Source organism: Oryctolagus cuniculus, chromosome 4 (genome assembly GCF_964237555.1).
Source record: "Oryctolagus cuniculus chromosome 4, mOryCun1.1, whole genome shotgun sequence".
Lineage (NCBI taxonomy): Eukaryota > Metazoa > Chordata > Mammalia > Lagomorpha > Leporidae > Oryctolagus > Oryctolagus cuniculus.
The window spans coordinates 134,195,900-134,266,638 of record NC_091435.1 but is presented as its reverse complement, the minus strand read 5'-3'; the positions used below and the strand labels follow the sequence as shown (position 1 = coordinate 134,266,638).

The following is a 70,739-nucleotide window of genomic DNA, read 5'->3' as shown; positions in this document are numbered from 1 at the left end:
GAAAGAGATCCTCCATCCTCTGGTTCACCCCCCAAATGGCTGCAGTGGGCTGGTCCAAAGACTGTAGCCAAGAGCTTTCTCTGAGTCTTCCGTGTGGGTGTGGGGCCCAAGCACTTGGGCCATCTTTCACTGCTTCCCCAGGTGCATTAGTAGGGAACTGGATCAGAAGTGGAGCAGCTGTGACTGGAACCAGCATCCATATGGGATGCTGGCACTGCAGAGGGCAACTTTAATCTGTTACACCACAGTGTTTGGTCCCATATAACAAAAACTGACCAAAAATTGCTTGCTCCAAAAATTTTCTGGTAGAGCTGACTGTTTTAGGGCAGTTATCTTTTCTCTGTTATAAAGTGGAAGTAGGACCAAATACGTCATTTTTAAAAATAAAAGACAAAATTTTATGAACTGTATTATAACAAAATAAGCTGAAATACAAATAAATCACCATTGTTTTTCTTGTTTATAAGGAACATTTCTCCCTAAAAATATGCAAAAAAATAGGACTGACTATATTTTAAATTATATACTACTAAGTTTATGGTGTATGGATAATTCTTATAATTCTTCTGTGCTAAATTGGGCTTTCAGGACTCTACCTGCTGCATGTATATTATCTCACCTGTTCTGACACTGGTCTGAGTTTGTATGGCTTTTTTTTTTTTTTTTTTTTTTTTTTTTTTTTTTGACAAGCAGAGTGGACAGTGAGAGAGAGAGAGACAGAGAGAAAGGTCTTCCTTTGCCGCTGGTTCACCCTCCAATGGCCACCGCAGCCGGCGCACCGCGCTGATCCGATGGCAGGAGCCAGGTACTTATCCTGGTCTCCCATGGGGTGCAGGGCCCAAGCACCTGGGCCATCCTCCACTGCACTCCCGGGCCACAGCAGAGGGCTGGCCTGGAAAAGGGGCAACTGGGACAGAATCCGGCGCCCCGACCGGGACTAGAACCCGGTGTGCCGGCGCCGCTAGGCGGAGGATTAGCCTAGTGAGCCGCAGCGCCAGCCAGCTGTATGGCTTTTGAAAGCTCCTTTCATGTATGTAATCTACATCATGTCACTTATTTAAGCCTCAGATTCACATGCATCAATGGACCCAAGGGTTGAGGACCTCCTTTTCTCTCAAATAGAAGTCTACTAAGATAGTATCTTACTGTATCATGCCTACTGCATCATATTCTAAGGATTACAGATGAAAATAGTTTTTAGTGAGCAATTTGGTCTTCCTTTCCTAATGAAATGCAGTCTACACTCAACTTGAACCAGACTATTTTCTTTGAGAGCTTTTTAAGTAAAGTGAGCACAGATGTAATACAGTTGCAACAGGGACAGATATGACTTTGCAAAGATAGGTAAATTGGTAAAGTTTACCAATGGGAAATGGATCTCAGAAAGGCTTGGGAAATGGGAACTTGAATGTGGAAGCTGTTTTTTCCCATTAAAGCTCTAAAGATGGGGTCAGCATGGTGGTGCAGTGGGTAAAACCATGGCCTGCAATGATGGTATCCTGTATGGGCAACCATTTGAAAGCCATCTGCTCCACTTCCAATTCAGCTCCCTGCTCATGCACCTGGGAAAGCAGTGGAAGATGGTCCAAGTGCTTGGGTCCCTGTACCCATGTGGGAGACCCAGAATAAGCTCCTGGCTCCTGGCTTCCATCTGGTTGAGCTCTGGTTGTTGCAGCCATTTGAGGAGTGAACCAGCAGATGGAAGACCTCTTTCTCTGTCTCTACCTGTGTTTGTGTGTGTGTGTGTGTGTGTGTGTCTCCCCCTCTGTGTAACTCTGCCTTTCAAATAAAATAAAATAAAATAATAAAATAAAATAAGTGTATGGTCATTGTTAACACACATATTCCCACAAAAAAAAAAGTAAAAGTAGGATGGAGATTAAATGACATAGATCTAGATCTAGACCTGGTCCTAGATCAGCTACAAGGATTTACAGTCAGTTCATTTCCGTGAGCTTCAGCTGTAAAATGAGGAACGTGAAGTATACGATATTTAAATCTTCACTAAAGGAAAAAGTATCTTTTACTGTATTTCACTACCAATGCTAATTGATGAGAAATCCTCTGAACCCTCAGTTTTTTATCTTAGCAAGGCTTTGATCACATTTTCTCTACCAAATGCCTAAATGTAGATGAGTCCCTTCAAAAAGTCAATTAATAGTGGCCAGTATTTTGTTATAGGGGGTAAAGACGCCACCTGCAATGCCTGCACTGAGTGCTGGTTCAAGTCCTGGCTGCTCCACTTCTGATCCAGCTCCCTGCTAATGGCCTGAGAAAAGCAGTGGAAGATGGCCCAAACATTTGGGCCCTTGCCACCCATGTGGGAGACCAGAAGAAACTCCTGACTCCAAGCTTCAATTTAGCACAGCTCTGGCCATTGCAATCATCTGGGGAGTGAACCGGTTTATGGAAGATCTCTCTTTCTCTGTCTTACCCTCTCTTTCTGTAAATATTTCAAAAATAAATAAATAAATAAACAAACAAACCTTTTTTTTAAAAAAATCCAATAGGCCTAGCTTAACTGACTGTACCACTACACAGGCATCCCTTATGAGTGCTGGTTCAAGGCCCATCTGCTCTACTTCTGATCCAACTCCTTTCTGCTGTGCCTGGGAAATGAGTGGAAACTGGCCGTAGTGATTGGGTCCCTGCTACCTTCATGGCAGACCCAGATGGAGCTCCTGGCTCCTGGCTTCAGCCATTGGGGCCATTTGAAGAGTGAACCAGCAGATGGAAGACATCTCTTTCTCTCTCTTTCTCCTACCCTCTTTTTCTGTGGCTCTGCCTTTCAAATAAATAAATGTTTTTCCAAAAAATATTAATGCTTTCAAGTAATTTTTTGACAGGCAGAGTGGACAGTGAGAGAGAGAGACAGAGAGAAAGGTCTTCCTTTTTCCGATGGTTCACCCCACAGTGGCCGCTGTGGCCGGCGCGCTGTGGCCAGCGCACCTGCGCTGATCCGAAGCCAGGAGCCAGGTGCTTTCCCTGGTCTCCCATGTATGTGCAGGGCCCAAGGACTTGGGCCATCCTCCACTGCACTCCCGGGCCACAGCAGAGAGCTGGACTGGAAGAGGAGCAACCAGGACAGAATCCGGTGCCCCAACTGGGACTAGAACCCGAGGTGCTGGCGCCGCAGGTGGAGGATTAGCCTATTGAGCTGCGGCACCGGCCTCAAGTAATTTTAATTCTACACAAAATTCTGTAAATAGTTGCTTCAATATAATGAAATAGTAAGTGCATAATCCTCTTTATGGTATAAAAATATTGCTTTGATATACATTTAGATATACACACACATGGATATTTCCCAAAGTTCATGGAAAACGTATATTATGAAAAAGCTAGCTCTTGGGTGATTACTGATGTCATAAACAAGAGTGCCAATTATTAAACCAACAATACAAATCACTGTGCACTTGCTCCCCATGTAGGACCTCTGTCCATAAAGTATTTTACTATGAGAATTAATGGTAAAACTAGTCTTCAAACAGTACTATATACTTTGTGTATCTGTGTGGGTGCAAGCTGTTGAAATCTTTACTTAGTATAGAGTTGATTTTTTGTATATGAAGATAATTAAAAATGAATCTTAATGAAGAATGGAATGGGAGAGGGAGTAGGAGATGGGATGGTTTGCGGGTGGGAGGGTGGTTATGGGGGGAAGAATCGCTATAATCCAAAAGTTGTACTTCCGAAATTTATATTTATTAAATAAAAGTTTTCTATTTAAAAAAAGGTTTAAAGGAGACAAAAAAAGAAAAAACTAGCCATAAATTTCAAAGTTTCTTTGCACCAAAGTAACTTTATCTTTTAATTCTATTTCTCCATGAATATTTTGAGGTATCCATGTATGTGTGTATGAGTACATATTAATAGGAGTTTCCATATATGAAAGCAATGTATTATTTTTAAATTCTTGATATTACAGAAAGTTGTAAGAATAGTTGTTCTTTTAAAGTGACCTGAGTGTTCTTTCAGAGATTACACAAGAGGGCTAACTCACAGATTCATCACATTTGAAATAGGTGGTGTGTCTACCACCATACCGCCCTGAACGTGCCCAAATTCGTCCGAAATGTGTGGTGAATGTTCCACCTAAATGGCACACAGGCTGCTAATAGAAGGCTCCCTGCTCCCAGGAACCCAGTTGGGCTGCTACACCCTGAGTTCTGCAGCAGACCATTTCAAGGCAGCTTGTCACAACGTGTCCTATGGTGTCAGCTCCACCTCCAAAATATAATGTGTCCAGTGTGAGGTAGACATCACTGTAGCCAACAGGAACAAACTGTTCCTGCTAGTTTCTGTTTTCATTTGATATTTATATTATACCTAAAACCGTGTTGTTTTAAAGTTCATCATATTAATTAGGGTAGGCAAATAGTCAAGATGCTGCCAAAAAGGAAGAAGTAATTGTGAATAAATATTGCCCACATTTGTAAAAGTATGCATGTATAAAACACATAGCTACAATGCAATATTATATTTTAAACTAATATTACATATGAAACATGTAACTCAACAAATATCTAAACTTGGGTTCCCTTACAAATTTTGATTTAATTAGATAATGAAATATCTAAAATTTGAAATACAAGACCACCATTAAGGAAAGTGTCATAGTATATAAATCTTATTGCTTAGAAGAAGTTTATCATGTTACTTTGATTAAATAACAAGTTTAAGACCCTTTGATTACAGGTATCTTATGTACAAATGAGCAACCTATAAAAATTTTAAACTTCTTGAAGTTTGTTTCAATCTTTGGGTACATATGTGCATGAATGTGTACATATCTATATTTATATATATATATCTACACACAAACACACACATATGGGTTACTGTTTGAATAATTATTTAATTTAATTCACATTTATACTTCATAAGGTAATATAAATTATTTATGGCTTTACCTTAGTTAATAAATGTTTCATATTTCCAAAATAAGGTTTGTTGATACTTAAGACAACAAATTATTACAGAGAAATTTTTCCTTTGGGAAAGAAGTTAAAATTAACTTCCTATCCTCATTCCCAAGCATACCAGGCATTAAAACTTGCCTGAATTATTCTCTCAGTCTACCAACTGAATAATTGTGTGCATTTTTGCAATCTGACTAAGCAAAGATCAAAACTCATCCATATTTAATGAACTTTATTTTTCCTATCACCATTTCAATGGCTATACTATGATTTTTTCTTGAAACTTTCAGAAGAGTGAAGATATCTGATACAAAAAAATCTGAATGCATACTAAACCACTAAGAAGTTAGAAAATAGTTCTTATGGTTTTATTTTGTTAGAACGTCATCTGGGGCCAGTGCTGTGGCATAGAGGGTAAAGCTACAGTCTGCAGTGCCAGCATCCCTTATGGACACCAGTTTGAGTCCTGGCTGTTCCATTTCTAATCCAGCTCTCTGCTAATGTGCCTGAGAATGCGGCATTGGAAGATGGTCCAGGTTTTGGGCCCCTGCACCCAAAAATGCTCCTGGCCCCTGGCTTCAGCCTAGCCTAGCCCTGGTCACTGTAGCCATTTGAGGAGTGGACCAGGAGATGGAAGATTCTATGTCTCTCTCTATGTCTATCTTTCTCTCTCTCTCTCTCTGTAATTGTCTTTCAAATACATAAAATAAATCTTTTAAAAAAGCCATCTGCATTAATAACTAAATAATGGTTCTGTTAATTTCATTATATAGCAATAATAATATAGAGAATATGATAATAGGTAATGATATATTTCACTTCTCTGACTGAAACAATGGGCGAGCAATTCGTGAATTTCCAGGGGCTTTAGATATTTTTGTGTTCAGGAAACTGCATTCCCAACTAAACTAGGAATAAAATAACTTTTAGTCAGAGAACCGTGCTACAAAGGTAAGTAACAATAACTGCAAATTGGCCTTATATTAAAGAATAATGGGGGAAGGGAGTCATTCAGAGGTATTTAACTGATGGCAGTAGAAAAACACTTAAAATATAGAATTCCAAGAATGAAGGCATTTATCTGAGACAAATACATCTTAATTTTTAAAAGGATGATCAAATGTAGGGTACAAAAGCTTCAGAGTTTATAAAGATTTTCAAATTTCTCAAAAATGTGGACCCAATTGAGGTAAATAGGAAAATAGAAAGAAGTTTGGAGGGGGGTGGTAGGCAATCAACACAATTATTTTACTTTATAGGTTCAAAATAGATGAACTGCTCCCTTTAGGCCTTCTAAATCCTACAGGCTTATTAAATCTGAGATTAGAATAATTTTACCCATGTTAATTCTGTCTACAGGAAGCACAAATTATAAGACCTACCTATAGGTAGTGGTTATCCAAGGATGCCTATACCTGCCACATGAGTTTTGCTAAATGAGTACTTTATAAAATCACAAACACAACTGGTAAGGCTCTCATTCTCTCCAATTCTCTGTATCTGCTTTGACTCTACTCACCTTCCAATCTGCTATGATGTTTGTATTTATAGCATCTTTGTGGACATCAGGTTTTTAGTTTGTCATTCTGTGTGTACTCGGGTAATTATCTATATGCATGTGGTTAGGAAAATGTTCATGGAAAAATGTAGGGTATTATTCATTTTGGGATTCATAACCCAGTATTCAAGACATTTTGAGTATTTTCACTAAAACTTTGATGTGATAATAACCACCTTTCCTGAAGAAACCACCACTCAGGAACTTATTTCTCAGGGGCTCACTTCAGAAGCACTCTACTTCTGCCATCCCTTTACCCCATTTCTGTATATGTTTAAGAAAAAAAAAAGGCACTGATTGTCTTGGGCTCCATGAATAAATAAATATACAAAAGTCCTCTGGATAAATGTTTGTGTTCACCTTTAGCTAGTGTCCGGTGAGGTTTTTTTTTAAGCTGGAGGGGACCAACTAACTGTATAGTAATGTGTCTATATATTTTAAAGAATGTATTTTCTAACAATCTTCCAAGACTCAGTTTTTTGTTCTAATGATAAGTTCATTCAACCCTTCACTTCTACAGATTAGAAAGCCATAAAGTCCTTTCTAAAATTACCTTCACATAGGTAACAGTATATTGTGAATTTTGCCAAAGTGAGAAGATATTCAAGAAGAGATTTAATGAGACAATAGCATGTTATTTCATTATTTTATTACAGAGCTTCCAAATGAATTCTTGAGGACTGGCAGAAAATACATTTTTCCCCAGAGAACACGATCTAAATATTTGACTATTAATCCTGAAAAATTTAGCCCTGCCAAATTAAGTAAATGGAAATAAATTATTTGGTTTTCAAAGAGGAATCCATCTGTGAGTGGAACATCATATATAATTGCATTATGTGTGGTTAAAATTCCTCATTTTTTGCTACTTAGGAAATGACATCCGAGATAAATTTAATTGTATTCTCGTTCGGAAAATTAATCTAATTATCTAACTAGGGATTATGAGGGTGTTCACATTTTCCCAGTTATTCTCAAACTTTGAAAACCTGTTTGATCGTGATGATTTACTGTATCACTATTGAAATACACACATGGCACTCATTTTCCAAAGCCTCCCGGGTCCTCGAGGCTCCGCTGATGGCCCCAGAAGCTTTGCCAAGCAATTCCCTGGACAGCTCAAGTTTTTGCCTGAAGTGCAAGCGCTTTCAAGGAATGACAACTACAAAACTTGGCAAACGAATTATGCTTCGATGGGCGGGGTAGTGGTGGGAGGGGATGGAAAGGGGGAACCTTGAATGTCCGTCCTTTCTTCCCCAGCCCTTTTGGAAACTCCTGACATCCACCGGGTGGAAGAGTAGGTTAATGAGGCAGGAGTCTCCGGCACGGGCCCCCGGCGGCGGTTTTCAGGTGTCTGAGAGCCCGCCGCCTTCGGAGTACGTAGTGATGGAAAGGGGAGGGAGGCAGCGCGGGGCCGGCCGGTCGCGCACAATGGCCCAATTATTTGTCTAAAGTTCCATCTTCCGTGGAGCTTCTTGCATAATTCAAGCGTAATTAAGCCGACGGTGTTCCCTTTAAAGGCAGGACTTTAAGAGAGGAGGAGTCTGTTTATTTACTTTGGGCTTCGCTTGGAGAGCAGCTCCCAGATGAGCTAAAAAATAATTACAGGCAGATTTGCACCATCTGCATGGAGAATTCAAAAAGTTTGTTCTCTTACAAGTGGAAACCTTTCCAACTTTCTTCTCTACTACTCATTCCTCATCCCCAATCTGCTGTCATAGATTCTCATTCAAGGGGAGAAAAAAAATCATTCAGGACTACACTCACATACCTGTTAGTCTAAATGCCCTCCCTCAGCCTAAATTTTATTCCCCCTATTTAGCTATTATATATTCTGGTGGCCAGGAGTAGGTCTGAATCAGTCTTTCTGATCAGGTCTTATTGCCTAGCGTCTCAGAATCTCCAACAGCTTGGAGTTTGGCCCTGGAAAGTTGCCTTGCTGAGCTTGGATGCCCATTCAAGCTCAGAACAGAAACCAGCTTTGAGGTCCACCCCCCCATAGAGGGGAAGCTAGGAGTGTTTTGTTTGTTTATCTTTTTTGTGATTTTCTTATTTATGTAGCAGTAGTAAGCTGGTACAGAAATGATCAAGAGAAGTGATTAGAAATGGTGTTACCAAGACAAAGGTGCCCATTGTTGTCTCCGTCAGCTAAGCATGGAGCACAAAAGATTGCATTCAGCATCATCCAAAATTATAAATTCACACTCTAAATACAAATACATGTGCTAGTATGTATTATCTAATAAATAATACACACCCAATATATTTTGCATATATATTCTTATGTATATTCTTATGTATATGTATGCATATATATTCTTATGCATAGCATGTACCACCTAATAAAGGTACATGTATCATTTTGCATACTCATAGTACAAGTGAAAACATATGTCACTGTGCAGCAAACACATTGATGTGTATTAGATAATAAAATCATGTGTTGTGTGAACATACATCTACATTAATAGTATACCTGTGGTTAGACATTAGGGGATGTGTATTAGATATTAGGAGCAGCCTGGTAGCCACATTCCATTCTCTTTCACTTGTTGAAAAATCTGTGGCTGTTTTAAGTGGCAAGCCAGCACATAGAATCCTATCTTCCCCGAAATCTTGAGCACTAACCTTAACTTCTATGATGTTGGGGAAAAAAGTTCATATTCAAACAGTAGACGCACCAACCCTGAACCAACAGATAAAACTCCCATCTGAAGGGAGGGCTGCCACGACCTAGACCATCGGAATACTCCTCAGAAGTTTAACTTTTGCAGCTGTCAAGGGCAGGCTGAGGGTGCGCTGCTCCAACGTGGTGTGGGTAGACTTTCAGGCACGGGGCAGCCGGCCCTCGTGGGACCAGGTGGCCGGGCGCCCTTAGTGCCTGAGGGCGGAGGTTCCTGTATCTTTACCTTTCCCAGCAGCTCGCATTTTCCCGACCCCCACCGGATCTGGGCCGTTGGAAACACTTCAGGCCTGCGCAGGAGATTCTGAGGGGTGTACATAAGAACTGATATTATTTTCCTATTCTTCGATTTCCATTAGCTGGGTTCTTAATCTCAGGCTTTTCCAGACGCTTTTCTGAGCCAAAAATTCTGTTTTGCCAAACAGAAATGCTGATCACACAGAGGGACTTAACAAGATTCGTAGACTTCTAGCGAAGTTTGTGGAAAAGAATTTGGAAGGGAAGCGGACCCGTGCTGCTCTAGGAAAATTCGAAAATGGACACGCCTGCCCCCTCCCCCAGTCATCCGCCTCCACGGAGGAAACACTTTTTCTTAACCCGAACGCGCCACCTCCCCCACCTGCCCAGACTCTAAGCCATTACGATTGTGTGAGTTTTTGCGCTGCGTTGAGAACATATCCTGTTGTCTATAGAAACTTGATGGAAAGAATCAGATGAATGTGTCTAATTGGTTTAACTCGCCATCCATTCACGAAAAGAAAAGGTCCATCATTAGACTTAATTAAGTTTTTCTTTTAAGTCGCTGCCTTGAATGATCATAGAAACTGCGAAGTCCAACACCAGCATCTGCGTCATTTTAATTACCCTGTTTATTTGTTGGAGATGTGGCAAAGTTACCCAATATTTCCCCACATCCTTTCCAGCTCGTAGGGGAGCGCCGCGGGCAGGGCAGGCCAGCTTCCAACCCAAAGAGGATGAGGGAAACGTTTGGAAAATTGAGGCTGAGCTGCCTGCGCGGCTTCCAATCCCAAGCTTTTCTGCCAGGCGCGCCCCCGGGCGCAGGCTCTTCCAGGAATTTGGACCACCGCCCGAGGAACGATTTGCCATCGGATTTGTCCTCGGCAAACGCCTCACCAAACTAAAAACATAAAACAAAGGGCTCTGAAATTCGCGGATAAATGTTTTGGAAAGAGGGCTGGCGCAAAGCTTCTGCACACCTGACCATGCTCCCCTTGTACCCTGCCCACGGGGAGTCTGCACCGACTGACAAGAAAAGCGCGCTTGCCACATCCCCTCCCCAGCCGGCCAAGAACCCGAGCATCCCGCGAGCATTCAAGAGTTTCCTTGTAATTCCTACAGCTTTTCTGGTACCGGAAGCAGGAAAACTGACTTCCCTGTCGGTAGTTGGTTTGTGGTTCCCCCATCCTTCGTGCAACTCACACACACACGCAGGCATGCAATCAGAGCCTCTGTCAGAATGCTTAAAATTCATCCATCTTCATGTTAATTAAACTTTGACAATTAAGCTTTGATGCGCTGGGGCCTTAAAGCTTCCTCCCCTAGTGCTACTTAAAACCCCGGCCCTTGCTTCAACCTCTGCTATTCTCTCGAATATTTTTTTGTCTTTAAATCCTACTTCTTGATCATTGATGGAGAGGTGGTAGGAGCTTGGGTCCCTGAAATCCTTCCGTCGCAATTAGCATCTATGGATTTTGGTTTTTTGTTTGTTTGAGTTTTTTTTTTTTTTTTAGCAGCAATACCCTGATAGCGTTTCAAAATTTTGTTATGATTTTTACCGCCGTCTTTCCAATGTCGATGAATAAAGCCAATCACAAATCACCTAAACCAGACGAATGATTTTATTCTCCGAAGTCTGGCAAAGCATTTTGGATCTAAATGAAACTTAAGAATTTTATTCTGACATGAGAGAATGAGGGAATTGGAGCCAAACGCCAAGGGAAGAGCAACTCCTTCCGGAGCAAGGAGAAGAGTAAGCGATGGGTCTGTTAGGTGCCATTACTTGGGCACAGCTCTGCGCTGAAGGGACCGAAAGTATGTGAATCGCTCTGTCGGCTTGGGCTTAGCTAGGACCTGAAGGGTCAGCCCCGGCCACCTGGGTCAAGCCTCCAGGGACTTGGCGTTCCGGCCAGACTTCCAAGAAGTGCGATAGGCAGAGCCCTCCCGAAGTGGGAGATCCAGGTCCGAAGAGTGTGTACGGATCTGGAAGCTGTGCGAAGCCTCCTTTGGGCATCCTTCGCAGCACCCCATCACCTGCTAGCTACTCTATGAATTTCACCCCACCTAGTCCCAGTTCGGTCGTGTGGGTGGAAGTCACTGGGGCTTTTGGAGAAAGAGAGAGAGTCGGAGCCTGACCAAACCCGTCTGAAAGTCGGGGCCCCGCCTTCCCCGCTGCCCCGCCCCGGTGCTAGCAGAGCGCTCCGCACTGGTGCGGGAAGACCTAGAGGGGAAAGGGGGCTGGCGAGACGTAGGTGGAATTTCAAGTTTCAGCCGTAAGAGAAACGCGGGCCTCTGGGGAACGCCCTGGAGGCTGATTCCTTGGGGAGCTTCTGTAGGGGCGCGGGAGTGCGCCCTCGACCCTGCGGCTGAGGAAAAACACTGCCTGTCACCCAACAAGACTCGCCAACTTTTCCAAGACAGACAGCTGAGGAGCACAAAAAACATCCTCTGTTAAACGAGATCATTCCTGCTTTGGGTTTTATTTCGATTTGCAGCCTCCTATTATTTTATCCTGTGCCGCTGTTCTCCCCACCCCCATTACTGGCAAGAGGGGTGGGTGGGGGTCTTTCTCCCGTCGCCCCTCCCTTCCCCCCCCACCCCGGGTTCTGACATTTTTTTACACCGCGCTTTGTTGCTTCAACCAAAAAAAAAAGTGTCTGGAGAGTTCGGGCTGATGAAGAGGAGGCAGAAAAAGAAGGCCTGGCGGTCTGGGGGCGGCCATGCGTGCAGCCGGCCCCGGTATTTTTTTGTGCACAGAGTTGGCGCCGGGGCAGCGCCCGGGTCCTCAGCCCAGGCCGGACAAAGGGCGGCCGGACAGCTGCGGCCGCTACAAAGGAGCCCCTCGGCTGCGGCGCTGTTTACTTAGTGTCGGGCCTGACCCCGGGGCGGCTCGCGGCCGCTGCAGACGCTGATTCCACCCTGGGAACCGGCTTTCTCCCTTCCGTCGGCCGTGCAGGCCCGCGCGTGTTTGCAAACAACTTAATTGACTTCTCGAATATTCATCCGCTGACGTTGGCTTTGGGAAAATGGAAGGGGCAACGAGCAGGGCAAAGGCCCGTGCCCTCTAGAGCGCCGGCTCTCCGCACGCACGCAGGTCCGGGCCAGCCTGGAGGATCTTCTCGTCTTTCCGCAGGAAGCGGACAGTCTCCTCCTTGTGAAAATTTATTGTTTTAATTTCCCGGCCACAAGCAAGGTCTGGAAGCAGCCCCAAAGCAGCCGCGCGAGCCTGCGGGGGCGGCCGACGCCCACGCTGGCACGCAAACACTTGGCGAGGCCACGGAATTGTCTGGCCACGTGGAGTACACGCTCGCTGAGAGGCTGCTGCCAGACGGCTACTTTCCTTGCCTCTTCACTGACTTGAGAATCCTGATCCCTAGCTTCTCAATTTGACTTTAAAAATAAATAAATAAAAGAGTAACAGTTACTAGATCGCCATATTACCAGCCAGAAGTGGTGAGATTAAAATAAAAATATTAAAAAAAAAAAAAAACTTTGCCCTGGATGTGGAAGTGAGTCTTTCTTTCCAGAGTACCTAGAAACCAGAGTTTGTTTCTTAGACGTGCAAGGAGATGCTTCCCCGCTCTCCAGGAATGTGTCCCCCTTTTGGGGCCTCTCTCTTGGAAGAACTTCCAGGAGCCCACATCTGCGAAGACCACTCTTGGGACTGTCCCCAGGTTCCCACCACTACCACCAAGGGTGCCCCCAGCCTTGCCAGTCCACTCCTGGGCCCGGAGCACTGCTGGGCAGTCTTTAATATTGTCCCAAGCTTAATTTGGTCTGGCGAAAAGACAGCCTAAGACCACTGCTTCTCCCCAGATTTCCGTGGATCTCCCTTTTCCTAAGTGTCCCTACAGACTTGAGGTGAGGGGTGGGGCTTCCCGGGAACTCCTTCTTATAAGTAGGGCCGGGCCACGCCATCACTGAGAACGCTGGAGAAGATGGTTGGGAAACCTGACTGGGGCAGAGGAAGCCGAGCTCTGGGCGCCCCCAGCCCCTCTTTTATCCCCTTCACGACATTGTTCGAAATGGTGGTGTAGTTCAGATATGACGAGGCCAGCGCCTCCCTTGAAATGGAAACAGAAGACTGAATAAAGAAGAAAAAAGTACTTTGTAGTCTGCATCGTCCATCTTTAATTCAGAGACGCATCTATACTCCAGGGAGCGCTGCCTTTGATCTCTTTGATTTTTTTACACCAGATCTGTTATGGACTAAAATTCCTAGGTTTTCCATAGAAACATCTCCATTCCCTCGGGATATTGATGTTTTCTTCTTCCTGGGGGTTATGATATGGTAAATCAGATTCAGAAAAGAAGGGACAATGCCAGCATTCATAGGCTTGGGGTGGGGTTTCTCTCAGCCTTACCCCTCCTTCTCACTCATATTCTCTCTTCTCTTCCTCCCTCTCATTCATTCAAATATTCTCTCTCTCCCTCTCTCCCTCTCTCTCCCTCTCCCTCTCTCCTTCTCTCTCCCTCTCTCCCTCTCTCCCTCTCTCTGTCTCCCCACCGCCACCACCCTCTTTTCCTCCTTTCTTTTCCAGTCTCATTTTCTCCCCGTTGTTCTCGGGGAACAGAAATAGGGTTTGCTGATTCTGGTCTCTTCAAGCCCTTTCAAGCGCCTTCAACTTTGGCGGCGGCAGCAGCAGGTTGCGTTGCCATGGCGACGTTACTGTATGGCGGCGGCGGTGGCCGCAGCTCGAATCCCCCAAACAATACCCCGCCAAGTGCAGGTTTCTCGCCCTTTTCCGTGCACTTTTCCCTTCTAATAGGGCTAGTGGCCTCAAATGGGCGATGCATCTTGACACGACAACAATCCTTACCCCTCCTCTCTTTCCCCCCTCCCTTGCTTTTCCTTCCTCCCGCCTCGTCTTTGATCTATTAAAAATCAAAAGAACAAAGTCACAGAGGAAAGTTGGGTTTTGTTGTGACTGCCACTGCACAAAATGGGGCTCTTCAAACAGAGTGCTGGAGAACCGAGGTCTGACAATGCTGATCCAGGATTGGTTGTAGCTACAGGTCAAATTGGACAGCTCTATACAAGAAGACGCAAATTATAACCAGGCCTGCCAAGGGGCAGCAAGCGTCTCCCTCCCAAACCGAGCAGTTTGGAGTTTCTGGTGGTCAGAGTTGCCTCCAGTCAAGCTCCAAGTGCAAGTTGCACGAGGTAGGGTTCTGATGAAGCCTGCAGGTGAGGAACCACACGGATCCAGAGCTAGAATGCCTGCTCAGGCTTAAGTCGTTTTACAGAGTCCAAGGGTGACACTGGATCCTACCCCGTTCTGGCGAGGCCTCACTCACCACCACAGTACTTGGCACACAGCAGGTGATCGCTGGTGGTTGCTGCTTCAGCTGCGCTGCCAAACCCTCCGCTAGGGGGCAAGAGCGGGGGTTTACCCAGCCTGGAGGCAGTGGTTCATACCTATCAATCAAGCCAGAAGGAACAGCCACACTTTGCATTAAAGGATGTTACAAGGTTGGGGAAAATGCCTAAGTAAACAGCTAATAAATTCAACTACCTTTTTCCAATGTGACAGTAACATTAGTATTTTCATTATGGTCAGATGTCATTTACCACAATATATACTCCATGTGAGACCAATTCTTACCCAAAATATATCTGAGACATTTTCCCAAAACCAACAATATTGTATAAGGTCCTCAACCTTTAGAGACTCAGAAGATGTCTTTAGAAAATGTCCTTTTAAATACAACAGCAATAGTCACTGAACAGGATATGTCTGGCACTAATATAAAGATAATTCTTTTAGAGACCCATTTTGTGCCATTCAATGTTCTATTTGGAAAACTCAGGTTCGTATCATATTTGCCTCAAGTTCAGATTAGTTAGAAATAGATTTTTGTTTCAAAAATTTACTCAATTTGTATTCATCATTAAGTTTCTAATTCATTTAGTAGCCTCCCCATTTGCCATATTAAAATAGCCTTGAACAAAAGTTCCTATTTGATCTAAAATAGAAAATAATAGAAAGAGGTTGTAAAGTAAAAGAAAGGAAAGCAAAATCAACCTGACAAACCTTAAAAATTTGGACAATTTGGTTGCTTTTATAATGTAAAGATAACAAAGGTTACAGCACATGATAGCAGAAAGACACATGGCAAGATGAAATATAAATATTTCTTTCCAAACCAGGGAGAAAAGCTATGTGTTAGAAAATTCTGGCTGTTTTTAATAATAGCATTGTAAGAAATATTTTAATGCAGTTGTGCTTTTCCTAATACATATTACAACAGCATAATTGCATGAGGTATGAAGAGAGAAGAGGAAAAATCTAGTATGTGGAATTGTTGAGAGGGATTTGTGAACTTGGAAAAGTGATTCGAACCCTTGAAAAGATCTCAGAACCTTAATCCCTGTTCCTAATCACCAAAGTCAGGTACCTACCAAAAATGACATTGAAAGTTGTTGACACAATCATTTGGGATACAAAAGTGTTTATGTGTTGGCTTAAGTGGTCAGGATTTGGGATGTATACTTTCAAGTAAACTCATTTAAAAATTGACTTTGTCTAGCAAAAGGACTGCTTTTAGTATGTGTTCTCTCTCTGGATATGAGTGCCCTAGGCACCACACATGCACACTGGGAAAGTTCAATCTGAGGAACCTGACACTTTCATTCCTATGTTTGTCTGTTTATATGCATTTACTCTTGCAGTTTTATTCACTAGACAACTGAAAATGGAAAATGTGAACTAGTCAAAAGTTTCTGGGCCACATTTTAGCCCTCGGGGTTATCTGAAGGAAGAGATATGTGAGGCTTCCACATGGAAAGGGGCAGGAAGCAACCATAGTAACCACTACCTAGGCTAGAAAAGGTAGATTTGTGGGGCCTGATTTCTCCTGTCCATTTAGAATAAAGCCAAAACAGAGCAGGCAGAGTAGACAGCAAACTCTCTCTCTCTCTCTCTCTCTCTCTCTCTCTCTCTCTCTCTCTCCCCTCTCTCTCTTTCATACACACACACACACACACACACACACACCCTAATACTCATGAACACTAAACCTATCCAGAGTGACCAGCAATTTTGGTGACCCAAAGTCCAGCTGCCTCTCATAATTCCTAACACCATTAAAAATAGTGAGCACAGACTTAGGAAAAGCTTTCTTTCCTCCTCCTTTTCTCTCTGAGGTTAAGGAGAAGCCTTAAACTCAGAAATGATTTGGTCAGTTTCTATCTGAGTAATTAAACCTTCCATACTTTCAAAGCGTCTGCTTGTTTGGGCAGTTTTCAAGGTACTGTTCTAGGCAGTGTTCAAGGCACTAAGCTAGCGTGATTCTCTCAAATTTCTGGAGTTCTTTGGGGCTTGTTATGTGTCTAAATTGCACCGTTGGATGGTTCCTCTGTTGGCATTGCTTGGATGGCCTCAGCATGTGGTCCCAGAGCAGCAGCTTCAGCATCACCTGGGAACTTATTAGAAATACAAAATCTCAGAAACTCTGGGGATGGGACCCAGCCATCTCTGGTTATGTTCGATTTGTTTTGCTTGCTTTTAACAGACTTTTGGTGATGTTGAAACTTATTAAGTAAAAGAATCAGTAGATTGAAGGATCCCCAACTCACCCTGCTGGTGGAAATTTTAGACTCAGGAGTTTGTGTTCCTGAAGCCTGGAGACAAATCTGGAAGAAGAGATAAGGAGAAGCTCTCTGCAACTGCGGGCTGGGATCATAGCAGCCAAGTAAGAGTACCAGCTTATGAACCCCTGTGGGTGAAAAAAAAAAAAAGTGGAGGGGAGGTAGCCATGTTCTCTTCTCCAAAGAGAAGTCCAGAATTGGGGAAGGAGGCGATGCTAATGCTCGGATATACAGGGAAGGAAGAAGAGTCAGAGGGAAAGGCATTTGAGGACTAGGTTGTCCAAAACAGGGAGAGGAGCTCCAGAACCATCCAGAGGAAGGCAGATAGGGCATGGCATATGTGTCTCAGTGAGAACAGGAGTCTGGGACTGGGGGCCCTGAGGGAGAATGTAAATCTAGTGTATGTGAATGCTGGGGCAAAGGAATACCAGGAGTTCCGTGAGAAGTATGAAGGCAGGGGGAGGCAGGATGGGTGTGAGGGTGTGAGAAGGCGAGGAAGTCTGTGGTGCATGGGAATGTGAAAGGGTGGGAGGCTGAAGAAGTAGGGGGTGGAAAAGGGGATGAGAGGAGTGAGGGAAGTGAAGAGGAATCCGTGGGGTTCTGTAGGAGTGGAGGATGAGCAGCAGGAGAGAGAGAGGCAGGTGTTGTGAAGGACTGAGAGGAATGGAGAAGATGAGGGGATGTGAAGCTGTACTAGGGAGTGGGAGAAGGTGACGGGAGGGGAGAGAGCGAGCTCAGAGGTTCTCTCACACTGTTGCAGAGAGGCGGTAAAGGCAAAGCAAACAGGGATCTGCTGTGTTTGAGCAGAAGAGCAGGAGCCTAGAAAACCCTACTTAAAGCTCCTTGCTCCCCACCAGCCTGCTTTCAGATAAACCAGACTGAGCCCCCAGCCCTCCTCGAGGTACCTGCCAAGCTCTCACTCCCTGTGGGGATCAACTTCGCAGAGTGACTGATTAGTGCAGGCACCTGGCTATGCCCTGTTGGCAAATTAAGGGGCTCCTGAAATGTCAGGTAGAGTTGTGGTTCTTACACCTCTCAAGAGCCCTTGGCCCTGCACTGTTCCCTCCCCCTTCCTTAACTCTGGATTAATAATTTTTCACAAAAAGGGATTAAGATTGGGGCCCATACATCACAAAGTCTGAGATATTCCAAGACTGTCAGTAGGAACAGTTTCTACGCACGGAAATAATAAATTTCACTTCCTGGATGATGCTTGGCCAGGAATCCAATCCAAATGCCCTCTAGAATCTAATCCCTGGACAGTATTGCCCCAGCCTCTGCATTCTGTTTGCCAGGAGCAGGTAATTAGGGCCTGATAGTGGATGCAATAGGCATTGGAAATCAGAGCACAGCTTATTTGGTCAGAGATTGTGAATGAAAACAGAGGTGAGATGAGCTCTCTGTCTCAGCACCTAGAAAACCAACTGTCATCATCCATCAGTGGATGGCTGTTCTCAGACCCCCAATTCTATACGTGCTAGCTATTCATGTGCATAAACACAGCACTTCTCAGTGGCATATCTGGGCTAGTCCAACTCAAATTCAGTAACTGATAGTTAAATTCACATGCCTCCAAACCATTTCAAGGTTTTCGTGTAGAATTCACTAGTATACAGGTGTTGAGGATTATTAGAACACTATAATCTGTGTCTACAGAAATTAGAGGGAAACTACTTTTGAGAAAATAGAATGGGAGTGAGGTCTAGGCTGCCCTGTCCCATTACTCCAAGTCCTGAAATCTAACTCTATGTCTTCACTTCAATTTTACCATGGAGTAAAATATAAAAACTTTACAGATTATACAGGAATATTTTATAATCAAGATAGTAAGAAAATTATTATTAAAGAGGCTAACATACTGTATAGCATCATCTAACAGATTTTGTAGTTTCTGTGTCTTGTAAATACAATCACTTTACCTTTTAGGAACATTAGTTTTATATGCAAATGAATTTTCAGCAGAGTCAACTTCTATATCAGTTACCTTAATTTTCCAAATATGTCTATAAATTTGTGCTTTTGCCCTTTCTTCTTTTTTCTTCTGAGGAAAATACATTACTGTCAATGTTCACTTATTTCCAAAAAATGATTAAAACAGTTTCCTAGTTTCTTCCCCATTAAAGTTGGATTATTTATTTGAATAAAAACAGTTCTCGTAATTGTTCTGTGTATTCATTTGTATCAATAAATTACTAAATGAATAATGGTATTTTAGCTTTGGCTAGAAATATGTACAAATTCCAGAAGTCTGTCAGCAATTCATGGAACTGATCATCTCTCACCTTCAATTTGAGTGACTGATTGAATAAATAAATGAATTAACTAAGTATTTGAACTGTTGATGGCTAGGCTGTACATGAAATTCATTTTATATAATTTGGAGATGTTTTTCTAACTTGATATGGTTTATTAAAATTATTTCAAACTAAGAAAATCTGGAAATTTCTTGAATTCATAGGCTGATTTTTAGAACAATTAGATTTAAACTTAAGTTACTTGTGTTGATTGCCATGAACTGTGGATTCCAGGTCCTGGTTCACCCATAACCCTGAACAAATTTTATCCATCACAAGCACAGCTACAAGAAAGGGCTTGAAACACATTGCTGCCTTATTTTCTCCGTATCGCTTTAGAATATATCAGAGTAGAGCCTTGAAGAATCTTTCCTGTATCTTTGATTTCTAAATTCTCTAAAAGATCAGGAAGGAATGGTGGAAATGGGGAGTGGGAGAGAGAGAAAGAGAGACCCACATTTTCCTTTAAAACAATTTTTAAAAGCAGTTAATATGATTATACACTTAATAAAATGGACAAATAACCTTCCTGATAACTCAAATCCAATTTCTATGCATATTTAGTTGCTTGCATTTCTACATTTAAAGCCAAAACACACAAGCTACTACCCATGCTGTCTTCCACCATACACACACACAAAAAAACAGTTTTTAAGTGGTTCGGACCTGCTGCATTTTAATTAAACAATAAGGGTGAACTAACAACTCTGATCCATTGGCTAAGAAATTGTTGTGGAGGATTATTGGGAAATGGAAGTGGGCTCCTTAATTTTCTTCTCTATCACTTAGGTTTACCATTGTCTCCTGATACCTGTTCTTAAATGTTGGGTTTTGTTGTTTTTGCATTTTACTATTGTTGTTTTTACCTTTCTGCTACATTTGTGCTGCACCTAAATTTGATAGAAAACCTTGCTTTTCTTAAACAAACATTCCTAATCTGAACACATCACCCAAGAAAAAGAAGGTAAATGCTGCCCAGAAAGTAAAAGCCAGGGCTTCCAATGGAGAACTGGTGACCCACCCTCTTCACTACCTGATGTCTGTTAAAAGAAACCCGCGAAAGACCTTGCTGGCTCTCACGCGTTCAAGTCTGCATTCCCAGGCTGGGGCAGGAGTTGGTGCTGCCCTGGTCAGCTGTGTCCCCTTGAGATGAAGGAGGTAAACACTCCTCTCTCCCAAAAGACACTCTCTAAGGAAATACTGAAAGGCCCTTGTTTTTCTTCGTTTTTGTTCCGGTCTCCGCAGTCCTATATGCCCTGGAAATTGAACCCTGGAAATTGGTGAGGTTTTGTCATTTTGCCAGTAATGAGAGGAATGTGGAAAATTCTGAACCCAGCTAGGAAACACAGCAAAGGAAAGTTCTTTTTTTTTTTTTTCTATGTCAAAGTTCAGGGAAAGGCAACTCATTCCTTCAAATCATTTCATGTCTGCAGTGTGCGGTTTTAAAAAGAGGGTATGAAACAAGTTTAGACTTCTATGTGTTTTCCTCCTCTTCCATAAGTATTTGGATTTTTTGAAGGAAACTATTCAGAACCATCAAGCTAGGGAATCAGCAAAGCATCCCAAAAGTCCCAAGAGGTTTCCAGGGCACTGAGAACCTGCTGACTGGCCCCCAGAAGCAGTCAGTCCTCTGGGAGTTTCAGCCTCGCATCCCAAACCTTTCCGTTGCCAATTATGATAAGCATTAGTCTCTCACACTTTGCTCCACCCTTCCTTTACCTTCACCCACCCCCATCTTCGTGCAAAAGTCATCTACAAGGGAACCACACTCATGCGCCCAACTGATGAAACAAGAAACTGCTGACTCCCACAAACGTAAACTTTCTTTCACTATCAGTTTTGTTTTTCATCATCTTACCCACTTTTTAGGAAGAAAAAAAGGCCAGAGAGAGATGTGTATCTCACATCTAAATGGTCTCCTATTTAACCAGCAACTAGCAATCATCCGACATTAATTTATACGGTTTGTACAAATACCTAAGCTATTTAAAAGGCTGCTCCGGGTCGTGTGTGGCAGGGAACATCTATCTGGTGAATAGGCAGTGTCACACGGTAGCATGCTCCCTTGTCAAGGCCGATTGTGTTTTAGGCAAACATTTGCGCAAACATAAAGGCAAAGGTCAAGGACTGTTCAGTCCCAGTATGTGCTAATTCACCTAGCGAACCAATGGGGCAAAAGTTGCATTTTATATGCTCGCCCCGCCAGACCCAGGCGCTGGAGTCGCTCCTGCTCCAGAGCAAAATCGCCTCGGACCGATTCCCTAGTCAATTTCTCGCGGCTTCTTCCACTGGCAAAGACGTGTTTGCCGCAACTGGATCATCTCTGCCCAGTCTGGCGCTAGGCGTGTTATTTCCACATTTCTAGGTAGAGGAGAGCTAATAATCATAACTATAAAACTTGGCTTGCAGCAGACTTTTGCAGGTCGTTGTTTTAAGTAATTAAATGTAAGACCACTCGCCCAATAAACAGCAGACCAAAAAATATTACTCAAACGTAAGAACCGAGTCCTAAAGTCGCAGGTTAGTGACAGGAAAGTGCATACTACAGCGCATTTATAGCGCACGTCTTTGCAAATGCGTGTTTGCGCTCACTGGGAGCCGCAGTTTGAGTTCCTCTGGGGCCACTTTCCCTGCTCTCTGCGAACACAAGACACCGCTTTCCGGTAAAATACGTCTCCCGCCCTAACGTGTCTACACTATCTCCCACAGATCACGCCTGGTTATTTTCTCAGCCCTCGGGGGAAAAAAAAAAAACAACACAAACGATTTCGAGTGGATGTCAACTTGAGCAACACGGAAGCTGAATTTTTGGGGGGTTAAACAAACGCGCGCAAGCTCCAACCCATAGGGTTTGCTTTGCATCAATAATCATCTGGCGAGAACCAATGGCTGAGTTTTTCCAAATCGTCCATTCGAGGGAAGAGTTTTTTCCCCTGTTAAACCTGTGAGTCGCAGCTGTGCGCGTCCACAACCAAGCCGTTTACACGTGCAAAATTCATTCCTGAGAGTCCAGCGAGCCACGGGCTCAGCTGCGGCGCGGCGCCGCTCAGCGCTCGCCTGGGGCGAGAGAGTCCACGACTTGTTGCCTCTGTGGCCCGGGCGCGGCTGTGCCAACCGCGGCCACTCACGGCTTGCGGGCCTCGGGCACGGTACTGTCGGGGTTCGAGGAGAAAACACCTCCCCGTACAACGCTCGCCAAGCCAAAGTCGCAGAAGGCAGTCGCTCCGGGAGGTAGCTTGGAGTCACTTTCCCGTCTCTAAAAACAACAGGAAAACTCTTCCCAAAGTGCATTTTCACTGAGTTCCAAAACCAAAGAGAAAACAGAAGAAAACGTAACTTACCCCGACCTGCCACAATACTACATTTGAGAATCCTTTTAACACTTTGTTTCTTCCTTTAGTGCTGCAGCCTTTTCTTCCCTCTTGTCAGAAAACAACTATCAAACTAGCTGCGGCTACAGAAAAAGAAGAGAAAAAAAATTCTAAAACAGAAAGAAAATAAAACCTGTTTCGCCCTTCTCGTATCTCGCCATCTAGAATCTGCCTCAGATACTTCTTACTTCTTTCTTTACCAAAATTCTCTAAACACCACCTGGGCAGCTTCACAGGCACAAAGTTTGTGTGGTTTGTGTGAGCAAGTGCGCTAGTGTGTGTGTGACCGTGTGTGTGTGCGGGTGTGGAGAGTTAGTTGCTTTTTAAAAGACATCGTTGTCCTTCAGAGTCATAAAAGTGTGGCCCCCATCTTCGGGCGTGGGGATTTTACATGCACCTCTCATTTCAGTTAACTTTTTTCGAGCTGAGAAAAGCTGCTAGCTTACTTTCGGGAGACTTTGCTCGTTATTCATCTGTTTAGCCGCCTCAGAGGCACAAAAGCGGATCCGCGGCGTTATGAAAAATGGCCTGGGCGCGTAGAATGTCACAGTGGTCGGCGTATTATTTTAGCCTTCTTAAAAAAAAAAAAAAAAAAAAAAACTCAGGGAAAGTTTGCTTTTGATGAATTCAATAAAAGCAAAGCTGCAACGGAAGAGATTTTCAGCTAAAATCATACAGCATGGGGCAGAGCTTAAAACAGCCAGATGGCCAAAGGTAGAGGGACCCTCTCTGTTTCAAAACCCAGATCCAGAATTCCGCCCACTGAGCCTCTTAGTTTATTTAATCCCGCGTGTATTTTTCCCCCCAATTGATTTCCCCGCTCTTCCCCTCACCCCACCCCCCCACTTCACTTTGGGGCTTCCATCCCGCTTCCCCACCCCGGGAGACGCTGGTGAGATCCCGTTTTGGAAATTGCAGAAGTCACGTTTCGATTGTAGAGTTAAACTTTGTAGCTAACTCCGGGGCGGGAGGCGGCGCATCCCACGACACCATCGGGTCCTAGGTTCAAATTCAGCTTCTGGGGCGGCCGAGGCTTTTGAATTTACAAGCACAAATACTCTTGGTGTTCAACCCAAGCAATCTTCCTCCTACCACTGCAAACACCCTTGGAAACCAGAAGGGTTTGGGTCACCTTTCCACCTTGTGCCCTCGCGGATCCCCTCTCCATCCCCACCCCGCCACCACAACCGCAAAGCGGCGAAGTTATCGGCTCTTTCCGGCTCTGCAACTTTATTATGGGCAAACCGGGTCACACACAAAGAGGCTCCCCTGACTTTGGAATGGAGGGGTGGGAAATTAATGTACACCCTATTTGAGGATGTTTGTGGTGTCAGATGCTGAACAAGCAGGAAAAACAGGAGGGTGCCACGAGGTGGAGGTATTGAAGGTGTACTTTGCAAGTTCGATGGAAGGCTGGACTCAGCCCTGGGGCCCTTCCCGGGTAGGTGGACGGGGGCGTCCCCAGCCTCGCGGGATCCCATCCTTTAGCGCCAGGCCTGACTGGATGTAGGTGTATGGGTTTGACTGCCACCTCCAGCTCCCCTCGCCCTCGATGGACCTCTGCCTTGACTGCAACTCCCTACACGGACGAACTAGGCTCCACACAACGGCCAGTCGCGTGGGGGTGGGGCAGAGAGGTCGGGAGAGCGAGGGGTTAGCCCAGGGAACGTCCTGGCTGCCAGAAACCTGCTGCGAAGGGAGGGGAGGCAACAGCTGATCCGGGTTTTCTGAACCCCAGCCGCCTCACCGCGGGGCTGGCAGGAAAGAAGAGCCCTGGCCGTGCGCTTCTCCTAGTCCCTGCCCCGCTGCTTCAAGACTGAGCAAAATCTTTGATCGCTTTTCTAACCCTCTGTTTTTCCATCTGGAAAATGGGTACAAAAGTAGACTCTGTTTCAAATGGAGGGTTTTTTGTTGTGGTGGTTTGTTTACTTGCTTGTTTTAAGTAAAACTACGGGGGCAAAGCGCCTCAAGAAAGGGCACAGTATTCCACGATAGGTCGTGTCGCTGTTATTGTTTCGTTCCAAATGCTGACAGGTTTTGCCGCTATGGTACCACCAAACACAAGCTCCTAACGAGCCGTTTCCTGCACCTACCCCCTCATCTTTTGGCTCTGAAGATCCTAAAGTGTCCAGGCTCGGACCCCAGGAACCCTACAAGACCTGCACCACTCTGGGATCGAACTCACAGGCTGGGAGGGCTCTCCTTGACCGCATCACTCGGTCCCAGTCGGGCCCTTGGACATGCCTCTCCTTTCCCTGCGCGGGACTTCACAACGCTTTCGAAGGCCCGAGGTATCCCTAGGCTGGTCGGACAAAGATGCCCAGGCACTAGAAGAAGCCCCCAAAGCTAGGCTGGAGAAGACCTTCCGAAAAAGGCGAGATGTACACATTTGTAGTATGAGGAATCAAAGTACATAATTTCAGAGCGGGAAGCCAACCAAGGGCGCCAGGCTGCTGAGCGCACCTAATTGCGCGCCCGTGCCCTCAACCTTGGCCCACCCTGGCTTCCCGCGCTGGGGCGCTTCAGCAGAGGATGCCGGGAGGAAATCTCTTTTCCGCTGGGGGGAGCAGCGCGGATGGGGTGGAGATGGTCATTGCAACTGTTCCTAGCCTCTAGAAGAAGGAGGCCCAGCAGCAGCTTGGAACCCAAGACACACTTCCGAAATACAGTTCCAAAATCAATATCCCCGTTTTGCACAAACGAGCTAAAAATCTAGAAGAGTAGGGACCGGTCCGCAACGAAGGCGCATGGTGGCATGGAGTAGAAGTCCTTTGACAGCCGCTGGAAGTTCGTCCCCTCCCCACCCCCGCGTCCTTGTATTGGACGTCTGAATTGGACGATTCCTGACCTCCGGCCCCTCTGAGAGGTTCATGAGACCCAGACTTCCTGGGAGTATTTGTTCACCTGGACCTCTACAACGACTTTCAGGGCACTTGGTGCCCCACTCTCAAAATAGAACCCTGTCTAACCCCCAAGTTAGAAGTGGTACAAGTACCGGGCATCTTCCAAGACCCCAACCCAGGCGCTGGTACACTAACTCTGGCACCTGCCAGAGAAGCTAGAGTCGACTGCTGCCGGCTTTGGGTGCAGGTGACCCCTCTACCACCCACCCCTAGGTGACTGCAGAGACTTCTGCCCCCACCGGCAGCACCTAAGTCAGGGGAGGGGTAGAGAGGATTTGCTGGACAGAAGTTTATGCCTTGGTCGTTTGCAAACCGAGCAAAATCGTGTAGATTTAACCCTAAGGCTACTCTAGTCTGAAATACAGGAAACCAAACTGTCGGTGGCTGACACGTGTGTGTAGGGTAGAGCTGATTTAAAAACTTGCCATGACAGGCGGTGGAAAATGTCTTATGATCAATGAACAGGCTTTGCTTTGCACTTTACAATTTGAATTAAACTATGGGGATTCTGCCCATTTATATACATGACCAAATCGCTCTGTCTGTAGCACAAGCTTCCCCTTGGTTTTGGAGACAATCTATTTGGACCATTCATTGGGCCCCTACACTTTGCACAGGACAAATCTCGCCCCCACTCCCAACCCATCATCCTTCTCTGTGAACCCTCCCTTGTTCTTGACTTTCCAGCTTGGACAGCGTCAATCGAAAGCAAGTTGGACGTTGGGGGGCAGGGATGACGTTTCTGCCTGAGGTGGGTCTCCGGCATTAATTGTCCCAATAAATTGAGATATAGTGTGCATAATGCAATGGAGCAATATGGTTATAGTCCACGTGTATGACTTAATTAAGCTATTTGCAGCTTGATGCTGCAAGTCAACGGGTGTGCAAGTGGATTAACAATTGCCGGCTCCCTTATCCTCAGGATGGCGCATAATTACTTTACTAGCGGTACATATCAATTTTTGATGATTGCGGAAGCCATGCTCGCTTCACCAAGAAGCCGTTTAATAACTCTCCGTTGTGTATTAAAAAAGTAGTGTTTGGAAATATTTTGAGGTCGCTCTGAACATTTTTATAGTTTCTGATTGTGGCCTTTAATGGGCTGCCGTTTTATTCCTGATGTATATTTTATAAAGGGGCAAAGGCTAAAGTCTTAAGTCTGGGCTCTGGGAGGAAATTGGAGTCCTCTATGCTTCCCCACCCTCTTTTCACCCCCCAGGGGTCTCCTCGTGTCTTTATGAAAGTCGGGTTGGCAGAAGAGGACATAATGGACACATATAAATGCTTGTAACTGGGCAGTCACCTCTACAATTGTCTCTGCTCTCACCTTTCCCCCCTGCTCCTCTCTCTCTCTCTCTCTCCCTCCCTCCCTCCCTCCCCCCCCCACACGTTCACACACACCACGCACACAAACATCCTACTTAAAGATTATTGAGGAGGACTGTGAGCTGCCCCTCTTCATTCAGCATCCCTTTCCCCCTCCACCAACAGGACCCTGTCCCCAGTGTTGCACACTCCTGCCCAGCGAGGCTGAGGAAAGCAAGGCGTCTGGTGGCCCAGCAGGGTAGTATGTACTAACATGGGTTGATGAAATTTGTGAGAGGACTAATAAAATTATACAACCTGATGACAGAGGCACTGACATTCTTACTTCCTGGGCTCCTTGCCCTTTGTTTAGAGTCAGATGGTGCCAAAACCCCAGCTCACTTTCACCCTGGCTGGGGATGGGTGGTGATGATGTGCATTTGTTCTCTGTGATTTACTATTCGAATCTTATGTCAAGGCTGAGAGTTTGACCTCTCTGGATTGAACTAAATTCATCACCTATAATTTTATTAAAAAGCCCAGAGGCCATCAATCATTATGAGAGCATGAGGAGCCAATATTTTCCAGGAAAACATGTCAAGTTCATGAACACATGGCACTTCTACCATCCCTCCCTTGTCCTGGGCTGGACAGGCACTTACCTAAGCTTTTTTCTGAGGACCCAGGGTCAATGCAGCACTCAGTGGATAGAGGTGTTTGGGTGGAGGGATTTTTTTTTTACTTAATTAGGACCAGAGCTGGATGAGATAGTGTCCATTCCCTGACTTAGGCCAAGCTCCAAAGAAGCCCCCTGTTTTTGGACTCAAAAGATGGTTTGACAAACTGTGTTTCCTAGCCTTAATCCAAAAGAAATTTCAAAAGGTATAACCAAGATCAGGCCTGCTCTACCCATTTCTGAAAAAGCTGCTGTAAATCACTCCAAAATTACAGTACATCACAGCCTACATGTATATCAGAATATCCAAATGCTTGCCTGCTAATGAAATAACTGTAATGCCAGTCCCATTAAAAAAATTTAAGAGGGATACAATTTTCCAGTGGTGTTTTAAACTCAACTCAATATTAATTCTTTAAAATTAAGGTTGCACAGTCCCTGTTTTGAAGGTTTCCTGGTCGAAGTCAATTTGTTCTTGTACCTGAAGCAGGTGATGTTTCTGCAGAGACATCTGAATGACAGCGGGAGTGGAGGACAAATCTAATAAAGCCTAATAAAGCGTGAGCGTCGAAATGTCATTAAACTTACAAAGATGAGACTCAAAATCACCAAAAAGGTAAATGTCTTCATTAGTCTGATCTCTGAAGACTGTCGAACATTTCATTAATTTATAATTTATGATTGTTTGACAAATATTGAAAAGTATGTAAATATGAGTGGGATAATGTCTTTTCTGCGGGAGATGAGGAAATGACCCAAACTGTACGTGCCTGCAAGATTACACACAGGACCCAGCTCTCTGTTATCAAACTGTGCCGCCCCTTTAGCCAACATATTGTGCAAGTGACAAGTGAAATAGTGCAGATAAACCAATGGTTTAAAACGTAATAAAGACAACAGCCATTTGCATTTTTTACATTTTATTACAAAGGTAATTTACTATGACACATTTCTGAATGTAATTTATGAAAACATGTTAAAGCAATTACATCGTGTATAGAGCCCTCAGAGCTACGAAATTCAGATAAATAATAATATTATAGATCTTTAGAGACTTTCACTATTGAAAACATATCATAAAAGGAATCTTTTATTTCAAAAATGGATTGTACAGGAGAAGAAGATAATGGCATTAAGATTTAAGCTTAAGAATAAATTCTTGAAGAATAATAGAAAATAAATGAACAACATTATTTGCTGGAGTTGCAAAATTAAATCTTTATGATGACAATTTGCTTAATTCATAGGCTTTATTGTCAACAATTCTTTTTCTTCCTGGAGTGGATGGAATGTTAGGTGCTTCTTGGAAAAGAATGAAAGAGGAATGTATGTTTTCTTTCTCAAATTTCTGAATTTATTTTTTCTATTTCCTTAAACAAAAGCACAGAATTGTGCCAGTTTTGAAAAGGAGAAAAAGAAACCCATTCCCTGGTGGTCAGTGCTGTCTGAACCAATCCTTCAAGCACACCAGCCTGTCAGGAGTTATCAAACTGGAAGAGAATTTCATGAGAGAAGAGACAAGGCAAATTTACATAATAAAACATAAAATTAAAACTGGACATCTTATTCCTCTTCTCACTCCAGATATTAATTTATTTTGTACTTGCTTCATAAAATGTTCTAAAAACTGGGGGTACATGATCAGATACTTTGGATTTAACTTTTTCTTGGAAGAGGGGAATCTTTACACCTTCTGTATTCACAGGTACACTTCCCTCAAACATTTCAGATTTAAAAATCAATCATAATGCAAGGCTGGAATGAGCTGCTTTCTTGTCTGTGGAGGAATGCCCTGGGTTTATCCTACAACTTGAGACAACGCAAAGAGTGCAGTACCTTCACCTGAAGTATCCCTTAGGGAGCTTACCTGCTGTGATAGCTTTACAGCCACTATTACTATCTCTGCTGTATTGGATCTCGTCAACCTAAGAAAGCAGGTCCTATATATCCAAACCAGATCTGAACTGTGTGGCATCTGGAGCATGTAATAGTTAAGCTTGATCTTCTCCTAGCAGCTCATGGTAACTGGCCCTCAACACTTCATCCTTCTCCCCAGCTGGAACAGCCAACACTCCCAAGTGGATGCGGAGTGAGTGCCTACGGAGTGTCACCAATCTACCAAAAGAAGGTCCTCCTTAAAAGTGGGCCATTGCTGTGTCAACGTGGTAGACACTTTCTTGGGAATAGTGTGCAGGTGCGTGCCGGTCTAGAGACCCGAAATCCCTACATCCCTGCCCACGGATTTCTGTTCTATCGTGCCTCCTGCTAGACAGTTGGAGGCAGAACTGGCCAAGCAGCTGACGCTCCTTTCCCATTCCGGCGAAAACAGCACCTTCTTCCCGCCAAGGATGAGTCCAGTCGGCATTGCTGGTGGACAGAGAGGCAGGCGGGTCAACGGGCTTTTTAGCTCCGGGACACGATCACTTTTGACTCCTTTCTCGTGGATCAGCGGCGAGGGTCTCCCTTCCAACCCAGCATTAGAGTGGATTTTCACTTTTACCACCAGGAACTACCCCAACCTTAGATCCCTAGCCCAGTCGAGGCTCTGGCTAAAGTCTGAGAGCCCTTGGCGCTAGACGGGTCTTTAACCCCCGCTCCCACCCCCAATATTCTCCAGAGCTGAACTGAGCAAAGGGTCGGGCCGTGGGTTAGTTTTAACCAAGGTTAAATCAGTCCTTCGCTCCAGCCTTTGTCTCACTTGGAATGTTTAGGGGTTGCATATGCTTTTGTGTTGCAAACAGCAACCGAGGTCCCCAGGAGTTCCTGACCCCATGCCAGGGCTGGAGCGCCGTTTCCCAGGACAACTGGCTGAGCCGGCCTCCTGGCCTTGGTCTTGCGCAGGCCCGCTGCCATGCGCACCAGTAACAGCGCAGACACGCAGAGCCCAGCTCACCTTCCAAGAAAAGTTTCCCCTTTCTTAAAAAGAAGAGGAAATCTATTTAAGAATGAATTTCTCAGAAAGCAAACTACCTGTATTCTTGGACTTACAAAAATGAAGAAACGTCATGGGGCCGGAGGTGCTCAGTAAAGACAGAAGAAAGAGAAAGAACAAAATGATACCTGCTGATTTGTCAACCCCAGTGGGCAAACAATCTGTTAATAACAATCAAAGGACTGCATTGTTTACTATGAAGCTCTCTGTACATGACCCCATTTATATCTGCACGGCCATGTTTTCATGACTTATAGTATATGCAAAAACAAACTTTCTTGCGGTGTTTTTTCCTCCCTCCTTCTTCTCCTCTGTTTGTGAAGCTTTTCTGTCCAGTTAGATGACTCTAAAAGAAGGCGAAGGAAAGGAAGAAAAAACCTCCACCCCCATCACCACCCAAGAAATGATAAATAGCGTCGCATAGCTAATCGCTGGAGGGCGTGTTTACCAATTCATAATCATTTATTCTTGGTGATGTATGACTCTTACTCTTAAATCTGAAAAGCTTCTATTTGAAGGTGTAAATAGCTTTTTTTTTTCCTTTCCTGCAGTAAACCTTCCTGCATTAGCAGTGATTGATCTCATGTACAATTCGTCCCAGAGTGCTATTTTACAGGGGGAACACTAGCTTTTGGAGATTAACTGGGGAGTCTGTTACATATTAATGAAGCTGGGAGATATACTAACGTTTTGGTAATTTAGTTATTTGTGTCTATAGCTATCGTCGTTATTTTCTTTTAGACCCCTGCGGTTGCTTTCCATCGAATTAAAAAGTGGTCCTTAGAATTATTTTTTTCCACTGGCAACTAAATGCCATTTAATGTGAAAAACAAATGTTGACTTCTCTCTTGAAGGAAGTGTGTTTCTTGGCAAGACATCAAAGTGTTTTAAACTGTATTACTGGGCTATGTTAGTTTTCTTACTTGTAGGCTGTGCTAAAGTAATAACTAATGGGAAAAGAATAAAGAAGTCTTGGCCAGCTTCTAGCCTAGAAAAATCATTTGATCTTCTAGGATAAGAGGAGAAAGTTAAGAGAAAACTGTCCCTGGACAGAGGTTTCCCCCAAACATTTGAAAACCCAAACAGAATCAATGTTGGGGGCAGGCTGGTGGAGGAGGAACAGAAGTTGCTCCTTGATTTGCAACCTGATAATTAATATCCCACCAAATGAGACATCAACGTCATTAATGCCTGTGCGATCCTGGAGAGAGATTTTTGAGTGAATTCCAATGCCGAATAAAAGCCTCATCTGGCAAAGAGGTTGTTGCCACATAGCCCAAGATAAACGGATACTAATCTTCTGTTTTCCTGTAGAATTTTCATGGGGAGGGAATGTAGCTGAAATGTTCTCTGGCTCTCACAAAACTTGGGAAGGGGATTGTCTGTGGGCAGGAAGCTTTCCCAGATGACCCCCCCAACTCCCTAAATTCTGTAGAGGAGGCTGGATTGAGGGAGTGGGATGAGGAGAGGAGAAAGTGTTTCAAAACCTCCACTGAGTGAAGTGAGCACCTGTGCCTGCCTAGTGTAAGAAAGGCGGATGGCTCATTTCCACTTTGACCAAGTCCAAGAACTGCCTACTGACTTTAGAAGAGCGCAGGAGGTCTGCTTCAAATTCCCATGGGACACATCTGTCCCTGGGTTCTCAGTGCATGAATCTGAGCACCATAGGCCTCTGGGCATCTACTGGAGATTGATCTCCCACTCTTCAAAGGGGAGACTCCTCCTGTTCCCCTCCCATAGCCTCTGTCACCACCCTCCTGGAAGAAGCCTGGAACTGGAACTCTGGACTACTAGGGCTGTCCAGCCCAGTGTTGGCTGACAGGGCGGCTTCAAGGACCAACAGCCTTGCCCCAGCCGCGTGATAGCGCCAGTTGGCCGGGGCGCTCCCCTTTTGTTTTCGGGGGGCGATTTATGTTCTTTATAAAAATGTGGTTTGGAAAAATAGAAAAGGCCTTGAAAACGTTGTTACAATGAAAAAGGGACAAATTAGAAGACATTTTCCGTGATCAAAGGCGAGAGGGAGAGCACGCATGGACATTCACAAAGCTTGACTTATTCACTCCCCTCTTTTGCAAGCCGGGGCAACAAGCGTGTCCCCCATTGACAAGGAGCCCTATTCAGACTGCAGGTGCGAAGTGGGCCGGCACGCCCGGCCACATTATGTCAAGGTTGTTGGAGATTAGTGTTCGGCCTTAATAACTAAAGCGCTTGATTTACATTGGAAAAAAGTCCCCTCAGCCGTGAAAACAAAATCGTTGAACGCGTGATCATTGCGAGGGCGGCTGATATCCTAATACTTGCATTGTTCCCGGCCCCAGCCCAGGCGTGCCCCTGCGTCCTCAGGAAGGGCAAGGACTGTGGCTGCTAACCGTGGAGCAGGTCCCCAGCAAGCGCCACGTCGGGCCTGGACGAAAACGTGACGGATGGACGTTCCACCGAGGCCCTAGGAAGACAGATGGGCGCCTCCCTGGGATTTCAACTCCTGGCCCTACACTTTGGCAAAGCCTGGAGTAGAGTAGTGGGGACTCCACGGTCTGGAGCAGGTCTGACAGGTGCGAATCTGAACGCTGCGGGTGGCTCCAGTTTGTCGTGGAGCCTGAGTTGGGAACTTGTCTTGAGGTGGTGTGGGCAGACAATTTTCCTCACAGGTGAGGATCATTTGGGAGTAACTGGAGAACTGAAGGCACACGCACTCTGATGGGGGCCTCCAGGAGGGTTATGGAGGAAGTATGCAGGTCAAACTTCCTCCAAGATCAGCCTATTTCAGAAAAGCCCACATCTACCTGCAGCCCAAGCTAAGGTTTCTTCGCAGATTTCCCTTTGTTTTCCCAGAGATGGGTGGAGGTGGGGGAATCCACCTTGACCTTGGTCCTGTATGCCCCTGCAAGGCTATTTGCTCTCCCATCCATTCTTCCAGCCACCTAGGAGAAGGGATCCAGAGAACAAGAGATGTATAGCTAAGACCCAAGATCAGGCATTTCCATGTGGATTTGTATCCATTCTAACTGCAGTATCTTTTGTGGAAATCAAGCTACTTAAGGCAATTTCCATACGATCCCAGCTAGAAGAAAAGGTTCTGTGGGGACAAGGTGAGAAAGCTATTAACTATTGTCTGCCCTGAAAAGGTCGTAAGTCAGCGCCTCAGTAGCCGACCTGTCAGGAGAAGGTATAAAGGCTTTATTCACGCGGTGGCTGCAATGTTCTCAGCTCTCACAAAAGTGTTTTTATGATTCAATTTTCTTACCTCTTTTCTTAATTAAAAAGCTGAACCATTAGAATAGCACCTGCGTTGTGTCCTGACGGTGCCTGCATACTAATTCCAGAACCTTTACAGCCAGTAATTATAACATAAAATCAGAGGTTGAATAAAACAGAAGGATTTTGCTCCCAAAGCCTTGCTAATCCCCTTTTAAAAGGGTCTGGTGAAATAATTCAGAACAGTTTCCGGAAGTTGGATTACCACTTTTTTTTTTTTTTTTTTTTTTTTACTTTTTACAATGCAATGATATTCCACACTTAGAAAAGGCAATTTTTCTACAACAGTTTTACTTTCTTTTTTATTTTTAAAGAAAATCAGCAGGTTTTTCCTGATAATGGAAAGCTTTTCAGTACTGGTTCTTTATTCACTAGATGCAACGGCAGAAAATGTAGGGAACATTTTTAGATATATTTAAAACATTTTCATTTTCTCAGGTGAAAGTGGCTGTGTTGAGGTTAGGATTGCTTACATGTATCAGGCAACTTCTCACTTCTCAGAGGAACTAAGTTAGCAAATCTTGAAAAGGGCTGAAGCCTATGTTTCATGATATAGAAATGTGCACATTTCAGGTAAAACACCTTCCACCAGGATGCTGGGTGTGTTTTTTGAACACTTAATGAATGCATTGGTGAGTACAAAAGCTAGAGATCTCCCTCTATTAAATACTAAGCAATGGCACAAGTCAAGGACCTTTAGCTGTCTGAAGTTTCTCCTACTTTTGGCAAAGAAGACCAGGCTCATCTGGCTAATCTAATCTTGCATTGGAGAGCCTACTGTCACAGATGAGAGAAAATTGAGTCATTTTCCTGATTCTACATAAATTGTGTGGTGACATTGTTGGTGGACTATTTTTCTTTATTTTTTCCATCATTCAACAACTACATGGCACAGCCAGTACAGAATTGCCTACTTTTGGTTTATTCCCTCTGTAGACATCTGCTAAGGTTGTCTATCACTGTGAGGTTGAGAACCATGTACACCTCTGCTCATCTTGTTTTGAATTGATCAATATCCTGCCATTGCATTTTGGCTCATTGAGAGTGTACACTGGCTCTAAAGAAGCAAAAGGTACCCAGCAAGTTTCAAAGTCCATCTCCCTAGTCATGTTTACACTAGATTAACCTGTATTCCAGGGTATTTTTTCTTTCTTTTCCATGCAGCTGCTTGGATGTTTGCAAAGCCTCTGAGTGATACCGGGCCACAACCCAAGACCTCCCCTAATTGTCTTCTGAATTACTCTTTTTCCTGAATGACTTTAGGATCTAAGCTTGATAACATTCCTAGAAGAAGAAGAAGAAAAAAAAAAAACACTTATTTTCTTCATTGCAGAGATTTGGGTGAAAATGCAATGCTGATCTGAGGTTCAGACAGGAAGTTGCTGACCACTGGTTGTCACCAGTGTTGATGTGGAATTCTCGATAACTTGTTGATCGAATTGTTGGCAATTTTCCTGGAATGAGCATTTAGTAAAGAGAAAATCATTATTGTGGAAATGATCCTGATGTATTCCTGGGAAAATTGTACTTTTCTTGTGTGTGAGTGTGTGTGTATGTGTGTATGTTTTTTCCCCAAAAAGCCCAGTCCTCAGCCTCCCAAATGCCCTTGCTCACTCCCCACATGCCCTATCACCTAAGCCTTGAGAAGCCCAACAGGGAACTAAGAAACTGCAGAGACTTATAATAAAATTAACTCAACATCTGGGCTAAGCGAGCCATGGAATTTACTACAACGCCAGAATCTTCACAAATCATATGGGTGACATTAAGGCAATCAGTTTCTTCAGCTTTGTTCTGTACTGAAATAAACTCTACTTCCAGTTTTTCTTTGGCCCTTAAAAAACAGATTATATCTCTGCCATAGTGCCTGGATGCATTGGGCGCTGGAACTCTAAGAGTAAGTTCATATGGCAAGAGGGTGAGGATGTTCAGCTCTTCTTGGGGTGCCTGAAGGAAACACAAATGGTTGTAGTGCCTGGAGCCTCTGAGGGACTCTATGATTGGCTAGAGGAGCCTACAGATAGTCATCTGATTTAGTGAGGTTGCCAGATGACTACATATAGCAACAACTAGCGTTTGGATTCTAAATATTTCAGGGAGTATCTTATTTAAACAAAACAAACTCGTGAAAGATAATAAAACATTTTTTAAAAGGGGGAAATATCGTTTTATTTTACACTGGTGGAACCTGAAGTACAGGGGGCTTCCTTTCTCATTCCGGGGCACAGGGTCTGCAGATGGACAAGCAGTGTAAATGGAATGACTCCCCATTCCAAGGTCTTCTCACCACTCGCTCTGTTTTTACCTTGCACTTAAATGTGGAATCGTGAAGGGGGGAGATAGGGCATATTTAGGATCAATAACAGGTTTAGGTGTCCCCTAGCTGCCCCCTCAGTGCCACTGGCGAGATGGGAGGTGAGTAACTTTCCCAGAGGACACTGAGCCGAACACAGGGTGAGGTGAGCCATGGGCACTTGGGGACCAGTGAGTTCGAGGCTCTGTCAAAGGTGACACCATTCAACCCCGCCAAAAATACAAAATAAAAGGTTTGAAGGCCGTCTAAGCCCTGCCGGCAGCTGGGTGCTTGAGCGCTTTGCTTTTTTTCCCTCTCCTGGATCCCTGGACCCCATCGCCACAGGTGTGGACTCGGAAGGTTCAGAGGCAGACTTTCCTTCCCCAAAACCCCGGCGTGGAGCGTCAGGGGCAGCCCTCTCGCCACTTGGAGGTGTCTTCACGGCGCTTTCCTGGGCGCAATGGGAGGTGCCAGTGAAGGGTTGGGATCCCCTGTGGAGTCCCTGGCTGTCGCAGGGAGGGACTCTAAGCAGCAAGATCGAGCCAAGCGCTCCGAGCCCCAGAGGTGCAGGCTTCAATGCAGAGTCCCCACTTGGTTCCTACCACAGCGCTTCTGTCGGCGAAAAGGACTTTCAAGAGTGCTCTCTCCATGCAACCTAGTCGAAGAGACCTGAGCCACTGGAGAGGCGCCTCACCACCAACCCGCTGCTGTCCCTGAGCCTGAGGACGAGACCCTGGAGTGGGAGGGGCGGGGAGGGGGGCTGCCTCCTCGCTGCGGCTTTCCCACTCTCTCTCAGCTCGCAGCCGCCTTTCCACAGCCGGGCCTTCGGCTTTTGCGCGCTGGAGTCCCTTCCGCAGCTTCTTCTCCTGGACCTCAGCCCTCACTCTATACGCTAATTCTCCAAGGGGCTCTCTAAAGAGACCTAGCATTTCCAGCTTAGGCACTCTCGTCCTCAAACCCGGTCCAGGGCCCCAGCCCCTCACACCAACTTCTCAGGAGTGGAGAGAAGGAGCAAGGTGTAGCGTCTGCGTAGTGGGCGTGGGGGAAGGAGGGACGCGTGTGTCTAGGAAGGCAATGGCTGCTGGAGGAGGGAGGATGGGTCTTGTGATTCTGACACTTTCAAGTCCCCCAGTGATTGGGCAGAGAAGAGGGCACATGCAACAATGCTAAAACCCACCGAAAATCCGACTGGGGTGCAAGATAGAGGCCTATAGGCTATGCCTCCCAGTCTCAAAGCTATGCGCTTCGCAGCTCTGTGCGGGGATCCCTGGGGCCTGAGGAGGCAGCATCCAGCTAGGAAGATTCTTGCGGACAACTGAGCCCAGGCAGGCCATCAGAGCTTAAGCAGGGCTTGGAGCCATTCTGTCCCGCTTTTTTTCTTTCCCTGTTTGGTTTCTGCCAGGCTTTTCTCTGGGAATTCAGAAGTGGTTTGTGAGAGTGTGCACGGAGCCAGGGGCGGCATGAAGGCAGTGTTTCCCAGAATTCCGCTTTTTCCTTCTTGCGTAACAGAAATCATCTCATGATGTCAGTGTCACTGGGGTGAAATTAGGCCAAAGGAGGTCTCTCCCGTGATGGACATTTTGGGGATCCTTCTATTCTGCTCCCTGGACCCCAGAGATGCTTCCATCAAGCCATGAAGAAAATGGAGAGTCTTGTGGTAGGGATGCAATAATAGGACACCCAGAATCAAAAGAGGAAGGAAAAACATCACATCATTTATTTCAGAAGAAAATAGCAAAATGGAGCTCCAGGTACACAAAAGCCTTTGGAGGAAAAGGAATCACAGATTTTATTTCATTTACATTTACATAGTTACAAGATTAATCCTCAGTTTTCAATTTTGTTATTCATTCAGCAATCATTTGCAAATACGTAACAACTTTTTTTTTCCTTTCAAGTTAATTCATAATGGAACTGATGCTAAAGGGACAGATGATAAATCACAAACAGTGAGGGCAGAGAGGCTACCAAATAGTCTAAGGTTTCAGTCAAGCTTTTGTGTGTGTGTGAATTATGATTACAAAACGTTTGCCTGTCTGTATAATTCACATTCATTGCAATCATTACATTTTCCCATAAATTAGTGATATAAACAAACATATGGAGACCTCCAGTAAACAAATAAAATCAATATAGGAGACAACATTTTGCAGCAACTATAATAACAGCATGGGTTACAGCTCGGGGAAACTTCTTTACAAATCATTTAGTCAGCACACACAGGGTGGGGGGGACCAGCACATCCTTGTTTGTTTAAACCACTTTTAAAACCACAACAGGAGGTATGGGGAAACCTGGACAGGGTGAAGGTTTCTTTCCTGGGCACAATATAAAATGAAGAACTGCACCTGTGGTTGAGGGGTGGTGGGAAGGAAGTGTGCGGGAAGGATGGACATTTGCATGCACTTTGGGTTCGCTTTCTTGTAGCCCAAACCTTCCAAACCCCAACTGTCAAGATTCTGAAACAAACAGGAACTTATTACAATGTCTCTCTCTCCCTCAAGCCACTCTCCTTTCCATTAAAGGCAAAAAGAGCTTGCTGATTACTGCTGTTGGGAAGAATCACACAATGAGTCTATTTTTAGCAGAGGTGCGTTTGAGGGAGCAGGAAATATTAACAATCACCTTGGGGTTAGCCCTAGGTTCCAAGGATCCCTGGGAGCCTGAGGGGCTGCTGCAAGAAGCCGTCCAGGTGATCCCACTTGAACTGATTGAAAGCAGGCCAGAGCAGTATGAAGCAGACACACAAGTATGGACTTGGGGTATGTACCCTCTGCCTCACCCTTCTGCACTCTCCTCCCACCCCACCCGCCCCATCTTAGAGATGTGCAAAGGGCTCCCCAACATCTGCACACTTTGCTAGGGCCTGACCTCTTGTCCAGGCATTGCTTTTGTTTTACCCCTAGCAAGACCTAGCCCTGAAGTTATCCACTGCTATATGTGTGGGTATCTTTTTTTTTTTTTTAAGAAGTTTGATTTTTATCTCTTTAGAAACGGTTTAAAACTAACGGGGCAGAGGGAGTTTGACAGAGAGGAGAACAAATCGCTGACAAAGAACCTTTTACGTTTCATCAGCGTTGTTAGGACGACAAGCAGGAATGTCTCAGATAATAACTCCCACTTCAAAGATTTCTCAGCTCAATAGAAAGCGGACCATCCTTTTTATTCAACCACAAGGACTGGCACTAAAGAAGACTCCACTGTTTGATTTTTTTTCCACCATGTTTATTTTTCCCCTATTCACTGGGGTACTTGGATAAAATAAACAACAAGACAATTAAGGGAACATGGACTTCTAACTTTCCTGCCATCTTCCCCATCCCCTTGGCCTTGGGCCCTTGAGTTTGTGCCCAGGGCCAGTCCAGGCCTGAGGGTACCACACACTCTTCTGTGTTGAGAAACAAGTTGGGGGTATTGCAAAAGACTCCTGGGATGGATGGGGCAGAGAGCAGTGCTGGGAACTGGACTGGAAATGTCCCAAGAGCATAGTGTGAACTCTTCACACCTCCTCACACTTCCCCAGGTGGTTCTCCACCACCCCCCAACACTTCCCATCAAATTCAAATCTGCATCTTGCTCTAGATTTAGAGAGGTGCTTAAAGGAAACAGAGCTGGAAGGGTGGAGGAGACGTGTGCTCATTTGTTAAGCATTTGAGGCTGCCCTAAAGTAATTTACTCCTGACCCTGAAACTCTTTGGGGCTCAGTCAAGATGCACAGGAGTCCGGCTCCTCCCTTTCCTGAAAGCGTCCTGGGAGCCAAAGGCCCCCACGTCAGGGTGCAGGGTGAACCCCTAAAGGCGGGCGAGGCAGGTCCTAGGGAGGAAGTATATACTGGAGAGCACAGTGACAGTATTAAATAGCGTGAAAGCAAAGGTCAGCGCAAATGTATCTTAATAGAGTGTCTGCAGTGAAGTGTGCCGCCTTTGAAGCGGCCGCCCCCCCCAGCGCATTTCCATGGCGAGCCTAACGCGGCATGCTGATGCACCGTCAAACTCACACTTTCAACCCCAAAACCCGACTCTTTGAACAACCCGAGCTTGATTAGACCTTTCTCCTTTTCTTTCCCCTCTTACAAACCATTTCCTCGCCTTTAGAAACTCGCCATCAAACCCAAATGCGCCCTCTGATCACCGCAGAAAGCAGAAACAAAGGGGGCTGAGCGGCGATTCAAGCGGCCTTTTTCTTCTCTCACATTATTATCCATTTTTATTATGATCGGGAACAAGTGCCCATTCGCGTGGGTTTTGTTTACCGGAAATTAAATGAAAATGATTTAGTCCGCGTCAAACAAAAATATATACTTGTATACACAAGAAAAAAGGCCTGTTAGACGTAAATATTATGTCCTTAATGAAAAGCCTGGACGGGCTCCAGGCTCGGCCTTTCAGGATTTCAGTGCGACTTGCCCATTGCCATAGAAATCCTAACTTACCATGAAGATGCACCGTGGCGAAGAAACGCTGCTTTGTGCGCGGGCCCTTTGATGTCGCGGGCGCGAGATGCGGGCGCTCAGCTGCGCAGGGCGAGATTACCTTGCGAGCAACGCGGTGGACATCTGTAACAAGCAAATGAAAAATTAAAGGCGATTAGTGGCCAGCCAAACATTTTTATTTTATTTCATTACCTTGGATTGGGGTAGAAGGCAAAATGGGATTGGGGGGGGGGGGGGACCGGGGAGGGGGAAGGGCTAGAGACAGGAGAGAAAGAAACGAGTCCCGTTGAGACGAGGGCACTTTTTAAACAACGACGGAAGTAGCAAGTGCCTCAGATGCCCTCTGCATCTTGGCCGTGGGGCTGATGTTTCGAGACGGGAAGGGGTCGTTGGCTGCCTACTGCCGAGCTAGGCCTTAGTGTAGTGGGAGGTGGAGGAGGTTGCAACCTTCGTTCCTCAACACGTTCTCTAGGGATAGATTCGGGAGATTCTAGTTTTCACTAGGGGAAAGGAAAACAGTCCCACTCCAGTTAGGACGTTACCATTTAGCGCAGCGATGGGGGCTGAGGCGCAAGAGTGGGAATCCTCTAACTGGGTGTGAAGAATAGAGAGCGGAAGAAGAACCCAGCAGAGTGAGTGGCAGGGCCGGGACTTGTTAGCTGGGCTCAGCTTTTAAAATCGAGCTCCTTAGGAGGTTTCCTCCCCTGGGAACTATCTCCCCACAGTCGTTCATTTTCAAATTCTTAGGAAAATGGAGTGTTTCCAACCAAGTTTAATCTTTTTTATTTTCTTTTTCTTCTCCCCCATCAACTCTTAGCTAGGAATTGGGGCAGTCCCATCCTCCCGGAGGAGCTTGGCAGACTAGGTAACAGGTCCTGATCCCCGCCCTTGGGCAACAACTGCGAAGATCTTCTCCCCGGCCCCCAACATCTGGTTTCTTTTTCTAGGACCTTCACACTCAGGTATCAAATACACATTCAATCTTGACCCGTTGGGTGTTTGCCTTCATAATATTTATTAATGCAGTTCATTTCTCTTACTCTTTAAAAATAAGATCAACATTGTGTGATTTTTTTTTTTTTTTTTACAAAGACCATGACAGAATTGATATGATTGATCCAGACACAGTCGCCTGGGTCAGACCCCCTCGGCTCTGGAGGCTTGGGCTCAGTGACATCACCAGCGCTGCACATACAGCACCACCACCCCCAGCCCAGGCACCCACAACATTCAACAGGAAGGGTCTGGACAAGGGTGAGGAGTGGGAAACAAGTCTCCGGAGACCTCACTGCTTTCACTGCTTTGAATCCTGAAGCCTCTTTGGCCCTCTTTTGTCTGAACTTCCTGTTGTTTTGGACTCACCCCCTACCCCAGTGCACAAAGTAAGCCCAGTCCTGGGACAAACTGGCAGACAGACCTATCTGTGCTCCTAGGCCTGTCCGTGGGGCTAAGGACATGTGATTCCCCCCTCCCAGGAGAAGGGGATGACTCTACCCTTCCTTACCTCCTGTTACAGAAAGGGTTGGAAAATTTAACGCTTGGGTGTTTTTGGGTGTTTTGTTTCCAAAGATAGCTGGGGAACGGGATGTTTTAAGGAAGCAAAAGTGCAAAGAAAAACGGGCAGGAAACCGGTCCTGGAATTCCCCTCCACCTTTCTCGATCCGAATTTCATAGTGGGAATTGATGGGAGAGGGGAGGAGGGAGGAGAGGGGGGTTCCCACTGCAAGCTGGGAAGGAAGTGGAGGATAGAGTCTCGAGGAAAGGATTTCCCATTCTGTGAGCCTCTCGGGGGCGGCGCGGCCTTACTTTTGCCACCTGCGGTTGCCAGGATTACACATACATTCTTAATGTGTGCGGTTTTATTTGTTTGTTTGCATTTGCCTCTCTCTTTATCCCCAACACTGGCTTCTCGCCACCCAGTCAAGAGAGCCGGCGCGAGGGTGGGAGGGCTGACTTTGGTGGAGTGGACATTCTACCAGCATATTTCGTTATCTCTAGCTACTATTTGTGATTCTCGGCCTGTTTGCCTGCCTTTTTTTCCCCTTTTTTTCCTTCCTTCTTCGCTTCGGTAGCCAGGCCTAGCCGGGCAGTTTTGTACGCCGAAGCAGCAGCCACAGAAACAGCCCTGACAGCGGAGGCCGCGGCGGGGCCAGGTGGTGGCTCAGGGCTTGGGGGTGCGGCAGGGGCAGCCGCGGCAGGGCCAGCGCCCTGACACACGTACCATTCTCTCAGGTCGGTGCCACGCGCCGCCACCGCCGCGGAGGAGGCCGCCGGAGTCTCGTGGCCGCAGTCTGAGGAGGGCGACACGAGAGCAGACGGCGTAGCCGAGTCGTAGCCAGAGCTGGGCGGCGGCGGCGAGCGCCCGTGCACCTTCATGTGCTTACGCAGCGAGCTGGGATGCGTGTAGCACTTGTCGCAGCCGCGCACCTTGCACGTGTAGGGCTTGTCGCTCGTGTGCACGTGCGAATGCTTCTTGCGGTCGCTGCTGTTGGCGAAGCGCCGCTCGCAGCCCTCGAACTCGCACCTGAAAGGTTTCTCGCCTGGCGGAGGCAACGCAGAGACGTTAGTGCGCGTGGACAGAGTCCCCCGCTCGCTCTCGCCTCCCCCCACCCCCATCCCTATTTCATTTTCTGCAAAGGAACCACAAACAGATTTTCAGAAATCCCTTTCCTCATGCCTGAGATCCCGCACCCCCTTCTCCCGCCCAGAGCGCGCCCCCGCGCCCCTGCCTGCACGCCTGCTCCCCTCCCCCCTCTCCCGCCTGGACCTAAGGGGAGGGTACGGAGGAGGAGCAACGAAGACTCCATCTTAGTTGAGTTTCCATTCTCGAAAATCCTGATACACTAGGGCCGTTTTCCTCCGAAATTTACCGACTCGGAGCCAGAAGCACTTCTGCCCGCAGACTACATCTGACTGAGGAGCTCACATCTGCTGCATTGAAAGTGGCAGTTCCAGCCAAACGTCTTCTCTGCCCCGTCACCCGCCCAGGGTCCTCCCCTCACACACCTCATCCCCGTCCAAATTGTTTCCTAAAGTGTGTTTTGTGCCAAGGAGAAGAAATAATTTAAGGGAATGCTCAACCAGTGCATACGGCGTGTGCGTAATGCGGATCTGTGCTGCAGGGAAAGGTATTCTGAGCAATGATTCACGTCAGGGGCGATTTTTACAGGAAATGGAGCCTCCTCCCCCTTCCCTTCTACCCCCTGGGGGCAAACATTTAGCAGCATTCTTCAAATCTTGCCTAAACCGTCCGGGATCCCTCCAGATACGAGCGTAGGCAATAATGTTTTATTACGCTGCACCAGCGGCCTCCCGGAGACCCTGCCCTGGGCGGCGGGTCCGCGCGTTACAAACTGACTGCGAGGTGGACCCGCCTCCGTACGCCAACCCCGCCCGACTGTCCGGCCCTGCAGGCCTGAATTCGGGGGCTGGCGAAGGAGGATCTTCCCAGGCCAAGCGGGACGCGAGGTCTCGGGCAATCGCGCCCTAGAGCGCGGCGGCTCTGGGACGAACGCAGCTGCCGCAGCCGGTCCGAGTCCAGCTCAGTGGACCGCAGGGCAAGTGGGCGGCCCGGGTAGACCTGTGAGGGGCTCGGATCCGTGGCTGCGATGCTCTGTAGAGACGAGAGAAGGCGTGAGAGCGCGCGAGGGTGGGAATAACGGCGGGATCCAGCCCCAATCGGGTGGCTCGCTGCCGACGGAATCCGTTGGCGTGTGGGGTGGGGAAGTACTCGAGAACCCGGACGCTCAGGTTCCTGTTGGAGCTGCAAACGCTGTGGAAAGGGGAGAAGGAGGTGTCTGGGTGCTTTAAGCGAATGGGTGCTGCGCGGCTCTTGGGGTTGAGGAAATCGCTGCCGAGCTCCTGGGTAAGGAGGGAGAGAGATGGCACGGCTGGAGGACGGCTGCCTTTGTGATCGCTTCTCCCACCGCTTCCAGAGCGTTGGGGGGCAAGTTTGGACGAACAAAGCCCCTATTCTCGAGCCCTGCTGAGGCTCGGGCTGAGCCAGAGGTTTGCACACAACCCGCGCCTCCGCGCGGACAGCAGCTTGTGAGCCGCCGGCTCTGGCACCGCCCTGTCGCTAGCTTTCTCCCTCTTCAGGGTTACTGCTAGGGCACTGGGCCTTCTGGAACGTGCTGGCATCTGCCATTTCTCAGGACACCGGCACCGTTTTAGAAAGAGTGGGAGAAAGACACAGAATAAATCAATGGCCCCATTTGCCCCTTGTTTTCTCCCTTCGGATCCCAGCCAGCATCTGCAAACCCAAAACTTTCCTCCCCCACCCCCCGCCCGTCTTGCCTGCCTTTCTTTCGAAAATCACTTACAAAAAGCATGCAATTCATGGCTTGTAAAATGAACCGAGATTTTTTTTCTGAGAAAAGAGGAGGGATGGAATTTGAGTTGATCGCCTCCTCCCCCGCCCAGGGGAGGAAAAAAAATTCCCGCCACACACTTATCCCGTCCTGTGAACGCCTTGCTGGACATTCGTGTCGGACACAATGATTTCGCTCCAGAGGAGGAAAAAAAAAAAAAAAAAGGAGCAGTGAGGTGATGCTCGTAGCCCAGAAGTTTGCAGGCCCCTGGGAGGCCAGGTGAGGCCGCGCACCCGCGCGCTCCCCAGTTGCATCAGGCGCCGGGGCCTCTCCTGACAGCCCTCCCCGTCCTCCTCAACCCCCCGCGAACACGCAGCCGCCCGCCCTTCCCCTCCCCCAGGACCCGGCGCTGCGCCTTGGGTGGGTGGGTGAATGAGGAAAGCAGGGTTGGGCCAGGCCCCTGCCGCTCGCTTGGAGCGGCCTGCGCCCGGGCTGCGCTGTGAAAGGCCCCGAGTCTCCTCCCAGAGGCTCCGCAGCCCAGAAAGGCCTCCTTCTGGGCCCCGCGCCAGGCCCGCCTGACAAAGTTCGGAGGCGTTGGGGCGGCCGGGCCAGCGCCATCTTCGCGCACTTGTGGCTGGGTCTGGCTGTCCCGACGACTCCGGCCCGGCGCCTTCTCTGCTTTTCTATCTCGGATCGCGATCCCTGACTGACTGTCGGCTGTGGGGAAGACCGGGAGAACTCTGAGGCGAAGAGACCGTCCGGGGCGGCGGGGCAGGGGCAGAGCGCGGCGCCGGGCCCGCTCCCCTCTCGCCGCGTGCGCCACCATTGTTCCGGCATCGCTGCGACCGCCGCCAAGTGAAACCTCGCGGCGCGGGTTGCCGCTTCCAAAGCCAGGCCCGGGATTCAGATCCGGGAGAATCTCAACTCCTGAGAAATCTGCTCCTGTTCGCCGCTTCCGCGACTCAAGGAAACGAAACGCCATTAATATTTGAAAAGGCAATTATTTTCCTGTTGAATCGAGAACCGTCTTCATGAATAATTTGTAGTGCGGTCTATTGCCATTTGAGAAACATTTTGCTGCTTTTTTTTTTTTTAACTTTCTCTTTTCATAGCTTGAGAGAGGTGAAGGGGGATGGTGGAGGGGGTTGAAGCGAATGCCGGAGCAGACAAGGCTCTGTAGATTTAAAACAAAACAGAACAGAACAAAAAACAAACTCAAGCGGTAATGAGTCAGGACTGGGGCGGAAAGGACGCCCAGCTTTCTGTTCTGAATAGACGCAAAACGGAGCCAGCCTGGAGCGCTGGACTCGATTCTCCGCTGTAGGTCTACTGCGCTAAGAATTTAACCATTTTCTGCTTCACAGACTTCAAACAGTGGGCCAGCAAAGAGCAGGAAAAGTTTGTTTTAAAAACCTGTCATTAAAGATGAGTTCCTTCTCCAGCTCGGTACTGCGCCTCTACCTTCAAGATGCTGGCCTTCAGCTCCTGGCGTTGGAGACCTGCGGACTGGGATGGAGGTCTCATCTGTTCCCCCAGTCCTGGGGAATAACACTGTGGGGGGGGGGGTGGGGGGGGCAGATGCAGTAGAAAAGGTAGGGACCCCAGAAAGAGATCCAGGAAGCCATGCACTTCCAGACGTGCTGCGGAAATTAAGTATAAGGCTCAAAGTGGACTCTGGTCCTTTTGGATTGCCGGTCTCTGAGCCCTGGACCTTCCCCTGGGAATGAAGAGTTTGAAGGCCGAAAGGCAGGATTTAGCCAGCTTCTTCCCCCCAATGCCAGACTGAGGGAGTTCTTTGACTCTAACAATGGTTGAAGCTCCAGCAAGACTAGGGCAAGGCAGTGGGCCGTGGAAGTGGACCCCAGCTAGAACTGACTTGGTCTTCTCATCTCCCCTCCAGTCCTCTTCTCCTGCCGCCCTAGTGGGGGCGGGGAGCTCAACTTGGGGGTGAGGGGAAGCAAGGACTGCTGAACTAATTAATGTAACTTCCCCAGGCCATTCTGAAGTGTGAAAACTTCCTCCTCGCAACTGCATTCATTAGAGATGTCTCTGGCCAGAGGAGCTCAACTTTGCAGGCCCTGCTGAGCCTCCTTTTATTTTTTTGTTAACTAGAACTAGCTGATGTGGTTGACAACACATCCCCATTTCACTTAACCGCTCCATAGTAAGTGACATTTTAGGGAGGATGGGTCTAGTTGGGTCTCAACTAAAGTAAAAGTGAGGCTTCTGCAAATGCCCTTAAGTGTCAGGCCCTTAAGGCACAAAACTGGACTAAAGTTAACCTGTAAGAGGCTCAAATTCCCCCAAAAAGACAGTAAAGGACCTGAGGATCCCCTCTTCTGGGTGAGGGTCAGGTTGTCAGAGCTCCACCACACATTTTCAAAAAGGAACCAGAAATTGAGACAATTCTTGATACCTCTTTACAACTTTCGGGAGCAGTGCTGTTCCGAAATACCTTAACATCAAACTTTCTAAGAAAGCACACATCTGTCTGGGGTGGGGGATGGGGAGGAATGAATTCATCCTTGTCCCCCCCCCCCCGCCGCCCCCCAGCAGAAAGCCCTATCTTCCCTTCCACATAGCCTCTGGGAACTTCTCTGATTCTAAGAACAGAAACATAATAAAAATTCTATGATCTTGGCTCATGGAAAAAGCACCAAAATATTTCCCTTCCCCTCCACCCCCCACTCTGCTCCCTCATTTGGAACTGGAGGAAATCCTGTTCTGAAGACCTGCTCTCCCCGGACGGTTCGCACGAGACAGCGCCGAATACTGACCTGTGTGAGTTCGTTTGTGTATTTTGAGATTTTCTGATCTAGCAAAGACCTTCCCACACCCCGGGAAAGGACAGGGGAAGGGCTTCTCGCCCGTGTGCACGCGGATGTGATTGACAAGTTTGTATTTGGCTTTGAAGGGCTTGCCCTCGCGCGGACACTCCTCCCAGAAGCAGATGTGGTTGGCCTGCTCCGGGCCACCGACGTGCTCCACGGTGACGTGCGTGACCAGCTCGTGCATGGTGCTGAAAGTTTTGGAGCAGAGGCGCGGGGGAGCAGAGCCGTCGGCAGCCAGCCACTTGCAGATGAGCTCTTGCTTGATGGGTTGGCGCATGTATCGGAAGAAGGCGCCTGGACCGTGGGGCGCGGTGAGGTTCACTGTCAGGTTCATGCCCCCGTAGTTGTGTAGAGCTGCGGCAGCAGCCAAGGCGTCGCTGCGGGCCGCTGGCCCCGGCGCGAAGGGCTCGGGCCGCGCGTACATATCTCCGGGAAGCCCCAGACGCAGGAGTCCGTTCAAAGGACGGCCTGGGGAGGCCTGGGGAGGTTGCTCGTGGAGGCCGGAAAACACCGAGGGGCTGGAAGCGGCGGAGAGCTGGGGGCCATGGTATCCGGAGATGCTACCTGTTGTCGAGACAAATAGCGCACGTGAGAACAGGTGCCTTGGGCTGCGCACTCCCTCGGGCCCCGGGGGGCAGGCCCAGCCCAGCGGCACTACGGTCTCTATCTACCGTCAGCGCTGGGACTCGGAGCCAGAAGGCGCCAGCCGTGAATGTGATGGACAGAGCAAGGCCAAACGCTTCCGCCGCGGTCGGGTCGGGCTGCTGTTCGGCCGAGTCCCCTGCGGTGCCATGAGCTGGAGAGGGATGGCGGCGGTGGGAAAGACAGAGGGGCAGTGTGGGGAGCAAGGGTGGGTCTGTGGGCAACTGGGTCCCCACAAGAGGGGTCTGACCTGCGCCCCAAACAACACCCTGCGGCGACCTGTCAGGGGATGGAGGTGACAGAAGTGGTGATGTTGGAGGTGGTGCTGATTCCGAAGCGCCCCAGCCATATATATTAATTTCAAGTGCCCTGCTCTGCTGGGCGAGGGCGGCCTGCTTCACCCAGGCTCGGGCTCCCCGGGGCTCCCTGTGCCGGCCGCTCACGCCAGCGTTACCTGACAGTGGGGAGGAGAAAGGACAACCCTCCCCCCCACCAAAAAAAAAAAAAAACACAACTTGTACAAAGTCCCCACACACACACACACAAGTTTGAGGTTTGGGATTTTTTTTTTCTCCCTCTCTCGATCTTAAATGGCTGCGTGAAATCCCGTACACTACAGTGGCAGCAGCAGGGCGCAAGAGGAAGTGAATAGAAAATCGGGGCCGTGGCCGGGGCCCACCGAGAGAAACAATCGCCTAGGTAGCCGATTGGCCCGCGGCCGGGCCCGACGTCAGCGATGACAGGTCCTGCCGCACGCGAGGTCTCTCTCTCTCTCTCTCTCTCTCTCTCCCCTCTCTCCCCTCTCTCCCCTCTCTCCCCTCTCTCCCCTCTCTCCCCTCTCTCCCCCTTTCCCCTCTCTCCACACACACACACACACACACACACACACACACACACGCTCACACTTTCCCTCACTCCCACCCCCGCAACAGCAGTTCACGCTTCTACTGCTCATGCGCTCTGACCCGGGCACAGACTTCTTTTCTCTCCCCTGTAGCACCCTCCCCTCCGCTCCCAAAAGCTGGGTGGATCAGCCCTGCTTCCCGGCTCCTGGAAGGGAGCGAGGCTGGGGTGTGCCTCGGTTCGCCGCTACTTCGGGGAGCGAGCGGGTGTTGCGCTGTGTGTAATGCCCTCTGGGCACGTCAGGGTACCCCGGGCGGTGAGGGCTGATAGGCAGCCCTGGGTTCTACGGGACGGCGGTCGGCTTGGGAAGTTGTCCCAGGAGCCGCGAGGAAAAGGGGGTCGGGATAGAGGGAGGGGACAAGGCTGCAGACGAGTCAGCCGGGAATGGAGAAACTCCTACCCTGCGGCTCCTTGCGCCCAATTTTATTTTCTCGCTTTCTCCGAAATTTATCATTTCCTGCTCTTTCGCGTCCTCCTTCTCTCTCTTATTTGGCCTAACCCCCCTGACACACTTTGTTTCCCTACTCGGATCCTTTCTTCCCCTCTCCCCCTCTCCTTCCCCGATACATTCCTCGCATTTAGCCTGGCCGTCCCCCTTCCCCCGCCCCGCCTCCCACTCCGTGCCTGGAGCGCTTAGAGACAGACATTCCTTCCACGGGAGAATCTGGCCCCGACCAGAGCCGGGACTGGGCCAGAGGCGGTGCTGGCCCGGGCCAGGCTGGCCTCGAACCCACCTCAGGCCCTCTTAAAAGGGTTCTCTCCAACACAAATCGCACAGGATCCTCCGGTTGGCTGGTCACCAATACAAAGGCGGGAGACCGGCAGCCGGGAGGGACAGGTCCTCGCGCCCAGGACTCCAAAACCGATTTGGGGTCCTGAACACCGTACCCTGCCTTCAGCCGCTGCGAAAGTGGATTATTTCCACTTTCCGCTCTGGCCACTTGTTGCCCGCGGGCCGAGCCTTTGCCTGTCTTCCCTTAGGGGGCCAGGTTTCGCGGTCCAGGCTCTGAGAGCGCCCAGGGCCCAGGGACTTCTCCCGCGGGACACTGTCCGGTGCAACCGGCGCCACCGTGGTGGGTGAGGTGGGGGGCGGGCGGGCGGTCGGGGGTGAAAAAAAAACTTTAGTTTTGGCCCAGTCAAGTGTGGCATAAACAGGAGGGAGTGTCCTTTGTCTGTTCCCACCCGTTAGGGTCAGTCGTACCGTCCCGAGATTTAAAGGGCCGCTAGCTCCGACTTCTGCCTGCCCATCATAGCCGAAAACTTGGGCGTTAAGTGCTTGAGGCTTTACTTTTGGCGGCAGAAAATGCCCTCCAAATAGAGAAAGCCTTGGGTTTTTAACAGAAGTTTGGAGGATTGAATAAAACTTTCGTTTTCTCATTAGCAGAGGTGAGTTTGGACAGATTGCAAGGAATGCTGATTCAGAATTGAATAAATTACTGCAAACATCCCCAAACATAAACTACTCTTGGTCAGTAAGAGGGTTCCTTCTATTAAAAAAAAAAAAAAAAAGACAATAATTAACTTGTGTATAATGGTTGGCAAATTTTTTGAGATTTTCTTCATTTAATACATTGCTCCCCACTAGGGGCTGAACTTCAACAATGGATTAATTTCCACAAAATTTTCTCTCCTTTTTGACAAGTCTGGGGCTGTTCTTCCAGCCTGAAGAGTTTAGGCAACTCTACCAAGAGATGCTACCTTAGCATCAATAGATGAATCAAATATCAAAGGAAGAGGAAAGATTTGACTGTCTGGTCCCTCCTGCTCTCCAAACCAAGAGTTTACACAGAGCAGTTTTGAAACTAGACTTTAAGGATTTGCCTTCTTTCTTGTTTTTCTCCCTCTCCCACACTATCACTTTTCCAGTTTTACCCCTTCATTCACAGGCATCTCCTGCCTGTTTCCTTGCCCTGTTTTCGCTTCCTCTAAGCTCTGGCCAGGCATGGTCTCTAGGGATGTGTTCTCACATCTCACTGAGTCATTTAAAGTCTTCCCGCCATTGTGAAATGATACAGTTATCTGGGCTGAATTCATGAAGAGCTCAAAAGAAAAAAAAAAAAGTAAAAACATAACAAACAAGAAACACACCCCTCCCCCCAAAAAAAACGGTGTATGTTTCTCCTTGGACCCTTTACCCAGCAGTTTTTGCAAACTATACCTCAGTAGGGAACTTCATCAACTTGTGTGGCTTTCAGGCCTAAGTATGGGAGCTCTTCTGCAGTGTCCAACATCTAAAATATTGTCTCTCTACCTGAATCTAGTTAATGTACAAGCAACTGTTCAGGAGGTTTGTGAAATTCAACTTCTACCTTAGTTTTGATTAAGACTGATTTGTACCAACATGAATTCCTTAATATACACTGTGACCCTACCCCCCACCAAAACCTTTGCATAACAGTACAGACAGAATTGGGGTTAAGCTGTTTAGTATGTAGGTTCCTTTGAAATTTTTTTGAACTTTGTGAGCTGGTAGATGCGTAATGGTCCTATTTGTTGTCCATATTCATAATAGAAAAAAACACTAACTTTCCATTAAAATATTCTAAAAATAAAGATATATATTTTCCCATCCAAGTTTATGGGCACCCAGATTTCTAAGCAAAGACCGTGTGGATTCTAAGGATAAGAAGAAGCAATTTTAAACACAAAAACTCCTGGTGTACTATACACTCTCTTACTTTGTCCTTGAGAAGCTTTGAACATGTGTATGACTTTTTGTGCCAGCAGCAAAAGGGCAGACACATCTGATTCAGCCAAAATCACTGACAGTAGCCTGGCCCCATGGAGATCCTTCCCAGATGCAGCTTTCTCCTGTAATGCTATAAACATCTGGACCCATCCCAGGTAGATGTTTCTTGGGTAGCTAGGGGTCAGCGGAACTGCAGGTCACTGAAGTTACCTAAGTTTTTCAAGTTCTTTGGAGCCATATGGTCCATACCTTGGTCAGTTAAATACAGCAATGGGATCAGACACTCTTCTAAATAGATATTTCCTTAGAGAGAGCTATATGGAGAGAACACTCTTTTTATACACTAATATTTATAGACAAGGAACTTTGGCAAATATGTAAGGTTCTTTAAGCAGCATCTCAGAAATAATAAGCCCCAAGGCACATCAAGCTAACCACAGAGGACAGGTTGTGGGGCACCAATACCTTGAAGGCATATTTTAGTCCCAAGAGGGATTGCTTTGAAGTGTGGAAGCAAGGAGCTCAGGTTTCAGAGACTACTGACTGGGTGGGTTGAAGTGTTGTCCCATCAGTGGTCCTCATAAGTTTCCTTTCAGAAACTTTCTTAACCACACTTGCCCCCCTCCCCCCCAATACCAAATGCTTGGCTATGGAATTCAGTTTCTAACCATGTTCAGAGTTACAGCATTGTTCAGTTCTCTTTCTTGCTTAGTTTTCAGAGAAAAGGAGGTCTTTAGCAGATGTTAGAAAGAAGGACTGGAGGCTTTCATGGGGGCCTATTTGGAACCAATTCTACCAGAACCTCAACATTTCTGTCTCTAGACCCTATGCAAACCAGTGCTCAGAATCATGCCCTGAGTATTTTTGCTAGCCCCAAACAGACCAATGCATAGAATTTTTTTTAAGTCTTACTTTCTAGAAACAGAGTGTGTGGTGGTTCTACAGTCTGCTAGGATGTCTCATATCACTGGCTCAAATGTCTGATTTCTCTCCCTTGGAAAGAAAAAAAAATACAGACGATTTTGGATCAATAGCTCAGCTTTTTTCCCATTTTGATCTTTTAAGCAATGCTAAATGATTATCTGTTGCAGGTTGCATGCAGAGCAGAATCTCAAAGACTGAGAGAAGCTGCACAGAAGCTTGGCCAAGCATAAGCTCTGTCATCTGGACGTTCTGCATCTAGATCTGCAGTCACTTGTTCAGTTCTCTCTTACCTATTTCTGGCCAGGTTGCCACCCAAAAGGGGCACATTGCTTGAGAGGCTATTCACAGACATTCTTCAGGATTCCTGCAGTGGGAGGTCGTCTCTAGTCTTATGAAAAGAAATAACTTAAGCCCCAGGAGGCTGCCCATAAGTCCAAGCCCAAATTGTGTAAAGGAGATGAGATCTATCAAGATCCAGGATAAAAAAAAAAAAAAATAGAGGACTTTCCCCCCTCCTCTGCTATGGAAATTTCAGCTTTAATTATCATTAATGGGACTGGGTACAGAAGAAATATTCTTGGATAGAATTTAATTTCCATGCAAGGTTTCTGGAAAATGTCTTTCAACAAAAGATTAGGAAACATTGCAAAGGATCTTCCAAAACAGTATTACGGAATCAAAACAATTGAATTTACATAATAGCTACATCTCTCTTGAGACTTTTGCCATCAAATCAACCCAAAATAATAGAAAAGAGTCATTTCCTGAGTTGTCCCCTTAACTTTTGTTGAGAATATTGCTTTGCCTTCCAATAGGGAAACATCTTTGGAGGCAATCATCAGCTAGTGGTGTAGTTGAAACAAGAGAAACTTGACGCCTGGAAGGGAAAACACCCAACCCTAAATCATATGCTTATTCTAAATGGAATATTAAATTAAATTCTTCACAATGAAGGTATTCCTGACAGAGTGGCTGTCAGTCACTCTCTGTTCAGGCACCACATTGTGGGAATGTCGTTGCTGCCACATTGCAAAAGGCTGGTGTCCCTGGTAAAGATGATGCATATCATGTAAACCCCATCACCAAGATCAAAGTCTGCTTCTTTCATGGAAGCCAATACATGTCAAACCTCATTCCAATCAAATCGTCCGGAAATGAATTCAAGATGAATATGTCATAGAATAATGTGACAGTGGAATTGCAGAAGGTCAGGGGTGGTTGTTTCAATGAGAGAGTCGTCAAATATTAATTCTAGAACGTCCAGATGAGTAGGCATTGAGGGGGATTAGCCAAGCTGCTGGTGGGATGTTGTGTCGTTGATTTGTGTGCAAATGCATCACACACCAAGGTGTTGTTCTAAGTTTCATTTGAACTCAAGAAATACCCTTTACCCACTACTCAGTATAACCAAAATACAAAACAAAACATCTATGTCACACACACACACCCAAAAAACTTCAGCAAATCAGTATTCAAAAGAGAACTTTAACTTACTTGACTCTTTCAGGGAATTTCGGTAAAGTCGTAATCGTTTCCTCATCACCAAAGAAGTCTTGTATCTCATTTTCTGTCGTTGAGCCTATTTGGGGGAAAAAGAGAGAACCATTAGCTAAACAGTTTCATACATGTTGGTGTGGCAAGAATCCGTGATACGATTGTATCAGTGAAAGATTTTGGTTTAAATAGGGTAGGTTTTTTTTTTTTTTGATAATTTTAAAATTTGGAAGCTAAAAAAAGCACTCTGCAAAACAATATATTTTTGGTGATTAAAAAAATTGAAAAATCTTAATTTTTCAACTAGACTGTTACCTGAAATTCATTTGTTGGTCTGCCTTTCAGATAGAATAAATACCATTTCAGTCAGTGTTCAAAAGTCTCTAACTTCTAGAATTTTAATTTATTATATGAAAAGCCCTGCTATTTTTCCAAGATTATTAATTGGATTTAGTGAAGTATGATGGGGGAAGGCCCACTGTTTTCTGGGAGGTTGTGAGAAATTGTTCTTGTTTTTTTTTTTTTTTTTTTTTGATAGATTTTCAGATCCTGGTCTGCTTGTGGTGATTTGAAATCCCTTAGTCTCACATGACCCAAACCCCTAACCTCTTTGGGAGCCATCCCTGATTGATTTTTCAAAATTAATATAAAATTTGCCTAATAAAAAGGTATCATAGTTATCCTCTGATCCAGTCTGACTCCATTTCATAGTTGAGAAGGTTAGAAGCAGCACCTTCCTAGGATACATGCATTACTTAGCAGATTTACTTTGTGGTTAGAGCTGCCCAGCCTTTGGCTTCTCAAGTCCTTAAACTCATCCTAGGGAGCTCTGCATCTGTCAGACAGAGGCGGAAGGCAGTGGAACAGCCAAACAGAGGCAATCCACCCAGCCCAACCCTCAATTTGGCCTAGAAAGACAAACAGTCATTGAAAAGGTCTCAGGCTGGACAAACACAGCAAGCCCTCTGTCAATGAGAAGGTCTGCCTATCTTGACACTCCAGTCCACAAAACAAGCGGTTGTTTAACTTGTTGAACCACAGGCTAAACCCAAGTGGGGCTCTGCTATCTCAAAGGATATCCAATTCTGTAGGCTCAAAGATTTCTCTGTCTCTCCCCACCACCACAACCCCCAACCTGGAGTTCAACTAACTTCGCCATTTTCATCCTTCCCTCTCCCTTTCTTTTGCAAGGCCAAGCCTGGGGACGGGGGTAGACTCACCTTTTCCCAGAGGATTTTATATATTTTCAATTCTTTCTAACCAAAAGGCATCCTTCCCCAAAGGTAATAAGCTCCTTCCAGCACAAATCAGGAAAGAAAGGAGGCCCAACTTTGCATTCCTACAGAAGGGCGGCATGCTGGGCGTCCTCGCTCTGAAATTTCCTCATGGCAGGATGTCTGGCACGGAAAAGTCCTGGTTGGTTGGCAATAATAGAATTTACTTTTTTGCTTCTGAGGAAATGGGTGTGAGGTTCCCCAGGGACCTCTGTCCACCCACGGTGCCGCCCCAGCACAACTTCTAAGAGGTCTGGGTCACTCCAGCCTCCAGGTCTTGTCAGTCCTTTGTGTGTTACCAACCCACAGGCGTGCAAACAAATATTGCAGAGGTCGGGCTAAGGCAAGCAACAGGGACCCCAAGAGGTTCTCTGCAGCAGCTCTATCACACGGCCTGTGCAGGGAACCAAGGTACACCTCTTTGCTTCAAACTCTGACACCACTTAGCATGCCAGTTATTCTGCTGAAACAGGGGTGAAGAATTTGGGCACACTCCCTGGACCTGAGGTCTCCACCAGCCCTGGATATTGGCACTTCCAACACAGCTCGGCTTTTGGTTTCCCCCAAATACTTGTTCCTGAAACATCTCCCCACACCAGCAAGCCATCAGATCACCAGTCGGAAGCATATCCTGGATACTTGGAATCTGCCTTCCTTCCAGCACCTTGAGAAGACAGGAAAGGGTGCCGGGGAGCCCCAGTGACTGATAGTGCCCTCCGGCTGAGAACCAAGAAGGTGGGGCAGTGGGTACCGTTTTTTTTTTTTTTTTTGGGCGGGGGGGGGGGGGGCTGGGGAAGGTTGCGCATTGTGAGGTCGACCTAGCCAGCAGGCCTGCCCCAGGTCAGAGGTCAGCCTCAGGCGGGGTCTTCAGTTTCAGAGTTACTCCACTCTGATGAATCGGCAAACTAGGCAGAGATGGCTCGCCTGCCCCTCTGAGGGAGCTTGGGCCTGGCGAGAACACGGCAAAGGCCCTAGAGGCTGACTGCGACTTCCCCAGCCATAGGAGACCGGCTTCAGCTTTTGCCCACTGCCACCTCCAGCTGCAACCCCACCCTGTACCTCTCTATCTCCCCTCTCTCTATGTGGCCCTGATACGCCAGGAAGTTGAGCTGAGAGATTGGGTCCTCATTGTCCCGCTCCCTAGAGGGAGGAACCTGGGTTCCCGCTGCTGCGGGCTGATGGCTGGGCAACCTCCGAGCTGAGGGGACCTGCAGACTAGACATTTACTCCCTTTAAGCTTCCTCCCTCAATCTGCATGAGACTGAGACCAACAGGGAAACCGGGGCAGGGATATATGTAGCTTCCATGCCAATGCTGCTAGGGAGAAATACGACCTTGGAATCCAAAAAGAGTTCCCTATGAAGTTGGTGCCCGTGGCAGTGCAGCCCTCCTACACCCTCCTCTCCATTCCTAAAATTCACTAGCTGCCAACTGTTCCTATGTTCCATTCATCAACTTCAAACTTTCAGGCCCAGCCTTTGAGCCAGTGTTAGCTATTTTTTCACAACAACCCTATTTCCTCCTTACTTGTCTCTAATTTCCAGTGCTCCCGCACCTAAGATAGTGGCCAGAGTCCTGGGGGCTGAGGCCTGCTCCTCAGTCGCATTCAGGAGAAAAGAAGCCAAGTCCCAAACCCGTGGCTGGCCGCGCACAGAGAGCCAATTCAGCGGTCAGTGTCCTGAGGCAGCGCCTGGACGAGCGAGGGCAAGAAGCCGGCCCCGAAGGCGGACCCAGCCGGCATCTGCAGTTAGGTTAGCGCGAAGAAGTTCTATCACGTTGCATTCAGCCTGGCTAATTTGGCTCTTTGACCCTGGGCAGGAGAAGCCGAGAAGCTCCGCACTAGCCCTGTGGGGGCAGGGTGGAGAAGCTGCCTACACGGGGTCCCCTCCCTGCACCTGCCCTTGCTCACTCCCCTAGAGAAAAAGCTCCAGGCCGTGATATCCCCTTCTCGTGCCCACTGTGAGGCACCCAGGCAATTTACAAGGAAGGGAGGGAAGGCAGGAGGGCAACAAGCTGCTCTTGGTCCCCGTGCCAGTGGGAGCTCCATTTGTCCCCCTTGTTCCCTCCTCCTCCAGGGTAGAAGGGATGGGCTCATCCTCAACATGGCCCTTCCGTGGAAGGGTCCCCCCCTCCCCTTTGTGGCAGTGGGGTGGGGCCTGTATCCATGGGGGGGGGGCAATGAAAGGAGAGACGGGGGAAAAGTCCGGCTGGGCCTCTTCCCCCAGCGGGGCTTGGGTGCTAGTAGCCCCCGTAAGGGCGCCTGCGACCCGGCTGTTGTGGGGACAGGTTTCCTCTATTTGCCCCCTGGACTCAGGCACTTACCCCGCTCCACCTGTTGCCCGGATCGCCTCATTTCTGCATATCACTTCGGGGTGGCCGAGGGGGGACCACAAACCCCTGCAAGCCTCTCTTTTGTGGTTCCATCGAGGCGGTCATCCTTCATTTCTCCTTTTCCAGCTTTCGGGAAGCAGTTAGGGAATGTATGATGAAGCAGAAATGAGCCGTCAGGATGATATTTTAATGGCTTATATGTCACGTTGGTGCATGTGGCTTTGAACTGGAGCCGCTCGCGTTTCCTGCAGAGAGCGCCGCAAATCCCACTTGATAACTTCTACAACCCACAACTTTTTTTTTTTTCCTCCTTACATTCACTCTTGCCTTGTATATTTGGATGTATTTCCTAAAAATACCCTCTTGTCAATATCCCCGTTGGCTTTTCCACGGACTGGAGAGGAGAAGACTGACTTTTCTTTTTTGAAGAATTATTTTTCCCTCTCCCCCTCCCAACGGCTGCCCTTCCCCCTCAGGTCCCCTCCCTTGTTTTTTTTTTTTTTTTTTGAAAGGCAGGCGAGGTGGGTTTTCAATATTTGTTCACCCCCGTGAGAGCAGTAAGTCTCTAGAGAAAACTTCTCTGCAGATAGGACTTTTACAACTCCCAGGGAAGGAAGTGAGGTTCAACTTCCCCTTGTAGGTGACAGAAAAAACGAGAGGCTCAGATATATCTTTTTTTTTTTACAAAGTGTGCAATAGTTAAAAAAAAAAAAACAACCTCAAGCCCCAGCCTTTTCCCTCCACACCTCACTCCATTCCACTCAAAGTTGGTGGGGAATGCTGAACTGCTGAGCTGCTGGACTCGGACTTGTTGCTGGGGACAGAATATTTGATTTGATTTGATTTTCTTTTCTTTTTTTTTCCCCATCTCGAATTTCTATTTCCCAGCACAAGCATAAGTGCTCTGCAAGGTCCTGACACCGGGAAACCATCCCGGGTGCACAAGCCGACTTCTGAGTCTGGAGGGCTCAGGGAAAAGATGGCCCATCTCGCCAACCCCAAAAGAGAATTTAATCGGTGAGAAGAGCAGAAAACCTGAAACTCGAGGAGCTGCCGCCGCAGACCCTGCCTTCCTCAGCCAGTGCGGCCAGCACTAGCGACTGGGCAAAAAAAAAAAAAAAAAAAATCATTTTCATTTTCCTCTCCCCGGGGCACTGGTGAGTTTCCTAACGGGGCGCCTGTGAAAGGATGAGTTGAGGTTTCTTTGTCTGGAAAAAGAGTTTAGGGCTCTGATTCAGCTGCAAAGAAGCCAAATGAAGTTAGAAACAAAGGGCAAATTGAAGGATTCCGACTCTTGGCTTTTTGTGTTTTCCTTACTAGAAAATAATTAGACCTAATGAATATGCAGGCACTTGGGCTAAACCCTCGGCCCGGCTGCTGGGTTTTAAACAGAGCTGCGGAGAAATGCAACCTTCATCCCCCAACCCCCCCGCATCCGTGTGCATTTTTTGAAATGCATAAATGTTGCTCCGCTTAATTGATTGAGTCACAGGGATTTTTTTTTTTTTTGCCTGCTTTTAAGTGCCATAGTCCTCTACCTTTCAACAATCATTTTAATATATAGTCAATGGCTCTTTGTGGACAGGACAAAAAGCAACTACGCGCAGTTGTTGAATAGACTTTGCGCTGGGCAAAGACAGGTTAATCGAGGGCCGCATCGCGAAAACAAGCGAGTGTTGTATGTTTGCACTGAATCCAAATGTCTGCATTTTCCTAACTAAATCAAAGGGAGTGTTATTTCTTTTTCTGCTCACTCATCTGAAGGTAAGTAAATTTTCTCTGGCGATCAAAAGCCTGGTCGGCAACAAAGACCGCGCCCGCTTTTTCCACCGTCCTGGTGTGGCGAGTTGCGGAATTTCAATAACTGTGACAAGGGTGACTGATTTGTGAACTAGAAAAGGTTTGAATGTCACAAAATTTACATTGGTCCTATCTATCCGGGATTTAAATACCAAAAAAAAAAAAAAAAGTATTCGGGGATCTCTAGGGAGCTTTGGGCAGCCCAGAGGAACAATGGCGTGTCGGGAAATTTACAGTTTTACCTGAATGAAAGGGGCCAGCGTTGGGAACAGGGGTGCAGACAGAGGGGGGTGGCGGGGGCAGCCAGGGGAGAAAAGAAAAAGGGAGAGAAGACACGAGAGCGGGGTGGGGGGGAGGGGGGGAGAAAACCGGCTATGACGCTTCCAGTTTGCCTTTTAAAAACAACCCACCGACCTTAGTAACTGGAAAGTTAAGAACTCCCATGCACCTGCGTTTGCTGGGGGAGGGGGTGAAGAAGGGCGCGGAGAAAGTCTAACCTATGGGACACCAGTGAGAAACCTTGAGGCCACTGGTTACCCCGAGAAATCACATCTCTAGTCCAGAGAACGGAGTGTCCGTGTGCTCCGGAGACCTTACACCATAAACCGGAGGGGACCGGGCAAGAGGAAAGCAAACTTCAAAAGGAGCAAACAACAAAAGCTTCCCTGGCTGCCCTTGGAAGGGGGAAAGAGGGGGGAAGAAAAGAAAAGAAAGTTGCTGAATCGGGACATTCTGGAAGTGCCTTTGCTGCGGCCGCCAGCCCCATCCCCGCCTCCTGCTCTCCTAGACGCGCGAAGTCTCTCGCCACTCATCCAGGAGCCGGGCTGCGTTTGCGGGAGAGAGGGAGGGAAAGAGAGAGAGAGAGAGAGAGAGAGAGAGAGAGAGAGAGAGAGAGAGAAGGAAGACGGGGAAGAGATGTATATGACTACGAGAAGGAAAAGAAACCCGGGAAAAAAATTTCCGTGAGAAGAGGGAAAAAATTTGGCTAAAAAAAAAAAAAAAGTTGCTACTCCTGGCAGCCCTGTTTGTCAAAAGGGGATGTCAAGAGCTTTACAATACCTGGGATTGATGAGGCGGGCGGGCCAATGAGCGGCGCGCGGCGCCTCTGCGCGCCCTCCGTTGGCGCGGCGGCCGCGCGCGGGGGGAGTGCGGGCACACCAATGGGCGTCCGCGTCGGCAGCACGTGACGCCTCCCCCTGCTCCCATTCATCAAGGGGGGGACGGTGTCGTCCTTTCAATTCATTTATCTGCAGGAATGATTGCTGCTATCAGTCTCGCGCTCACCGCCCGGCTGAGGAGGTGAAAGTTTCTCCCCAGGAAGATAAACCGCAAAAGACAATATTGTGCATGATTTGCGCCTTTTCTTTGGCTTTTTCTTTCTTTCTTCTACCCCCATCTTTTATTTTCTTTCTTTTTTCTTTTCTTTTTCTTTCTTTTCTTTTTCTTTTTTTTCTGCAAAAAAAAGCAGAGGGGGGGGTGGAAAAAAAAGGAGAGTGAAAGAGCGAGGAGGCGAGCCTGAGCGAAAGGAGCGAGAGAGGAAAGAAAGGGCGAGGGGCTGGTGGAGAAGTGAGGAGGGGCGCGCGGCGGAGGCAGGGCGAGCAGTCGCGGCTCCGGCGCGCACATTCCTCTATGCTACAAATCCGGGAGGAAGTTTTTTGGGGGGCTGAGATGCTCCATGCCTTTCCCCGGGCAGCCTTGACGCGGGGCCCTCACGGCAGAGACTGAGCGACGAGAAATTGCGAGCCGGGCCAGCGGGGTTTGCGCGGCGGAGGCTGGATACCGCCGCACTCGCGGCCCACAGCCGTCCGGCTTCCCCGCGCTCCGCCCGGCGGGCGCCGGGGCGCGCCGCACCGCTGCCTGCAGGCTAAGACTTCGCGAGGTGGGTGGACTCCCCCTCCCTCCTCCTCTTCTTCCTCCTCTTCCTCCGCCTCCCGGTCCTCCTCCTCCTCCTCCTCCCTGTTTTCCCTCCTCGGCGGGCGAGGGTGGGGGGGGCGGGGGAGGCCGGGGCTCGCCCCGAGCAGCCACGATGCTCCTGGACGCCGGCCCCCAGTATCCTGCGATCGGTGTGACCACCTTTGGTGCGTCCCGCCACCACTCGGCGGGCGACGTGGCCGAGCGAGACGTGGGCCTGGGCATCAACCCGTTCGCCGACGGCATGGGCGCCTTCAAGCTGAACCCCAGTTCGCACGAGCTGGCCTCGGCCGGCCAGACGGCCTTCACGTCGCAGGCGCCCGGCTACGCGGCTGCAGCGGCCCTGGGCCATCACCACCACCCTGGCCACGTCGGCTCCTATTCCAGCGCAGCTTTCAACTCCACGCGGGACTTTCTGTTCCGCAACCGGGGCTTCGGCGACGCAGCTGCGGCGGCCAGCGCACAGCACAGCCTCTTCGCCGCTTCGGCCGGAGGCTTCGGGGGCCCACACGGCCACACGGACGCCGCGGGCCACCTCCTTTTCCCGGGGCTTCACGAGCAGGCGGCCGGCCACGCGTCGCCCAACGTGGTCAACGGGCAGATGCGGCTCGGCTTCTCGGGGGACATGTACCCGCGGCCCGAGCAGTACGGCCAGGTGACTAGCCCGCGCTCCGAGCACTACGCCGCGCCACAGCTGCACGGCTATGGGCCCATGAACGTGAACATGGCCGCGCATCACGGCGCCGGCGCCTTCTTCCGCTATATGCGCCAACCCATCAAGCAAGAGCTCATCTGTAAGTGGATCGAGCCGGAGCAGCTGGCCAACCCCAAAAAGTCGTGCAACAAAACTTTCAGCACCATGCACGAGCTGGTCACGCACGTCACCGTGGAGCACGTCGGCGGCCCGGAGCAGAGTAACCACATCTGCTTCTGGGAGGAGTGTCCGCGCGAGGGCAAGCCCTTCAAAGCCAAATACAAACTGGTCAACCACATCCGCGTGCACACGGGCGAGAAACCCTTCCCCTGCCCCTTCCCTGGCTGCGGCAAGGTCTTCGCGCGCTCCGAGAACTTAAAGATCCACAAAAGGACGCACACAGGTACGGAAAACGCTGTACGACCCTACCCTCCACTCCCACCCCAGTCCCCATCCCTGGCCTGGGACCCCAAATCCGAAAAGTCGGAGGCCTGGCGGCAGAATCTCAGCCTCAGGGGCGTCCGGGGGTCAGGTTCAGCCAAGTGTGCGCTGATGTTTAGCCTGGAGCTTGAAATTATGGAAAACCAGAGAGAGCGAGTGAGAGAGAGCGAGCAGAGGACAAGGATTTGGGGATACAGATTTTTTAACATGAGGAATATAAAGGTCCGAGAGAAATGAAAAGCCAAGCCAGGGTTGGTGGAACCTTAGGGTGCTGGAAAACCAGGAGAGGTGGCTGGCGACGGAGGAGCCAGCCACTCCAGCTGCGGACAAATCGAATAGCTGCTGGGGCCAGCATCCCTCTGCATGCACTTTCCCAAAGGAAGGGGCTGAGGGCACGGAGGGGACAGGGTTAGGGGGTGTAGAAAAGAACAAACCAGAAAGGAATAAACAAAAAAGGGTTGGGGAGGGGAGGAAGTAATTTGGGACTGAGAAGGCTTTGGGGGCTTTATAAATATTTGATGAGCCAATTCTAGTGCCTGGTCTGAAAGGGGGTCTTTGGGAGTGGGGGTGGGGGGCTCAGCAGAAGGCCTGGCAGTCCTTTTGGTCAATTAAATTCTGCCAGGTGGTTTTCTAAATCTTGGGTAGCCAGAGCTGGCCTTGAAAAATCAAGTAGGCAGTGATAATATTTATAAGGATATCTTAAAAAAAAAGTTCTCAGAGTTCAAGGCTGCAGGGTAGGGTCAGGTAGGGCATTCTGGGCCTTTCAAGGCCCACAAGGCCCGAGATTCTGGACTCCTTTGCTATTCTGATTTTCTTGGGTGATGCATGAGAACCACACTGGGAACTTGGGGTTTATTGTATCAGGGAAGCACTTGTGGCATTGAGCTCCCCATCATCACTACTACCCCCCACCTCTGTCCTAAATTACGTTATAAAATGTGAGTGCATGTTGGGAGTGGGGGGAAGGAGAGAGGGGCAAAACAGCTGGAGACTCAAACCTGGACACAACAACTAGAGCTAGGAAGAAGCAACCCCTTGTCCTGGGCAGAAAACACAGCATCCAGACCTCCTGCAACTCTAAGATCTAAACAAACTTATTATTATTAATGATTAAAAAACAACCACCGCAAACAGCCCTTAAAATAAACTGTAGATCTAGTTGCATTTGGAATTAAAATAGTTTAAAAATATTTATAAAGGTCTATGACTGTACCGAAGTCCTGGGTTTGTCAAGTTGGTCATCCTGTACCGTGGCTTTTTAATTTGGCTTGACTCCTTCCGCTTGGTTGAGTGTGTGTGTATGTGTGTGTGTTGTGTGTGTGTCTCTGTGTGTGTGTGTATTTTTTTTTTTTTTTTTTTTTGCAAAGGCCAAGGGATTTGCTCTAATCGGCACGCCTCTCTTTCTCGCCTTTTCGCACCAGGGGAGAAGCCCTTCAAGTGCGAGTTCGAGGGCTGCGACCGGCGCTTCGCCAACAGCAGCGACCGCAAGAAGCACATGCACGTGCATACGAGCGACAAGCCCTATCTCTGCAAGATGTGTGACAAGTCCTACACGCACCCGAGCTCACTGCGCAAACACATGAAGGTAATCGCCCCGCTCTCGCCGCCCGCCTTCGAGGCCGGAGCCCTCTGGGCTCTCAGGCCGGGGTCAGGCGGCGGCGAGCGGTAGCCGGGCGCGGGCAACAGGAGCCAGAGGAGGCGGGGAGCCTGCGGTTCCGCTCTGTTGAGTGGCGCTGGACACACAGGGCAGGAGCTTGGAAAAAGGCATGGGGGACTCCCAAGGCCTTTTTAAACCCACGGTTTCCTAATAAATGCAAAAAAGAAGTGAGCGTTGGAGTAAAGGGATCAACAGAATTTGGCCAAGAGCTAGGGAGGCAGGTTGTAGGCAGCTCGAGTGAGGTTTGCGGACTGGGGCTGGCAGCCCGGGGCCTGAAGAGCTGGGGAGCGCTCTGCACACAAGCCTGAAGAATCTGTTCTCCTAAACCTGGGCAGGCAAAGTTGAGGGAGGGAATCGTCCCAGACCCCAGCCTCCCGCTTCCCAGACCTACTTTATTTTTTTTGCCTTGGTTGAGTCCCAGGAGCTCGGTCCGTCCCCGGAGTGTGCGGCCTCGGCCTGACTTAGGGAGGGGGGCAGCGAGCCCCAGTCCCGCCGGCTGGGCCTCCGGGGATCCGGGGCGCCGGGAGGAGAGGGGCGCGCGGCCGAGTTCACTGCGCCCCGGGCGGCCGCCGCGCTGGCGTTTTATCTCCGTAAAAACTCGACTTTATTCCCGCAGGTCCACGAATCGTCCTCGCAGGGCTCGCAGCCGTCGCCGGCAGCCAGCTCGGGCTACGAGTCCTCCACGCCGCCCACCATTGTGTCTCCCTCCACAGACAACCCAACCACCAGCTCCCTGTCGCCTTCCTCCTCGGCGGTGCACCACACGGCCGGCCACAGCGCGCTCTCTTCCAATTTTAACGAATGGTACGTTTAAAACCAGAAACAAAACACCGAACAAAACCCTATTTAAGAGACTGAACACACTCGTAGCCACACTATGACCGAAAGAACCCTGGGAACCACACAGCTCCCCCCGCCCCCAACAGACCCCGCCAGCCTGTGTTTTTTAAAATCTGCCAGTAGACCCAGGACTGAGAGAGGAAGCGTCGAGCCTTTTTAAAAATTTCCTTTCACTTTCTTTCTTTTCCTTGTGTTGGCAGCGGCTGGGTAGCGGGGGGACCGGAGGGGGTCGAGGAGGCGGCGGTCGCCTGACCAAATGCCGCCAGCCCCCAGGGCCGGTGTCTGGTCGTATTGGAACCGCGGCTCTCGGGGGGGCTTCGGGCCTTTTTTTTTTTTTTTTTTTTTTGGCTTTGCTTTCTTGTAAATACAGAATTATTAGCTTAAAACTGTACTGTTGGATTCTGTAAATAGTTATATCTCGGTTGGAGCGGGCGGGTGGGATCGTGGCGTTGTGGTCTTTGCATTGAGGGAGGGGGGAGGGGCCGGGCGGGTGGGGGGAGGGGGAGGGCTTGGGCGGCCGAAAGCCAACTGTTTGTACTGAATGGCAAGAATGTTCTAGTAAATGTGTACCAAAATGTGAATTACTTTGTACGATTACAGTCTCCACGTCGACCTAACAGAATATGGTTGGTATTAACGTGCTTTTTTTTGTATAAAGTGCAAACATTTCGTCCCAAAGTCTAAGTACTTTAGTGCAGTAAAATGTTGTTTCACGTCCTGTCAAGAATTCGTATAGTACGAGCCTGGATCTGCGTGTCAAACTGTTCCATTTGTTTATGTAAAGTGATATTAAAAAAAGATATAAACTATTACTGTCCGTGGCTTTTGGCGAAAGATACAACCACATAATGTATATAATTCCTAGTTTCCATATTTATCCGCATGTAAAGGGCCGGTTTATCCATGTTACAGCTATTCAATATTTATGGCTAGAAGAACTCGTATGTACACTTTAGTTTCCAGAACTGTTTGGTAACCTTTCGTACCTTATTAAAGATTCTTAAATCTCAGTCATTGTGGTAGGAATTTCTTCTTCACCCTCCAGCAACCTGCTGCCTCTCCTGCCAGTCTTACTGGATCTCGGGAACAGCTCTACAGTCTCCCTTGCCTTCCCTTTCTGTCATTGCAGGTCGTATAAACGTGATAAATGAACGCTACCCTGCTGGCTCTCCGAGAGGGTGTAATTAGTATTTATATCAAAATTTATGAAACAAATTTTCGGCCGCAGTATAATTTAAATGACCTTTGCAGACATAGAATAACAACCATAAAAATAACAGAAATAGATTGCACAGGCGACATCAATATTAATGTAGGCGAATTGTCAGAAGCTCAGGGGCTCGCTCTGCAGCGTTGCAAATGAACTTACAGCGGAGGGTTCCGCTGCCCCCCAAATTAAATTCTCTGGGCTGAAACGGAGTTGCAGATTTACAATATCATATTTTAAACTGCTGTCTTCAATTAAACCATTTATGGCCATAACTAATTTTCAGGATGTCGATGCATGCTTTACCAGGCCTTCCTTCTTTGTACAAAAGTAAACGTCCATAAAGCGTTTCACTTATATTTCTTCAAACGTGATGCTAATTTAAATTAATTACTTCCTGTGATATGTTATTATTCCTATAATTTTGCCACTGTTATTAGTTCTCTCAAAAAATACATCTAGGGAAGAGAATTATTTTATGTAATTTGATTATCTTTCTATCTCTTTATTTATTTCTCATTTACTTAAGAAATTCGTTCCATTGGCTGGCGTTGATACAGTAAATTTGTAAATGAGGAGACAATATAAAAAATCTAAATTACTTGTGCTTAATGACTGTAGCAGAACGCCTTTTCTCTAAATCAGATTGTCTTTCTTGCAGTTTAGTTTGATAGATTTGCAAGCTATGCTGCTTCTGCGAAGTTAGCTGTACTGATAGGAACGCGGGCTTCTTTGTCTCTGGTTGTAGCTTGCATGATCGCCCCATTAGGCAGACCGAAGATCACAAATCAGGCCCTTGGTTTGTAGCTGCAAGGGTGTGGATGTGTCAAATCGGGCAGCAGAAGCTGACCTCACTGTGAGCAAGCAGGCATGTGGACCTGCTTTTGTAATATACTCTGTTTTCAGGAAAGCGTAGGCCATGCTGATTCTCAGAAGGAAAATAAGAGGGAAAACCTCTCAAAGTATGAGAATGCCTTAAGAGATTCACATCTGTTTTAAAGTGGTATGGATTTCTCAGATCATGCCACTGACCAGTTACAAAATAAAAATGTTAAGTTCTCTTTTAAGAAGCCTTTGTTGACTTCTTCCTTTCATTGCTTGCTGTTAGTATTTGTCACCTTTAGTCAACAAAGTCTCATTTACTGAATAAGTCATTTGCTGCACTTCCCATAGCACATCAAAAACTGGGAATGGTGGTTTTAACTCTTAAAAAATGTTATTCTGATTATAACAGTAATATTGGTCTTTGATGAAAAGAGCGCCACCTTGCAAGATTTGGTGAGATTTAAGCAAGTTGAACACCTAAGCAGAAATTGCTGCCAGCTCCAAAAATTTGTGAGACCAAAAGCTGGCCCCAGTTAACTTTGGAGGTTTGAAATTCACACTGTGGTATTTGAAGTGACTCCAGACATTGGGCCCTAAAGTTAAAAAGTGATAAATAAAGGTAGCTCCTGCCTTTAAGAAAGATAACATGTCAGTGAATAATCCTTTCCCTTTTCATCAGTGATCAGTTTGTCTGGAAACCTGATATGAGTGTGACAATGATAATTATAATAACAGCACTTTATAATTTTGCTATTGCATATAAGAAAATAGTGAATGATGAGTTTATCTTTTCTTCGACCATTCTTAAAGGTAGTTTACTTTGAATTTGGGATATAAATGTCTCATTATTCATTTTGTACTTGATGATTCTTTTGCTTTAATATCAGAGTATAATAATTAAGCACACTGTGATATATGATTTAAGTAGGATATTTCAAACAAAATTTTAGGGGTAAATGTTTACTTCAAAATACTTCATATTTCAAATATTTATTTAGACCTTGGATATCAATTTTTAAAAATCCATTTGAGGAGTACTGTATTTGTGTATACTCTCATTCACAGCAAAGTAACTTTTATAACAGAAGCCAACACTTACACCAACCCCCCTTCAGCATTGTCTCCTCTAACACCCACCACAAAGAAAAAGTCATTAATGTAAGACGCCTAAAATAATGCTTCAAACTTAAATGTAGTCTATTATTTTGCTGGTACCTTTAATGTCTGCTTCTTGAGATGTATTCTTCATACTTTTCTTCATGGGCTATTAGGTTTTGAAATACATGAATGTGAACAGCGAAATATATTGTTAGACTCTATTTAGCAGGAGCTGAAGATGCTGCAAATGGCTGGTTTCTGTGTGTAGCTGTAGATTTTGATTTAGGCAGAAAGCCATCCTGGTTCATATTGTGACTGCATTGTATTCTGGATACTATCAAATGATTAGAACAGCTAACAAGTTATTAAAAACATTATATTGTGTCAACAGAAAATGCCTGAGTACAGCAATCATATTTGAGAAATGAGTTGTGGTATGTGTGTGTACAGTTATAGAGCAAGCATATAAATATACAAGCATCATTTATATGGGGGCTAAGTAATTTTCAAACATTTCAGATCCTTTGTTTTCTTCTTCAGAAGCTACCCCCAACTGCTTTAAGCATTTGCAGCTGATGATTTTGATTTTTTAAAGTCAAGCATTCAAGTTAACCTTTAAGAAGCAAACCACCTCCAAAAGAAAGATGTAACCTTTCAATTGCCCCATCTGCTTATCATTTTTTTTTTTTTTTTGGCTTTAGCTGACAATGAAAATAGCACTAACCTTCTTTGCTGATGGGCCTGGCATTTAGATATTTATATTTGTTGATTGTGAAGTTTTCTCAATGTTTAAAGGGCTGGCAACAGAAGAGGACACCACCAAATACCTCACCCAACCCCCAAACCTTCCAGAAGGTGTTTTAAGGGCAAAGCATAATCAGTGTCTTGTGCCTCTTTTGAGTCTGTACTGGTGGAGTTGGTACCTGAGCATACTGCTTTCCAGGAAGTGCTTCGGAGAGAAGGCCCCGGCCTTAAGAGCAGATGCTGTTTAAGACATTGAGGGGTGACTGTATGGGGTCTGGCACACTCCAAATGAAGGAACTGAATTTGTGCCCTTGATGGAGGTCTAGATGTGAAGATATCAGATTGTACACACTCCCAACTTACATTCCTTTCCCTTTTCTAACTTAAAATACTAACTAAAAATTTATCTTCTCCACTCTAAGAATAGGGTTCTCGCCTTCTCCTTACATCGAGTGTAATTCTTAGAACTATGTGTTTCTATTAAGGAAAAAAAGTGTTGTTTTTATAAAGATGGTCACAGTTGTTATCACTCTCTTTGGTTTTAGGATTCTTGAAAATAGAGTGGCAATGGAAAGATTGATCCCATCTATGTCAGTCAAACCAGTTCACATCACCCAGTCTCTGAACCACCCTATCCACCCTCTGTGATATGTAATGTTTTCAATTGGCTAGATGTAGAAATATTTTTTTTTAAATCTTGTTTTCAAATGATAACCACTAGTTTGGGGCAAGAAAAAGGAAAAATGTTAGTAACTTTTTGTACCATGTGATTATTCGAGCCTCATTCTCTATAAAGTTTATTGCAAATATAATAGTGTAATATGTACAAAAATACGAACACTGTTCTTTTTAAAATCTGTGCAAGGCTAGTTGGCTCCAGTCTTTCTCCTTAGCCAAAGGAAACACATTATGCCAAACCAGAGGCTATTTTTACTGTGGGAGTGGAGTGTGTCACCAGTTCCTAAGGTTGATTTCCACTTCAGCGTGGAGCTAAAACAGTAAATGTGAAGTTTCCAATATATGCTCTACCAGAGCAGAGTTTTTCCAAGACTAAGAAATCGGACTTAGCTATTTAGTACGGAAATGACGGTCAGCGGTGAAGAAGCCAGAGACTTAACGACTGTCTGTCAACTGTCCACAATATTTTGGCTGCCTCTGATGATTGTGGGGGCATCTGTGTAAACGTAGGCAGGAGAAGCTGCTGGCAGTGAAATTTGCGGGGTGATATTTTATTTACAACACATACAAAAGTCAGCTATTGAGCGTGGGTATAAGCCTATTGGAACCGCATCTTTAAGAACAACAAAATCCCGCCTTCGAAGGCATGCGATCTCAGCACACTTAAAAAAAATGTTATTTCACCTCTGTCTTTTGTGTAATAATTCCCATTAAACTACAGAAATCAGGGACGGAAACAGAATGGGAAAAGCAGACCTCGCGATTCCTTTTTGATTTTTTCTGTGTAACCGGGGCAATCCCAGCCTTCGGCAAAGAAAACTGAAAGTTATGGAGGAAGGTGAGCCCAGGAGAAAGACTAGCGATTGGGACGGGAAGTGGAAGGCTGCTGGAAAGTGTGGAAACCTTGGCTTCGGGATGAGCGTAGCGAGGAAACAGGAAGACTCGGCTCCCGTACCCCTACCCAAGGCAGGTCCGTCAGCAGCTGTGGGGCCCG

General features: G+C 47.2%; 2 protein-coding genes and 2 long non-coding RNA genes across 4 annotated transcripts in view; 2 read left to right on the top strand and 2 right to left on the bottom strand.

The window, feature by feature from the left end:
• The window catches only part of LOC127482870 (uncharacterized), a 264,349-nt gene extending 241,584 nt beyond the window's left edge, over nt 1–22,765 (bottom strand). Inside the window, exon 1 of the long non-coding RNA XR_011388174.1 lies at nt 22,627–22,765. This is a non-coding gene — a long non-coding RNA (uncharacterized lncRNA). The remainder of the gene's footprint in view (nt 1–22,626) is intronic.
• Nucleotides 22,766–38,961: 16,196 nt separating this feature from the next.
• Nucleotides 38,962–55,726, bottom strand: ZIC4 (Zic family member 4). Its single transcript, XM_008266307.4, is given in 6 exon segments — nt 38,962–40,575; nt 42,674–42,992; nt 47,540–48,157; nt 54,246–54,330; nt 55,466–55,486; nt 55,488–55,726. Coding segments are annotated over 6 exon segments (1,158 nt in total). The 5' UTR covers nt 55,602–55,726; the 3' UTR covers nt 38,962–40,574.
• A 344-nt stretch (nt 55,727–56,070) lies between these two features.
• LOC138849376 (uncharacterized) lies at nt 56,071–58,993 on the top strand. The gene is made up of 2 exons (XR_011388173.1): nt 56,071–56,254; nt 58,739–58,993. It is a non-coding gene; the product is annotated as an uncharacterized lncRNA (long non-coding RNA).
• A 2,356-nt stretch (nt 58,994–61,349) lies between these two features.
• On the top strand, nt 61,350–66,203 carry ZIC1 (Zic family member 1). The gene is made up of 3 exons (XM_051818701.2): nt 61,350–62,658; nt 64,118–64,281; nt 64,970–66,203. Exons 1-3 carry the CDS (start codon nt 61,677–61,679, stop codon nt 65,165–65,167), a joined length of 1,344 nt encoding a protein of 447 aa, XP_051674661.1. The 5' UTR covers nt 61,350–61,676; the 3' UTR covers nt 65,168–66,203.
• Nucleotides 66,204–70,739: the final 4,536 nt, after the last annotated feature.

Excerpts from the sequence above, each read along its gene's own strand:
- ZIC1 (XM_051818701.2), top strand. The coding sequence starts at position 61,677 with ATGCTCCTGGACGCCGGCCCCCAGTATCCTGCGATCGGTGTGACCACC. Across the intron at positions 62,659-64,117 it reads CCACAAAAGGACGCACACAG|GGGAGAAGCCCTTCAAGTGC; the intron begins GTACGGAAAACG and ends TTTTCGCACCAG. Across the intron at positions 64,282-64,969 it reads CACTGCGCAAACACATGAAG|GTCCACGAATCGTCCTCGCA; the intron begins GTAATCGCCCCG and ends TTATTCCCGCAG.